General features: G+C 30.0%; 8 protein-coding genes across 8 annotated transcripts in view; 4 read left to right on the forward strand and 4 right to left on the reverse strand.

Moving 5' to 3' along the window:
- Positions 1 to 6,997: 6,997 nt before the first annotated feature.
- Positions 6,998 to 9,880, reverse strand: LOC105774755 (probable transcription factor KAN4). Its single transcript, XM_012597332.2, has 6 exons — positions 9,189 to 9,880; positions 9,018 to 9,094; positions 8,573 to 8,609; positions 8,304 to 8,403; positions 7,499 to 7,586; positions 6,998 to 7,417 (listed from the first exon to the last, which is right to left on the reverse strand). The coding sequence occupies exons 1-6, from the start codon at positions 9,586 to 9,588 to the stop codon at positions 7,292 to 7,294; spliced, it is 828 nt and encodes a 275-aa protein (XP_012452786.1). The 5' UTR covers positions 9,589 to 9,880; the 3' UTR covers positions 6,998 to 7,291.
- Positions 9,881 to 24,991: 15,111 nt separating this feature from the next.
- LOC105774375 (uncharacterized) lies at positions 24,992 to 27,377 on the forward strand. Its single transcript, XM_012596863.2, has 7 exons — positions 24,992 to 25,159; positions 25,529 to 25,598; positions 25,693 to 25,752; positions 26,017 to 26,131; positions 26,558 to 26,673; positions 26,832 to 26,956; positions 27,063 to 27,377. Exons 1-7 carry the CDS (start codon positions 25,083 to 25,085, stop codon positions 27,184 to 27,186), a joined length of 687 nt encoding a protein of 228 aa, XP_012452317.1. The 5' UTR covers positions 24,992 to 25,082; the 3' UTR covers positions 27,187 to 27,377.
- A 599-nt stretch (positions 27,378 to 27,976) lies between these two features.
- LOC105773147 (uncharacterized) lies at positions 27,977 to 28,712 on the reverse strand. Its single transcript, XM_012594828.2, has one exon. The coding sequence runs from the start codon at positions 28,549 to 28,551 to the stop codon at positions 28,171 to 28,173; it is 381 nt and encodes a 126-aa protein (XP_012450282.1). The 5' UTR covers positions 28,552 to 28,712; the 3' UTR covers positions 27,977 to 28,170.
- Positions 28,713 to 30,463: 1,751 nt separating this feature from the next.
- On the reverse strand, positions 30,464 to 34,016 carry LOC105773146 (uncharacterized). The gene has a single exon (XM_012594827.2). It carries the CDS (start codon positions 33,499 to 33,501, stop codon positions 30,712 to 30,714), a length of 2,790 nt encoding a protein of 929 aa, XP_012450281.1. The 5' UTR covers positions 33,502 to 34,016; the 3' UTR covers positions 30,464 to 30,711.
- Positions 34,017 to 43,637: 9,621 nt separating this feature from the next.
- LOC105774074 (ent-kaurene oxidase, chloroplastic) lies at positions 43,638 to 46,644 on the forward strand. The gene is made up of 7 exons (XM_012596410.2): positions 43,638 to 43,821; positions 43,921 to 44,081; positions 44,994 to 45,155; positions 45,232 to 45,624; positions 45,697 to 45,858; positions 45,929 to 46,123; positions 46,219 to 46,644. The coding sequence occupies exons 1-7, from the start codon at positions 43,698 to 43,700 to the stop codon at positions 46,528 to 46,530; spliced, it is 1,509 nt and encodes a 502-aa protein (XP_012451864.1). The 5' UTR covers positions 43,638 to 43,697; the 3' UTR covers positions 46,531 to 46,644.
- Positions 46,645 to 48,828: 2,184 nt separating this feature from the next.
- LOC105774403 (lysine histidine transporter-like 8) lies at positions 48,829 to 52,521 on the reverse strand. The gene is made up of 5 exons (XM_012596892.2): positions 52,109 to 52,521; positions 50,816 to 50,949; positions 50,299 to 50,726; positions 50,087 to 50,218; positions 48,829 to 49,502 (listed from the first exon to the last, which is right to left on the reverse strand). The coding sequence occupies exons 1-5, from the start codon at positions 52,486 to 52,488 to the stop codon at positions 49,017 to 49,019; spliced, it is 1,560 nt and encodes a 519-aa protein (XP_012452346.1). The 5' UTR covers positions 52,489 to 52,521; the 3' UTR covers positions 48,829 to 49,016.
- Positions 52,522 to 61,296: 8,775 nt separating this feature from the next.
- Positions 61,297 to 64,218, forward strand: LOC105773346 (probable thylakoidal processing peptidase 2, chloroplastic). Its single transcript, XM_012595129.2, has 6 exons — positions 61,297 to 62,294; positions 62,383 to 62,451; positions 62,965 to 63,033; positions 63,169 to 63,255; positions 63,408 to 63,475; positions 63,568 to 64,218. Exons 1-6 carry the CDS (start codon positions 61,608 to 61,610, stop codon positions 63,686 to 63,688), a joined length of 1,101 nt encoding a protein of 366 aa, XP_012450583.1. The 5' UTR covers positions 61,297 to 61,607; the 3' UTR covers positions 63,689 to 64,218.
- Positions 64,219 to 69,588: 5,370 nt separating this feature from the next.
- LOC105773586 (nucleobase-ascorbate transporter 3) overlaps positions 69,589 to 72,089 on the forward strand; it is a 4,318-nt gene continuing 1,817 nt past the window's right edge. Inside the window, exons 1-8 of the mRNA XM_012595593.2 lie at positions 69,589 to 69,748; positions 69,896 to 70,123; positions 70,654 to 70,751; positions 70,844 to 71,020; positions 71,458 to 71,558; positions 71,651 to 71,726; positions 71,809 to 71,868; positions 71,952 to 72,089. The exon at positions 71,952 to 72,089 is cut by the window's right edge and continues 47 nt beyond it. Of these exons, the coding sequence (XP_012451047.1) occupies positions 69,958 to 70,123; positions 70,654 to 70,751; positions 70,844 to 71,020; positions 71,458 to 71,558; positions 71,651 to 71,726; positions 71,809 to 71,868; positions 71,952 to 72,089 (816 nt within the window). The 5' untranslated portion in view covers positions 69,589 to 69,748; positions 69,896 to 69,957. The remainder of the gene's footprint in view (positions 69,749 to 69,895; positions 70,124 to 70,653; positions 70,752 to 70,843; positions 71,021 to 71,457; positions 71,559 to 71,650; positions 71,727 to 71,808; positions 71,869 to 71,951) is intronic.

The following is a 72,089-nucleotide window of genomic DNA, read 5'->3' on the forward strand; positions in this document are numbered from 1 at the left end:
ATTTTTCGTGTGCCGATATTGAATATTTGTGTGCATGCATGCATGATGTAGGTTGAAATTAATAGTAGGAATATTAAAAATATTTTCAACTTAGTTAATCTTATATAAATCCATACAGTGTCAATAAATTATATTAAAATATATATTGAATTTGATGTCACTGATCTCAATTTCATAATGATAAAATACTCATGTTATAAGTATGCTATAATGTGATTAAAAATAAATTTAATTATTTTAATATAATTCACTAACAATATATAAACTTATAACTCTAAATGTATGAAATAATAAATTCCATATTCATCTATCCCTTCACAAGTGTTAAATTACTAAATGAACTATGTTTATGTGAAGTGTCTTTGACATCTTGATTGGTAGTCAATTGGTCATACATGGTGGCTTGAATTTTGTTTTAATCTTCAATGTCATTCTTAAATTAGTATACAAAATAAACCAAAAACCATGGTTTCATTTTTATTTAAATGAAAACCCACAGTTTTAAGAAGAAGAAAGAGAAAGGTTAAATAACACTATTTATCCTTGTATTAAATTTTGAACAAAACAAGTCAAGTCTTTTGTTACAAATAAAATATTAAGTCAATGCCGCATGAGTAAATCTTAAACACTTGATTCATACGTTAAGAATATTATATATTATCTAAATTAAGTCTTAGTTCAGCGGTATTGTTGTCAATTTGAGAAGACGTAAATTTAAACACGTTGAAGCGCATTTCTTCTCCTATTTAAGAGTTAAAAGGATTACTAGTAGTTCTAAATATTGTATGAAAAATCATCTAAAATTAATGTAACACGAATCCTTTAATACTCCATGTATAATTCAATTCCATATACAATTTAAGTCATCAACTTGTACACAGAAAGTAGAAGATAAGAGCACATAGATATATTAATTAACTATTAATTTTGATAAAATTAGTATAAATATATCCTACATTAAAAATAATGTAAAAGTGTAATATTTTATTATTTGCAGTTGAATCAACCTAAAGAAATAGACATTGAATTTCTTTTAAAACAGTCCACAGCAAGCATTTTTGAACGAAGAGTGGTTGGTAAACAAGTTGAAGAGAAAACTGCGGATGATTTTCTCAGGATATATGAAACGCCCACCGTTTCAAGTTACAGTCGGTACAACGTGCTTGGTAATAGGAAGAAGGCTTTTTTTTTTCTTCTTTTAATATAATTATTGGGGTTTGTTGATTTTGCCGACTACATATTCCTTCATTGAGATGAACATCATAAATTGTTCACATAATTTGAAATTTTCTTAGGCATTATTCGAAGAGTAATGGTTAAATTTTGTTATTAATCTTTGTACTTTGTGGAAGTTGTGGATTTAGCTCTTATACTTTAATTTGATTAGTTTTAGTCTCTGTACTTTTTGTATTGGTCAATCTTAGTTCTTGCGTTTTTCGAATTTTGAAATTTTAGTCTTTACCCAAATAGTAGGAATTAAATTTGTTCGATAAAATTCAATTACTAGTCTTGTACTATGCGTACAGTTCTAACTTTAGTTCATATTTTCCAATTGGATCATTCTAAGTCTCTATACTTTTTGAATTTTGAAATTTCAATCTTGATGCAAATGACAATTGTTCATCCATTAACTGAATTTTCAATGAGTAATCTTTGGAAATAACAAGCTAACATGGCCTTACACATATGATAATATGTTTATCGCATCAGATTTTGAAAATAGCATATAACTTAATTTATTGAATTTAACAATTATGATTTGGTGAGGATGAAGTTTTAAATTTTGAAAAGTTTAAAGATTAAAACTAATCAAATTAAAGTATAAGAACTAAATTCACAACTTTTACAAATTACAGGGATAAATAATAGAATTTAACCACGAGAAATTCACTATAAAATCAACAAGCACAAACTATTATTTAAGTTCAACTCCATCATCAAGTTTCAACCTCACTTTTATATTTTGAACTAGATCATTCTCTCTCTAAGTCTTTTTCCCTTAAAAAGCTTGGATGTAAATTGACAAACAATACAGTTTACATCTACAATTTGGCACTACAAACCAATTCTTCTGTGAACAAGTCGTCTATTAATAAGCATTTCTAAACTAAACAAGCTATCTATTAATAAATATAAATTGACTTGTTTGAAATGCAATCAATATGAATATCTCCTCCAATAAATCATTCATTAAAAGTTTAGATAATTTTGATCAAAACATGTCAATCAAATAAGTCAAGTTACAATAACATGCTAGATATTTCTTAAGTTGCAACTAACGTTGCATCTGACAATTGCAATTGGCACTAGCAATCTCCTATTGGAAGAAGTGTTTAGAAATTTTACTAAAACCAACTTTTATCGTGATATCTACAGTAATAAATCTAATAAAACTAAGTATTTGTGCCCCGAGGTTGGGGAGATGATGAAATTGCAAGGGCTTCTAAGAAGGTACTCAAATTTGTCAATAGACTCAAACTAGAGTTTAAATCATTCAAGGTTTCAATCAAATGATCATTTCTATTATTCTCGAAACCTTAGATGTTTTGAGGATGGGCTTTAACTCAAAAAACCGAACACAAGATGAAATCCCAGAACTTTCCAAGGGATGCCAACTTTCACTATATGTAGGGATTCAAGACTGAAAACCAACTTATAAATTTGAATTACAATCTTTAGATGATTGCAATTGTAATCTCACAAATTTAAAAACAAAGCTCAAGAAAAATATAATTTATTTGAGCTTAAAGAAAAGTAACTCAAATAATTTCTTTCAGTAAATTTCGACAATGTACCATATAATATTTATAGAGGAAATATTGCAAGAGTTTTACTTTAACTCGGAGCACATAAAATAATTATTTAATAAGAATTTAAGTCCTAGCCTACAAGTTAGTAACATTAAGGAATTTTACTCCCTATGTGTCAGTGGCACCCTACCCTATGCCTAAGTCAAATAAGAGACCAAAGAGGATCTTAAGACTTTGCTTAGTAGACTGAAAAAGAAATTGAAAAGATAAAAAAATAGAAAGATGAAAATATTTTTTTCTATACGTGTACTTAGCAAAAAAGATGAAAAAAATGAAAAGAAAAAGTAAATTTATTTCTTGGTAGAGTTAAAAAATTAAAAAATAAAATTAATACATTTGAAAAATGCATATTTTTTAACTAATATTCAGATCTCTCTTATTTTTTTCTCCTCTCGTCATTCCGCTTTAGAAAAATTAGTTTTTATTCATGATAATAAAAAATGAATATCTCTCGTATTTTTTTTCTTCTCACTTGTCCTTTTCACAAAGCACACTTATGTTCTTTCCATTTTTCACTTTTCTACTCCCTCCTCTCATTTCTCATTTCTTTCTACCTAACCAAACACACTCGCTTAGCCACTCCTTGCTCATGACTGGTCAAGACCGATATCCTTAGTTGGCAGAGTTGCTCGTGCTATTCGTTTGTTGCCCCTACCATCTTATCCTAGCCAAGTACTATTGTCAGTTCTTAATGGAAAACCCAGTAATTGCCCATTGCGCCATTACTATCTACTTATGAAGATTCTTTTCTCTTGGGCTGGAAAACATATCTGGGCTTCATATCTTTAGTAACAATCTATAGAGAGAGAGAGACTTGTTCATATCAACAATCCATTACATTAAGATATTGGCGGCAGGGGGAAATGACTCGGAAGTTTGAATGCCACAACAAGACTAACTTCAATTTGGCTTTTCAATTTGTCTGGAAACAGTAAGAGATTAAGACAAAAATGAAAAGGATAAAAAAACAGAAGAGATTAAGTCAAGAAAAGAAGCTTCAAAGAAAGAAATGGACCATTGGCTACAAAAGTAATTTGTCCAAATTAAACATTTGTTTTCAACGGAATGATATAATTGTAATGATAAAAACAGCCTAGAAATTTCGTAGTGAGCTGCTAGAAGAAAACGTTTAGTCCAAAATCAAGGCTAATCAAATTATAGTTTAGATTTTAAATTAGTCGAGGGATCGATTTGTGCAAGAGAAGACTTTGAAATATCATTTATCAGTGAAAATTTTATCTCCCGTACTTTATCGAAACCTAACATACTGTATAAGGTGTGATAGTAATTCTGTAAATGACTTGACGGACCTATAGGATTCAAGGAAAAGACATCAGTATAAGGTGTGATAGTAATTGTATAAATGATTTGATCTACGCATGAGAAGACTCAAACCACCACCACTGGAATGAAATTATTCATGGTTTTTATAGCTTTTGTCTGTAAAAACGTAACGCTGTCTTCTACACACAGTTTCCACGCAACAGACAACCATGCAATCATTGTCGACGTAAAACAAGGACCAGTTCCCAATTTCCAACACCATTTCTTTTTATCTTTTGGACCCCCCATTTTTCAAACAGTGTCGAATAGGCCCATAATAATGTTTGATTTTTCAGCATTGCAGTCCCCACCATAGATACTCAACACAGAATCGAAATTGGATCTAACGGGCCTTTTTCTTTTAACCTTTGTAAATGCAAATTGTACAAAGTCATGGAGGGTAATAAAATATTGAAAGCGACCCTTCACCTTATATCGAAAGAAAAAACAGTACCAGAAGCTTTTCAATTTCTTCATTGCAGTGATGATGAAGAAAAAGGGCGTGGGCAATTACACGACAACCAACAAATGGGGAAAATTTGTAGGTTTTGCTTTTTTTATAGTCTGAGCGTGTTTCCTCCATTTATCACTCTTGTCATATAGTACAAGGTATTTAGGTAATATTCTTTATCTTTGCTTCGGGTTTATAATTATCTCTTTAAATAATGTTATTTTCATGGATTGAATCTAAATTCTCTCTTTTAAGATTAAGAGTGTAATGTATTTATAATATTAACAGGTAAAAGTATTATAAAAACTCTTGTACATATTAGGAGTCAGATTATATTTTACCCCTTTACTCAAAATAGGCAAATCAATCCCGGTTATTCTGTTAAAAATTGGCCATTGTATGTCAGGTATAAATGGAGTACCAGGTGTTACTATCTAGTTATTACATAAGTTACACCAGTTTTTTACAATACAAATGGACGAAGTTCTTAACAACAAGACTAATTTGTTTTTTTATTTAATATACAATTATCAATTTGTCTATTTTTTAAATATAAAAAAATATAATCTAACTCGTAAGACAAGAACCTCCATGATACTTTAACCAATATTAAAATTATCATTATCCCTTTGATTTTAAGAAACCATCCTTTCTTTTGTGTTTCAAAAGATCTTTGATTTGCCTTTTTATTTGAAGACATGAACAAGTTAATTAAGCCCTCAAGTATACTTGAGAGGATACCTCAACCAAATCAGCCTCATCTCACCGACATGTATGTTTGTCTGTATTAAGCTAGGAATTGTGTAAAGTGGGTATGAGATAAAATTTTAAAAAAGATGAGGTGAAACTAAAAAATTTATATTAAAATGATTTAATCAAGTGGGCAAGACACCTACTTGTGTCATGGGGCTAGAACAAACTGCAGCCTGTGACATTTGTAGTTAGATTGGCATGTTCTTTTATTTCCCGGCAAAATGCCATTCATATATAGCATTTTGATCTATTATTTCAATTCTTTCATGTTTCAATAGTTGTATATTGTTCTGTAAACCTAAGGTTCAAAATATGGAAAAAATGAGTGTTTTTGCAACCCTATCATCCGATCAAATTCGTTTCATTTAATCTCTATTTCATAGTCACATATCTTTCTAGAAAAGTAACGGAAATTTTCCTCCTCTTAACCATTTTGATTTGATTCAATAGTCTTTCGTTAAATAAAAACAAATTTAATAAATACTAATAACTGTCATATGGATAATGATGAGAAAATTCAACTATTGATTCGAAAAAGAAATCCTGGTAAGTTGTCTATGCGAAATTAACGCTTAGATTAGAGTTTTGAAAACTTTTAATTGCTTCTCATATCAGTGAAAAAGTGCTGCAAGGGGTTGAAATTTCAGGAAATCGAATCACGATTTTAACAACAAAAATTAAAATGTTTTACTCATTTAGCATTGCTTTAGATAGAATACCTAGTTTCAACCTTGAAAATTAGGGATGAATATCAAATTTATATATGAACTTTAGTTTAATCTGTAATTTAAGACATGAACTTTGATTTAGTATAATTATACACATGAAACTTAAACTGTGGTTCATATGTATACATGAAACTTTGATTTTGATTCAATTGTACATTTAAAAATAAATAAAATATTTATTTTCATATTAGATTAATATAATTGTTTGTGTGCTGGTGCTAATTCAATAACGTCGTTAGTGATGTGTAAAAATTTAATCAATTTAAAATTGCATGTATAAAATCGCATAAAATTAAAGTTCGTGCATAAAATTACACATTATATTGAAATACATGTATAATTTTTATATTTATCTCTAAAAACTATAATAACAATAATACTAAACAAAGCCTAAATCGGTCTGAATTCAAACAACTAACAACCAGCCAAACTTGGTGGTCCCTTTAAGTTTCTTCTCTGCATATATTGGCCCAGGGTAGTAAATTTAAGAAACAATTAATCATGATGATTCATGACTATTCTGGAAAAAAAAATTGGGTCCTAAATGAATATGATCACACTTACTTTTGCATGTGTTACTTTAATTAATACATTGGATGGTGATAGAGCTATTATTACAAAAATTCTTAATGACCCCTCTGCATGGAGCATGGACCTGTCTCTTTATCAAATTTTGTACCTTCAAACACTTATTCATCATATAATGGGTCATAACCCACAAAATCAGCTGCCCAAAAAAATCTAAACCACAAACCCAAAGAAAATTAAAAGATAATGTCATTGATATTTTGACGGTGGTACAATGCTTAATATTGCCTATAATTTCTTCTCAACTTTTAAATAAAAGAATAAATGCACTTCAACATGCTTTAATTTACGTTTTTCTACACCGGCGATAATATTATTGTCAACTAAACTAAAACTCAGGAAGATATTAGTTAAAGATAAATGATACGGTTCAAACCTTAACATTTATGTCCCATTTCTCGATATTGTAATGATAAAATAATACATGGAAACAAGAATAAGAAAAAAACAAAGGGGGTTTCACCTTTTGTGTTGTTTTTCTTTTCATTGCATGACAAAATTTAAAGAACAGGAACAAGGCTAGTTCATATTCATACAAGTTAGATATTTCATCCCCAAAATGACGACAACAACAAAAAAAAAGCAATATATTTGCTGGTTTTCTTTTGTTTTTATTATTAAAAACATGTTTTTTTTTTTTAACACTTGAGAAGAGTTAAGTCATTTGAAGATTCATGAGCAAAGCTTGGCCTTCCAAGGGTGAATTCTAGGTTAAGCAACATGTCTGGATTTGACAAATGAAGCACTTTATTGTCTCCATCCACCTATGAAAGAAAAACACACAAAATTAATATTCATTATTAACACAATGTTCCATTTTTTTCCTTTCAATGAAGCAATCATACCTTAGCATCATTTGGGTGTAAAGTCAATCCGTTCCCATTGCTTGATATGCTCAAATTCTTCACCTCCATTGATGGTAGCCAGGAACCACTACAAAACGAGGAAATCCCTACTTAATAATATGAAATATCATTCTGTTATCATTTGATTATATACAGAATTGACTCTCTTTATAACAGTCTCATTTGTTCGTTAAAATTTTGAATGTTATTAAGAGTTAGCCGTTATATACTTATAAAAACATTTGAGATTCATATCATATTTATTTTAAAAATTAAACTTAAAAACTATTTATAATAATATTAATCGGTGAAACTCAAATCGTATATTTAATAAAATTTAAAAATATAATTTCATTTAGTAAATATAGGATTTGAATGTTTTTATATAATTTTAAACATTTTATTAAAATAATGTCTTAATTAAAATTTATTATTTTTATTTCACTTAAAATTTTAGATAAAATATTATAAAGAATTAATTTAGTAAAAATTATAGTCCATATTTCTTATATTATTATGGTTATTATTATACAAAACTCATCGTTTAGGGTACTTCTCGTAAAATGTAACAAAAGAATGGCATTGAGAATTGAACAAAAAAGCCTTGACTTTGATTATGAGGATTAATGCATTAATTCCACATCTAAGCTTAATTAATTACCTCATCTTCATCAAAATCTATGTAAACTTAGCCTTATCTACACACCATAAACAATGAACAGACAACATGTTGGACCAAACACAGTTCTCCATGGCCAAGGATGTGTGTGTGTTTATTTACCCGTTAAGTTAATATGATCCTCACCTTTGGGTCCTTTGTGGTGTCGGTTGTGGTGATATTAGTCTACCATCCAAATCAACAATCCCTGACCTTTGATTCAATTTCATGTCTGCTTGCATTTGTCCTGAAATGGTGATGTTGGCAAAAAAAGATTTCATATTTTAGATTTTTTTAGGCTCAAGCTATGTCTAATAGTACCAAATGAAAAATGGATCTGTAATAATTGTCTATGGGGAAGACAAAAAGAAAATAATTGAAGAGATATAAAAATGGTGGAAAAATTTTCCAATTACCTGATCCTTTGTCAGTGCTCTTCACTGTTCTATACATCTGCATGAAAAAACCAGAAATAAAAATTAACTCGACGTTTATATAGGTGGTGAAAGCTTAATATCTTAAAACCTTAAGCTTGCCATCCTGGCCAAGGACTAATGTGCAAAAGGAAATTGCATTGTTAAGATTACCATTTAGATACCCTTTTGTCCTTTCCCTTTGTTTCTCCCTTATTCACTACAATTGAAACATATATAGAAATACAAAACTAGAACAAGATAAAAGTGCTAAAACAACTCTCAAATCATAAAAAATAACAATTTTCATATAATATTATCATTTGACTCTTTATTCAATTATTGCAATAATTAAGAAAATATGGATTTAAATGCATATCTCGGGGATTTATGGGCAAAAACAGGCATTGTATACAAAAAACTGAAGGATTGCAGAGTTAAAGCCCACCTGCAAGTGACTCTTCACGTGAGCTAGGGTTAGATCCTTAACATTCATCAACTCTAAGACAGATTTTGGTGTTGCTCCTGTTTCAGTTGCCGAAAACATGTAAGAAAAAGAAAACAAAACAAAAATAGATATATTGTATATATGAAGTATATATATGTAAATGTATAGTACTTTCATGGCCACCAAGAAGCTGGACTGCATGAACAAAATGAGCATGAAGTGTTGTAGTCCATCTCATCCTAGGAGCTCTAATACTTCTTTTGGCTCCATTGATATTCGTTCTTGAACTTCTCTTGAAATTACGACCATAGATTTGTGGCTGATATTGATGATGATGATGCTGATGATGATGATGATGAACCATTTCAAACCCTAAGCTCAAAGTAGGCTCTATAGGATTATTGAAGCACCCATTTTCCTGGCTTAAATCACTCCCACTGCTCCCAGAATCTGCAGTTGAACTCCTATCACTGTAAATAGATTTCATCGACAACCCATCATCGGCCATTTCTTTAACCGATGGTGGGCTAATCTGCAAAGATAGATCAGGCAAAGCTGTGGTTCTCATCATTGTGAAAGGCTAAAAAAACCCAGAAACAAAAGGGAAAAAGTGGATTGATTAGATCATGAGTGGCTTATGATTAGTTTGCATGAGTGGTGCTTGGTTATACAAGAGAATATAGGCTTTTTTATTAGGATCTACACTAGGGCTGATAAAAAAAAAGGATTGCAGGAAAAGAGAGATTGATTTTTTATGGGGATGATAGTTTTGAAGAGAAAAGGTTAGTAAAAAAGGGAAACTTGTGCATTTAAAGGATGCAGAGAAAAAAGATCAGAGCCCTTTTGAATGGAGAAAGATATATACAATATATATATGTATAATAATGGTGGTTTTTATACTTATGCTATTGCCAGAGGGATGGTTGGAATTCAGAAAAAAATAAATAGAGGTCAATATTCAATTTTTAATGGGAAAATGTATTTTTGGTCACTCTCTTTACTCTTTCTTTTTGGGGCCTAATTGTTTTTTAGTCCTTGTACGTTTTGGACATTTAAAGTTTAATTTTTCTAATTTGCATTTCCACAATTTAGATAATTTGTTGTTTTGATTTAATAATTAAAATCTAATTGATAATCGCGGTCAAATGAATTTTGTTAAATTGAATTGTGTGACATTTTAAAATGAAAAATTTGCTCACACGGTGATGAATTTTCAATCTATATTCAAATTTTGGATCTTAAAACATCATATTCAAATTGAGATTTAAGCATTGTACTTAAAAGATAAAATTAAATTTTCTTCCTTTTACAATTTAAGAATTCTAATCCAATCATTAACGGCAATAGTATTTTTCGTTACGATTTGCCAGTTGACTAGAATTATTGCATCTCATATGAATGTTGCTTAATCGACATGTCAATTTGATAAACTTTAATGAAAATGTACTAATAATGTTAATAATTGGATTAGGATTTTAAAATAAAAAATAATAAGAGGACTTCCACACATGTAATATTAGTCACGTCAATAATTATTTTTAAATATCGCATAATCCAAGTTAACATAAGTCCTTTTACGGCGTTATCAATTGGATTTCAATTATGAATCAAAAGAGTGTAAAGATTACAATTCTAAGATTAAAATAATTGGACTAAAAATTTTAAATATGCAAAAATTTGAAGGATCAAGAAGAAAATTAAACCCTTTTATCTCTCCTTTTCAATGGAATATTTGCAATACATTTTTATTATTAAATCAAAAACATGATAATGGCTGCATTTATTTAGTCTTATTTTTCCCATGCACACGTGGCTTAATTTATTCTTTGAAAAGGTTATTACTGCCTAACACATGATGTTTATGCTTAAGCTGCTATGATGTTGATATTTTATAAAGTCACAAACTTAATTAATCAAACTCATAACCATAATCATTAATTAATCCCCCTTCTATATATACCAAAACATACTTAACCTTCTTTATTATATTTACGACACATCTACGGTGCGGTGAAAAAAATATGTAATATATATTATAATTGAGCGAGCGAAGTCAGAAATTCTTTTTTAGGATGATGGGAGCTAAAATTCAATATCATCATTGTGCTGACTTATATTTTACAGTTTCAGAAGGAATAAATTGAAATTTTATTATTTCGAGGGGGGAAGTTGTAAATTTTAAGGGTCTAAAACAGAATTTTTTTTTTTAACTTTGGGGGCCCTTGTCTCTGTTTATACTTAGATTAAACTCCTGGCTAAATTGGTGTCACAAGTCAGATACTAATTTAGTTTAAAAATTACTAAGAGGTCTCTTTATGTACAAAATAAGTTATATTATTATGATAATATTTTTGCCATTTTCACCTTTTTATAAATCAATAAAAACTCAATCACAATCAAATTTGAGCTCATGAGTTATGACACAATGAATTTTATACATTTAATTTCGTAAAGCGTCTTTTGATTAAAAAAAATTTTACCCACATGCGAGCATGCCATAATCTAAAGATCAAATAAATTTTTAGTTAAAATGTTAAAGTTAAATGTTTAAAATTCATCGTATTGCCGGGTCAAATCTTATTGTGATTGAATTATTATTGTATTTAAAAGGATATTATAGTAATTTATCACCTACATTAGTTTCCGCTTGACTCGTGACACTAACTCAATCAGAAATTTAATATAATGATAGATAGATACGAATGCAGCATGTCTATGGATTGAGCTACATTCTCAATTATATTTATGAATTTAGTACTTTAATATATTCAAAATGATAAAAAAAAAAACACATTCAAATTCTCGGATATTTGAACCAAACACGACCATTGACGCCCTTTTTGTATTTGATATTTGATCACCCCATTCCATTGCTATCCCTAACTATCGATTCGGCATGTATGGCAAAAACTCAAATTGCCCAATGAGCGTTGAGCTGTACACGTGGGAAGAAGTCGCCTAGTGTGGGACTATAACTATTTAAGAGAAGAGCAATGTCGACAGATTGGCCGGAACGTCCGGTGACACCAGGGCTGCCAGTCCACATCCACATGCAACTATTTGTTAATTGCCTTATGGCCCTATTTTCTTTAGTTTATTTCCACTTTAATCCTCTAACCAACAAGCTCAAACCATATAATTAAATCGAGTTAATCTAAATTATATCAAATTGAGTTTTAATTTTTTTTAATCATTTCAAGTTTTTTATCAATTTCAAGTTCGAATCATTTTTTTATCCAGGTTAATCTTATTTACCAAACAAATTTAACCAATTAAACCATTTCGATTTTATCGTTTAAAATTTAAATTCGAGTTTAGGCTACTCCAATTTATTGGGACATATTTCACAAAATTAATGTTTGAAGAATAATGCCAACAAAAATATCAAGATGTGCCCCATGGTCAATGCTACATTATTTGATTTGACTCATTTATCAACCTCATATTTATATCCAAACATAATTATTTTCTAGTATTAAAGCATAAATAGTACTGATTATTCTAACTAATTTTGGAATGAACATTGAAAAATACATAAAATTGTAGTATAAAATGCATTGGTTTCTGAAAAATTTGTACATAATAAAACCAAAAAGGAAATGGAAAAGAGAGATATAACTTGTACATTATTGACAATTTAGTACCTTATATGCATTGAATTATATGGTAGGCCATATAAAGTTTTCCACACAGAGTCATTAAATTTGATATTATTTTTTAAAAAAATTTAAAATTAAATTTTGAATTCAGTAAAATAAATTGGGGATATTATTGGATAAAAATAATTAAACCCTTACAAATTTTAAATGTAAATATGGTTGTACATGAAAAAAATGGCTTAAATGCAACATTGGCGCTCAAATTATATCACTTTTTTCACTTAGGTATCTGAAGTTTTTTTTTTCAAAAGTAGCAAGCTCGAGCTCAACTCAAAATTCGGGGCTGGATACTCAACTCAAACTCAATCGAACATCAATTGCTCAACTCAAGCTTAGCTTGAGGTCAATTAAACTTATTTATCAATTTTCATACTCAAACTCAAGTAAGCTCATTCGTATTCATGCTCGAGCTTGTTCATACTTAAGCTCTTTCTATATGATAAGAGTAAGAACGTGTTAAAATGAAAACCTCGATTAGGCTCATGAGCCAATCAAATTAAGTATCACAGTGCTCGAATTTGGCTCGACCGATAGCTCAAGCTACTTGATTCAAGCTCAACTCGATAATTACTAAGTCAAATTTGAGTCTTTTTTTTTCAAGTCAAACTCAAATAACTTGTAAGCACCAATGTCTCATTTACAACCCTAAGCTAAACCATCAATTTTACCCCAAATCACGATACCAATCAATAAGAATGTAATGTATGTTGTACACTTTTGGGTAAAATGAGACAAAATTGATCATTTATATACCGCTTTTGACTAAAAAACTGTTAGAGATTGTGTGACCCGAATCTCGTCATTTGTTAAAGAAATAAATACAGTGGGGGTGAATGGCCGAGGGTTATACAGCACAAGTTGAATCTGCATAGAACTATTCTTCTTCTATTTGACTTTGATTAGAACAGAATTTTTCAACTCTTAAGTAGATGTAGTTAAAATTCCTCTTGTATCATTCGTTTTTTAACATTAAAGAATTTCTCTTCCTTTACTCGTGATTTTTTTCCGAAAGAGTTTCCACATAAAATCTGTGTGTTCTTATTTTTCCTTTTTCTTATTGTTTTGCGATCGTTCTACCGCCACTATCGACATTTATTATAACAAAAACTTTAAATACCTAACTGAGAAAAGAAAAAACAAAATAGTTTAAGGGCCAATTTTAGAATTAACCAAATAAAAAGATAGATGGAAGGCGCGTTGAGAGCACGTGAAGGGAAACTTAAAGATTGAAATAAAAAGGGGTAGTGTTTGTCTAATGAGTAATCTTGGCTGATGCCCCAATATTCCCTCTCCGTGTCCAAATATTCCTGTTTTTAATTTTGCATTAATTAATTAATTAATTAAATATGCTGTCGAGCCCCACCCGCGCGTGGAAATCCACAATCATAAATTCATATTCCCTAAAAAATAAAACATATTCCTCGGCGTCAACATGGCTCTTATTATGGTCTTAACCTCTTCTTTTGGTCAAATTCAAGTTTTGGTCCCTTTTACTATATTCAAATCTTGATTTACTCTCTGTAATTTAGTAAAAGGGACCAAAACTTGAAATATGGCTCTTATTATACGCAATTCCAGTGCAATAAAAAAAATACTCCACAAGCAGATAGTGTTTGGCACGAAAATTCATACATTTTAATCAAAATAGTCAACTATTCGGACTAATTAATGATATTATAAAACTAAAGTGATCAAATTAGTTAAAATGAAACTACAAGGACTAAACATCAAATGTAAACATCATATAGGGATCAAAACTGTAGTTTGACCCCTTCTTTTATTTCTTCAATTCCCCCGTTTTATATGCTGATCTTTCCCTTTAATTTATTCTCAGTTCTCCAACTCCAATGACCTCCCTTCCTTATTCTATAATCCCATTTGTTTTTAATTAAAGAATTTCATCCATGATTTTCAAATTTAGTCCCTATAAATTTATTTTTAGGAATTTAGCTCTTCTATTTTTAAATTTCAAAATAGAGGCCTAACTATTAATATTGTTAAAATTATTTCCTTAAATTCACGTTTATTACAACGTCATTTTATACTTACACTGCCCCAAAGTGAATATATATTTTTCATTTTAAAATGTCACACCAACAAATTTAACAATGTTAGCAATTGGATTTGAATTTTGAAATAAAAAAAAATAAAAGGACTAAATTCCTAAAAGTAAAAGTATAAGGAATAAATTCTAAATTCGTGAAAAGTACAAGATGTATCACATATTTTAACCATTATAAAAAAATAAATAAGTAGATTTGTTTGAAATGCTTAAAATCATATATAATAAAAGTTTTGGAAGCCATGCAGGGTCAGCGGCTGATGCGCTCTAGATTCTTTGGGAAATGAAAAAATTAATCTTTTTTTCTTTTTCTTTGGTTGCTTGTGTTGGGTTTTATTTAAAATTTAAGAATGTAATTAAATTCCTTTCTTATTTGTCCTTTTATTTATTTATTTTTATCTATCACAACGAGTCCGACAATTAATTTTTCGTATTCTGTAAACTCATTAACAAGTAGATGTTAACCACGAGTTTTAAAGCTATATCATACCCAATGTGAAGATCAAACTCTCGACCACTAATTAATATAGAAGAGACCCTCACCATCTCACTTAACTCCTGTCATCTTTTATTATTCGTCTTGATGTAAGGGTTTTTTTATATTTTGGATTAATGAATTCATAGGGTTTGCATTTTTGCAGTGAGGTTAATTAATATCCGGTCAACATGTCTCTCTATGGCTCAATTGCTTGGGTTTTATTCCATATTCCATGTGTTTGTCTTATAAGAACAATTTCCTATAACTTCATGTAGTTTTTCGATATAATTTTTTTGGTAGAAGTAATTTGAAATTTTTTTTGTATTAGATGTGATTGTATTTTACTTCTTTTACATAAAAAATAGCAAATTAATCTCTGTACACTAAATTAAAAAGTAAATTGATAATTTCCATTAAAATTTTATTTATTTTTCTCTTGTTAAAAGCAGACGTAACTAACAAAATAGTCAAGTTATACATGACATGCTATGTGTAACCAATTCTAATATATGATGACTATTTTTAACAATAGAAATGGGTGATATTTTTAATATGAAGATTAATTTGCTCTTTGATCTAATGTATAAGGAATAATTTGCCCATTTTTAGAGTATAGGGAGTAAAATGTAATTCGACTCCTAGAAAATGGCCTCCATGGTATACTTTTACTCTCTCACTTTTTTTTAAATAACCCATTATCAACAAAGTCTTGGTTTAATGGTAAAGTTAAGGTTTTGAGAATTTTGAAATTTTGGGTTTAAACTTCGCTATATATATATACACTATGCGTTCTCCGTTCAAATTTTATATATCCAGATTTATTGGTCTAGATCCAAATATTATTATGATCATCAATCCGATTGTTTTGAATATGTAATATTTGTACTTGCAACCTTTAATTATACTTGTGACTTAAAATAATAATAATAAATAGAAGTTGGAACATAATGTACACAACTTATTGTGTTTTACAATGCTATTTGAATAATCAACTAATAAATTTATTTAAATATAGGGTTGAATTGACCTTTTGAACCAGTAAAAATTAGATATCGGGACAAAAACTAACGATTGAATCATTTTCATAATTCTTTTATTATTTATTTAATTATCATTAGACCGACGATTAAACTAATTAAATAAAAATTACTGATTTGATTGATTCAACTATCAATCTGATTAAAAACATTTGTGTTTTATGGGTGTTTTTTCTTCTAGGAAAACAACTACTCATTTAGTAATAGTGTTTATTTTTATTTATGGATGATCACCTCCTTCAGTTGATAGCTGTAATTTAAATGATATATATATATATATATATATATATATATATATATAAATGTATTTTAGTGGTGTGATGTTTGTCCACTTAACAAGCAAGAACAAACATGTTAATTACTTTTGCTAATTACTAAAGTCATCTACTGGTAAATGCCTGTCCACAACACAAATAATAATAATAATAATAATAATAACAATATTCAATGACCTAGCTTTATACCTAATTATATGTTTAGGATTTTCTAACCAATAACACTAAAAGGTCAACTTAATATTCACACAATGTACGAGTAAGGTTTTTTTTTTAAGTTATATCTTGTAAAAGTATCATGCGTGTTTTTATGTTAGGAGTAAAATTACATTTTGTTTCCTTTACTTACAAAATAACAAATCAGTCCTTATATGTTAGAAATCAGTCCCTATACGTTAGCATGAGTTACATATGGCACACTATGTGCCACTATCTGGTTATTTCACCAGCCATGTCAATTTTTAACACTACAAATAGATGAAGAACAAAATATAATCTGACTCCCAGTACAGGGATTTTCATGATACTTTTACCCGATTATGATACATTCAATAATTAGCTCAACAACTAAATTGAATAACTAACTAAATAGTAAAGTAATTAAAAAAAACCCACAAATTTTACATAAAATGGGACTCGAAATTATAACAACTCAACCTTGCTATCACGATTGAATGAAAGTGTGAATGGTAATGTACGGGTAAGTTTTGGTTTCATACATACTTTGTCTTGATTCTTGAAGGTTAAAAAGAAAAAGATGTGTATATTCCTGGTGGAAGAATATTAGGTTGTACATGGTGATTGGTGAGTTAGTTTATAGGGCATGTGTTGCTTTGAGATTTGCATGTACATATATATATATATATATATAATGGCCACTACCACCACCTTCTCCAACAGTGTTTAATTAGAGAGAATTTGGGGAAGAAAGTGGACAAAAGAGAAAGGATGGAATCACCGAAATCAACGCCGTTTAGGCTGACGTGCTCCACGACATTACATCACATGAATTACTGTGAATGCATAAATAAAACCCCTGGCGGGAGCTGGATCCGGATGGCTCCCTATCCCACATCCTTCCCGTTGGTTTCTGTAGAATTTTCTTCTGTCTCAATCTGCAATATTTGTTTATTTTATCATCAATGTATTTTTTTATATTTGTTTTACGGATTTTGAAGGTTAATAATTTTCTTTAAGTTTATTCGAACTTAAGTCTTTTTTACCACTAAAGACTTGAATTATTTAATCTTATTTGAATTTAAAAAATTGATACTCAATTTGAATTTTAAGTATCACCGAGATCCCTACACTAGAGGTCAGATTGTATTTGTCTATTTTATTTAAAGTGGGCATATTAGTCTTTATACATTAAATCAAATATTAAAGTAATCTTTTCCGTTGAAAATTTCATCTATTTCTACGGTAAAAAATTGACGTGGGTTACGAAGTAGCCAAACAATTACATGTGGTGTACCACATGTACCTTATGCTGACATATAACGATCAATTTTAAATAGTAAAAATGGATGAAATTTTTAATAGAATGATCTAATTTTTTTAGTAAATGGGACAAAATATAACTTAAAGCCTAGTATAAAGACTTCCATTGTACTTTTATCAATAACAAGTGTTAATAATCCAAATTTGCTCAATACAAACTGGAACGAACCTAAAATCAGGAGTGAAGTCACTAGTCTTACCCCTTTGGTTAAATGAAATAATTTTAATTTTAACCCCTCTTAATAGTTAAATATCTAAATCTTCTCACTTGGTCCGTTGGTTAATTGAGATAATTTTAATTTTAGCCCTTTAAATAATTATTTATTCAATTTAAACTTTTTATTAATGGTAAAATTATATTTTAATCCCTCAATAAAGTTAATAATTCAATTCAAACCCTTTTAATAATTTTTTAAGCTTTGGTCTTCCGAAAATTTTGTAATTTTATCTCGACTCCTTCAAAAATTTTTTAATTAGCTTTAATCTAAACTCAAAATTAACTTAAATAAGTAACTCAAAATTAACCTAAAATAATCCAATTTAAAAATTTGAATGTCAAACTCAAATGATTCAATGCTCAAACTTTAAATACTTAGATCCAAAATCAATACGATGCAACCAATAATTAATGCATGAGAAAAGGACTATAACTATAATTAAGATGTTAACCATAGTAAATTAATCAATGAGTAAAACTATGTAGAAAACACAACTTGGTCAAAACTAGCATTTAAAAACATCATTAATATTATTAAAATAATGTTAATTATTATTAATATTATAAAAATAATAATATTTTTTTGAACAATTTCTGATTATATCTATTTTATTTTATACAATACCTATAACTATTCATAACCCCTCCCCAACTCATAAATGGGGGGATAATGTGCTTCAGCGTACTCAAATCTACGTCATTTTGTATTAATTAAGACTTAATGACAAAGGAAATTAATATTAGATGGACATAGGCAATTTTTTTTTCTTTGTCAAAGGGTTAGGTTTAAAAGGGGAGAGTTCCTAGGTAAACATAAAAAAGAAAATTGAGTTTTGAAAATGACAACAAGACATTAATTACGACATTGTTAATTAAGATTAATTGTATTTACTAAAGATAAATTAAGTCAAACCCTACACAACACCTAACAGTATAATTCTTTTTAGCTGTTGAGCTCAAAATTGAAAACGATTTCAGACCTTGAGACTTGAAAAATCTTATATATTATATTATATTTTGGGTAACCTGCATCATCATCTTCATTGAATTATTAAAAAGTTTATGATTTACTTATTTAACTTCAAAAAATTACAAAATGATTTTTAAATTATTCAACAATTTTCATTTAAATTATAGAGCTGTTAAAATTATCACCTTATGGCCTTCTTCGTTCTCACCTCTGGCACTAATAGAAAGGGTAAACTTCCCATCCTCTTTTACAATTTTATTTTTTTTATGAAACGGCTTTGAATGTCACCAATCTACAAATAAAAAATCCAAACAATTAAATCAGCTTGGATTTGAGATATGTTCTTCTATTCATTGATGAGTATTGTTCCACCGTACCAATTGACAGATCGTCACTTGAAGCTCGCTGCCCGACCTTAAAAGAAAAGACTTAATAGGATCTAGTAATTTAAATGAAAACATACAAATAGTTAGTGATCATTTTGTAACTTTTTTAAATTTTAATGATCAAAATGTAAACTTACTAAATAATTTAGTGACCTTGAGTGTAATTTACCCTTATATTTTTTAGGCTTAATATAACATTTGGTACCTGAACTTGACAATTTTTCCTAATTTGGTACCTAAACTTGACTCTTTTTCCTAATTTTATACCTAATCTTTTCTTTGTTTGATCGATATTTAAACTTGTCAAACATTTTACAAAATACTCAAATATGCTAACAATGTTATTTTTTTATAAGGTAGCAAAAACAATCAATTTATGACCGAAATGTGATGAGATGATATAATATTATTAATAAAATGTTTTGGAACCAAATTACAAAATGTCAAGTTTAAGTACCAAATGGTATATTAAGCCTAGTGTTTTTATGTATTTTATATATAAATAGATTTGAATAATTATGATATTGGTATGTTACTATCATAGTGAGCTTACTAATTGGTCCGTCAAAGTTGGTAGGGTGATTATTAATAACTTCAAGAAAGCGAAATACAGTATTGACCAAACCATATGATGCCAAAAGAAAAATTAAAATTTTTTCACATTGGGAATAATTTTTAATTTAATTTAATTTACTACCTAATCAACAATAGATTCCATCAAAACATCCCAACATTAATTGAGTCAAGCTTTCAAATGTGGAACTAAAAATACCCTTTCTATTTTGGATTCTATTGACTTTAACTTGGAGTCCTTTTCAATCTTTATTCGAGTAATTTTTAGTTTGAATTTAGGGGGTTGAAATTGATAGGGATTCAAGTAGGGATGGTGCTAAGGAAGCAAGTGCCTTAGCCTCAGAAATGGTGAAATTTCAATATAAGTCCTTTAAAAATTGTAAAATTATAAATTATTAATATGATAAAATTACAATTTGATCCATCAAAAGTTATATAGTTGAGATTTTTTCCTAAAAAATTTCTGGCTTCATCTTTTGGTTCAAGTTGGACAAATCCCTTTTTTTTCTTCAAGAGCCAGAAGTAAATTATAAATGTTTGGGAGCCAAAATAAAATGTTACCAACTTACTAACTTATATTCTCACTATTTTTAAAGGGGCTCTAAAGCAATTATACCAGTAAAAGTACCATGGAAACCCTTGTACTAGGAGTTGGATTGCATTTTACCTCCTCTACTAAAAAACCAAGCAAATTACCCCTTGTATGTTAGATCAAAAAGTAAATTGGTTATTCTGCTACAAAATTCATCCATTTCTATTGTTAAAAATCGTTCCATATACGCCAACATGAGGTGCACCTGGCACGCCACGTGTAACTATCTGGTTCTTCCATCAACTATGCCAATTTTTAGTAGTAGAAATGGATGAAATTTTTAACAAAAAGAATCACTTTACTCTTTGATTTGATGTATAAGGACTACTTTATCAATTTTTTAGTAAATACAGCAAAATGTATAAAGATCTCACCTTTTGAGTAATTCCACTATCATTAATCACGAATACAACAAGTGATTCACACTCATCTCTCCTCCAAGTATAGAGATTTCACATTTGAACTTAAATGCTAGAACACTTACCTCCAAATCCTCCCCTTGAGAACTTGGATAGTAAACACTTAACATTGTTTATACTTAACAGTTTGCACTCTTTCACAAAATAATTCCTTAATGAACAAATTAGAATGCACTCAATAAGCTCTCATACAAAACCTATACAAGCCTTGAAGCATATATCATATTTAACTTGCTAACATAGAATCTATGTGAATACAAACATAACTCCTTGGAAATAGTTATTACAATCTCAAAAATCAAAGTACAATCAAGCTACATAATCTTCATCGATCTTCCATATTCTAAGGGTAGATTTGATTCACATGTATCAAATCCAATCTCCATATACCAAGGATTGGTTTTCCATAGATGGACCAAATATCTCCAATAAAACAACACACAAACAGGTCCAAAGATTTTTTTTATTAAATTACCAAATCAAATAAAGCAAGTATTTAACCAACTCAATAGCGGTATGTAGTTGACACTACCGAGTGCCACTCAACAACTTAGCACATTCCTCAATACACGATGTAAATGAAAACTCATGTAAAATTTATGTAAGAATCCAATGAAGTTTTGATTGAAATGACAAAATTGAAGCTTTGGAAAAAATCCCATCATGTTATTTTTAAACTTATTCTAGGTTCAACATTTTTTTTATAGATCTTATATTAATGTAAAACCAAAAACATACCCATATATTTGTTACTCTTTTATTAAAAAAATAATTTTCTAAGTTGATTTCTAGTTGAGTGGGTAAAAAAATTCTCTTTTTAGCAAAAAAAACCGAGTTGATGTGCGATTAACTCGTGACAGCAACTCAGTTAATGGCATAATAATAGTACAAATAGATAGATAGATGGATAGATAGATAGTTGCCATCATGGACATCTTCTAACTCATCATAATGAAGTTTTATTTATTTATTGAAAGGGTGTTTTTAAGAATAGAGGTAAAATTATATCAAAGTAAAATATAGATACTAAATATCAAATTTAAGTATAAAAGAAGGACCAAATGAAGAATTTGACCAAAACAAAACTACTCCATATGCTACTTATTTTTGTTGCTTAATGCAACATTATTTCCCTTTGTGAAATAATCATCAGAAAATGACAAAAAAATAGTAAATAATAAAGAGTGTTGAATTTTGAATGATCAATTTTTCTTTTATTAGTAAGTGGGATCTGCTGCCGACCGCCAATTGCGGCATTTTAAAACATCAGGCCAACCGGCCGGCCGACTGAGGCTTTCATTTGGGACTTCATTCATTTCATCGTTTTATATTTGTCGCTTTGGGAGGAAAAAATCAAATATGAAAATAAATTGCTAAAATCCAATTAAACAGATTAAATCCAAATGTAGCTTTGGAAGAAGAAGGGGGTGATCAAGCACAAGCATATATGGTTGAAATCACATGATATTTCAAATGTTTTGGACCAAAATATTAAATTCAAATAATGACTTTCCGTGGTTAAAAAGAAATTGGTATGTTTAGAATATGTATCGAGTTTGATTTTCAGTATTCAAAACTCAAATCCGATTTGATTTACGTTTCACGATGTTATATTATATGTTGGTACATTCAAATTTTTTATAATGTAATGGGAATTGGGTTATTCATATTTGATCTCTAAATTTAATGTATTTTACTTCTAGATCAATAGTTTGATTGATTGTATGATAATACATGTATAATCGACTAAAATAAAATTAACTTAATAAAAAGCACAACGGACTGAAAATTGAAATATATCTAGATCTAGACTAAAATAAATTTGGACTACACTTGTTCATGAGTCAAGTTATCTGTCCAAATTTGAAGGCCTACCTGAAATATGGAAGGTTTTAAGTAAAAATATGAGGCTCGAAAAATAGGATTGGGTAAATTTTAAGACCCATGTTTATTTGGGTCAAGCCTTGGGCATAATTATTAGGCTTGCCCCAGCCCGAGATGTAATAATTATATATATTATATATGTATAAGAGCTAATTGCACTAAACATCTCCAAACTTCAAAATATTCTAATTACATCCCAAACTATCAATGTTACGTCAATTAAGTCCTTTTTGTTATTAAAACTGTTAAATGACATATCAAATCCTATATAGCTAAATTTCAAATGAGAAATTTAAAGAAATGGAACGTTATCACGTAACTTTTAAACGTAACAACTAAAAATAAAGTAAAATTGAAAAAAAATGAACAATAAAGCTTCGTAAATGCTTCAAAATCTTAAAACAAAGATTTCTAGAACATCAATTTTACAGTATTCATTTTTTCTTAAATTTTTCATTTTAAATCATGTCACATAATATCGGTCATGTCATTTAACAATTAAATTAATGATTTTAGTGACAGAATGACCTAATTGATATAACATCAATAGTTTAGGGATGTAATTAAAACAATTTAAAATTTAAAACTAATATAAAATTATGGTTATAATCTAAGAATGTTTGATGAAATTAACTCTATTTATAAATATGATGTCAATAAACCCAAACTCAAGTACACAACCCAAAGTCCAAAACTCATTAATCTTAAAACTTAAATTTTCAATCTAATAAACATAATTTTAGTCAATTATGTAACATTAGATAGATTATATTAAGTTTTATGTTTGATTTTAGTATATTAGTTTAGATTATATTGAATGTTAAGTTCGATTTATTATAATTTTGTTAAATTTTGTGTTAATATTATTTTAATTAAATCATTTAATAAAGTAAAAAAATAAATATTGGTGGGCTGAGTTTGGTTTGGGCAAAGAAAATTAATATAAGTCCAACCCAATTTGATCCGCGTACAAATCTAATATGGACATATCTCACATATTATAATACTTAAATCCAAAATAATTGAGAGAATCTACATATAATATTTATGTATGATAAAATTCAAATTTTAATCGTGTGGATATTGTTAATCTTCATTCATTTAAATTTATTAAATTAAAGAGTGAAAATTTATTTAATTAAAGAACTTATTTTAAAAACTAAAATAAAGTTTAGGATACGTAATCTCTTTTTTTTATTAAAGTATCTACCGAACGAGCCCAATAACTAATTTTTCATATTATATATTAGACTTGTAATTTAATGCATGTAAATTTTAGAAAATAACTTTTAGCTAACACAATGGGTGCAAAAAGTTAAGGTAATGTATATTAAAGTTATTAAACTATTGGTAAGTTTACGCTTTAGTCATTCAATTTTAAAAAGTTACAAAAATGTTCACCAAGTTATTCGAAAATTTTATTTTAAGTCATCGAGTTGTTAAAATCGCCATTATATAGCCTTCTCCATTCTCACTATTGACACCAATTGAAAGGGTAAACTTCACCTCCTCTTCTACAATTTAGTTTTTTGTTTCATGAAATAACTTTGAACATCACAAATATGCGAGCCAAAATCCAAATAGCTTTCTTCTTCAATCTTCAACACCGATCATCAGATCGGCTTGGATTTGTAATATGTTTTACTACTTGTTGATGGGTAACTGTTCCATTGTACCGATTGTCGAATCGTCACTTGGAGCTTGCCAGCCAGACTTAACAATCCAGTGACTTAACTGAAAACTTTTGAATAGTTCAGTGACTATTTTGTAACTTTTTGAAGTTGAGTGACCAAAATGTAAACATACTAATAATTCAGTGACTTTAGATGAATTCACCTGAAAAAGTTAAAGCACACATAAAATTTGTAGTCCCAAAGGCCCATTGCCCATGATATACAAATCGGTATTTTCAGGGCTTATTGAAGGCCCTAAACAGATACAATCAAACAAAACAAAACCATCTGCTCATCGCAGATTCAGATCGAAAATTGGGGCCAAAAAATACGAAGAAAAATGACGATGTTTCACTTCTTCAACTGTGCGATCCTCACTTTCGGTCCTCACGCCATCTACTACTCCGCCACTCCCTTGTAATGTCCCTTCTTCCTCTCTTTTTTTGCCTCATTTTCATGTAATTTTTGTGATTTGTTAATCGATTAAAACATTTTTTAATATCGTTTAATTTTTGTAATTTAATAATAAATTAATACCGATCTGGTGTTCAATTCAAAATTTGAATGAAAAACAGAAGCTGTTTCGATAAAAAATGTTTCTTTAGAAAAAATTCCACTGTTAAGTAGTAATTGCTAAAGTGAACTAAGATCTAGAGCGAAATGTTTAATTAGTTTGATTAAAATGCTGAAAAATATTATGTTGAAGGAATTTTTTACTTTCTAATATAATTATGGCGATGTTAATTTATGAATCAGTGTCTTTAATAGTAAATCATGTTTATGTAGATCGGAGTATGATACTCTTGGTACTTCTGTTAAAGCTGCCCTTGTTTATCTTGGAACTGCTTTGGTAAAGGTGAGTACGTGCTAAAAATCTTTACTCTTGTGTTTCTCGTCACTCTATTTGGATTGTTAATTTTTTTTTTCTTTTGGCTTTAATATGGTGGCAGCTTGTATGTCTCGCAACGTTTTTGAAGGTTTCTGAGAATGACGGCTTCGATCCGTACCAGGTACTTCTGTTTCTGTAGTTCTTAAATTGGAATTTACATGGAAGAACGTAGATATTGGGCGGATTATTTTTTTGTGATGTAGTTGAAGATAATCATATTCTAAAGTTAGAAAATATTTTGAAAATTAGTACCTCTTTCTTATTTATAGTTGCATGATGTATGTTACGGATGTAGCGTGTGCCATGTAGTAGTACTATGAGTCATTTTTGGAAACAATCTATGAATTTCAACTTATCACAATTTGTATTGTTTTCATATTTTCAGGAACTTTTGAAGGCAGTGATTGGTTTTATAGATGTTGCTGGCCTTTATTTTGCCTTAACACAGTTGACTCATAGGAACATCTCTCAAAATCATAAATTTCAAGCTGTTGGACTTGGTGAGTGAGATTGACTTGGTCATCTTACTTGAAAATAATGTGAATCTTTGAAATTTGGTCTTACTAGTAGATGAATGAACTTATATTTGAAAATAATGTGAATCTTTGAAATTTGGTCTTACTAGTAGATGAATGAACTTATATTTGAAAATGTGGCAATGAAATGCTCTGTTTACTCGAACTCAGGTGTGAGTGTTGAATACGGGTTGCATCAGATACAGATGTGCTTAGATTTTTCCAAGTTTTGCATCTATCCAACGTATTTTCTAAGTTTTTCTATGTATTTGGAGCATCCTCTAAGCTTATATCCCACATTCATATGTCGAACATGGGTATTTCAAGAAGAATGAAGTGTCTTAGCGAATATGGTTCTTTTCACTTTTCTTAATTCTTGAGCACTATGGCTTCTTTCTTTTATGTTGATAGGATGGGCATTTGCTGATTCGGTTCTACATAGATTGGCACCCCTTTGGGTGGGAGCTAGAGGACTAGAATTCACTTGGGATTTCATTCTACAAGGCTTGGAAGCAAATGCTAATTTGGTATGTATATTTCGTCAATGATTGGAACATTTCTTTTGTGACCAGCTTGTCCGCATTCTCGATGTTATATCAGTAGTTTGTTTCTAAGTGCTTTCACAAATGAGAAAAAAAGGACCATGTAACGGCTAGAATTTATCTCTATCCTTTTATCAATTCAGGTGTTAAGTATATCTCTTGCTGCATTGGGATCTTTAATGTGGCTTCGCAAAAACAAGCCCAAGACTTTGATTCCCATAATATACGCATGTGCCGGAATTGTTGCTACCATGCCATCCATTACAAGGTCTGTTTTAACTTTCTCCATGACATCATTTTCTCTATACATGGCCGCCTTTGCAATGAATACTAGATGATAATTTTTCGTTTTTTGGTTGGCTAAATCTCGGCAGCTATCTAAGGCGAGGATTGGGATGGCACTTCCCGAAGGTGGTAGGCTTCGAACTGTTCACGTCTTTGAGTATGGCTTTCATTAGTTGGCAATTGTTTTCTGCATGCCAAAGGCCCTCTTCATGAGGAGCAAAGTTTATACCCTCCACTTGATGTTTGAAAGAGATTTTATTGCCCATCAATTTTTCAATCATCTTTGATGTACTGTTGGAACTATCTTAACATCAATCTGTAAGATTTTTGCCAATGGCAGAAAAACTCAGATTTTGTATCTCTAGAAAAATTAGAGAAAAAGAAAAAAGATTTTGGATGTAGAATTTGGAAGCATTATTGTTTTATACCTCATTCTTCAATGACCTTTTGCATCACACAAAAATGTTGGTATTAATTTGGAAATTTACATGTTTTGTAAGATGGATTGGATCTTCTTTACATACATATATGGGGTTGTTGGTATTGTACCAGTATGCAGGGACGAAGCCAGAAACATTTTATAATGTTTGAAAATTTTGAAAATTTAATTCTAACCAAATACGATTGGTTAAATTTTACCATTGATCTTGTATTGTGTGTAAAGTTAGAGATTTAGTCCATGTTCTGGAACATAAGATTTCGAAATTTTAGTCTTAATGTAAACAATGGTCATTGAATCTATTAATTGAATTTTTTGTTTTTAATAGGTGGAGATGACAAGCTGACATGTGATTGATATGTTTAACGTTAAATTTTGAAAATAACAAGCTTAACTTAATGAATTAATAGTTGTCATTTGATAAGGATTAATTTTAAAATTCTAAAATATAAGAATTGAAAATGACTAAATTAAAATACAAATAAATTCAAACTTGATCAAAATATAGGGTCTAATACATAATTTAATAACTCAATATAATACATTGAAATGTACAGTACTAAATTCTCTTTGAAAAGATTTTTTTATTATTCAATTTAGTACTTATAATAATTAATTGATTTTATTTATTTCAAAATTGATTAGCTCCATTGCAAGTTACTGAAAACTTGCAATCATTTTGATCACACAAACCAACAAAAATTCACATCAACATTACACCAAGGACCTAAAAGGAAAGAAAAAACAAGGGGTTGTGCTCACTCCTCGGATTCCTCTAGCCACGCTTCAATACGCAAAAGAACAAACCCAACTGCAACCCCAACCAAAACGAGTCCATTCATTATAGCCGCAATCTTGAATATCTCAGCCGCTTCATTGCACGTCGACGATAAACCACCGCCACCCTTTCTTCCTTCGCCATTCCCTTTCAAGTTGCTAACAACATTAGCAAACCACTTCTCGGTACTCACGGGCATCCCAAGTGAAACCACGTTGTTATGTGCTTTCAATCCACCATAGCAACTCATTCCACCAATGTAAACCGCTTTGGGTGTTGTTTTTCGAGCTTTGCTGCCGTAATTCACCACCGACGCGGTGGCCGTGGTTGGAGCGACAACAGCCGAAGTACTTGTTGCCATGTTCACAAAGCTATAACCTTTTCTGGTGAGTTGGATCGTGTAGGATGCTGGAGATAGAGGAGAGGGAAGAAAAAGATAGTGTGGCGTATGTAGGGAGTGATTTTGGATAGGATATGTTGGATTTTGGTTGGCTGCCAAAACATGAGATGAGAATATGATGGGCCCTTTAAATGGAACAAATTTATTCTAATACGCTAGAAATTGGTAGGAGGTAGATTGCATGTTGTCCATTTTATTTAGAAAATAGATAAATTAGTTCTTTTAGGTTAAATTAAAGAATAAATCAGCATTTTCTGTTAAAAATCATATCCATTTTTGCTATTCAAAAATGGTGTAACTAATAGAACAACCAGAGTACAAGTGTCATGTGTACTTTATGCTGACATATAAAAATCAATTATTAACAGAAGAAATGGATGAAAATTTACTCATTTTTTTAGTGGAAGGACAAAATGCAATCTGACCCTTAATATAAAGGCCTTCATAGTACTTTTAGCGCTAGAAATCCAATTCGATTAATTAAAATTTAAATTTGATTCAACTCAATTTAACTACAAAATCAATTAACATGAACTTCTCCAACTTGAGTCCCCATATATTTGACCTAGAAATTATCCAAACAAAAAATGATTGTAACATGAAAATAACTAAACCCAAAACCAAAATAAACTGAAAAGTAATTTGAAAAACCTAAACCTAAATATCAAATTTGAAATTATCTAAATTCAAAACTAACATATAAAAATTTATGAGAAATAACTATTTTTAATCCGAACGTATAAAAATGAATATTAGTATTTTTTTTTTCATTTTCTTTTTAAAAAAATTTTATAATCAGTAATTATATTGGATCCTATTTAGAGTAGATGCTTATCGGAAGATAAAACTCTTCCAATATTGTTTTCTTCATCCACAAGACACGAATTTAAAATCTTAAGGAATATCAATGTTTCCTTGAGTTGATTTTGAGGGTGAATGCATAGATTTTCTTTTAGTTTTATTTTGATTTGTAATGATTTATTATTAAAATAGTTCCCAACCCACACCACAAACAAGACTACCCCATCTGGCCGAGACCCGAGTATTTTATTAACTCAATTCTTAGTTATTATTGGAAGCCATATTCCATTAGTAAAAGTACTATGAAATCCGATGTATTAGGAGTTGGATTGCTTTTTATCCCCTCTATTTAAAAAATCGGTAAATTGGTCCTTAAACATTAGATTAAAAAGCGAATTGATCCTTTTTGTTAAAATTTCATCCATTTGTATTGTTAAAATTTGACTTGCTAATCAAACTACGACACATAGCATGCTACGTGTACCTCATGCTGACGTACAATGATCAGTTTTTAACAACAAAAATGAACGAAATTTTTAACAGGACTAGTTTGCTCTTTGATCTAATATACAAGAATGAATTTATCGTTTTTTTAAGTAGATGAGACAAAATGCAATCTAACTCCTAGTACAAGGGCCTCTATGATACTTTTACCTATTTAATTTTCTTTCAATTGTTTTGGACCAACCAAAAAAATCAGTAAAAAGAAAAGAAACTTAATTGAATTTGAATCATACATTGAAATTATTTCAAGCAAAGCTTATTGTAGGTTCAATGGCACATATAAACACCCAAACCCCCACCCCCCAGAAAAAAGGACTTCTCCTTATACCCAATGTCAAATTTCTTGCATATGACAGTGACTTTACCTTTTACCTATAAAACATCATTGAACTTAGCATAAAAGGGACAAAAATGGTGGATTAAAAAACAAGGACTAGGATTGGAAAATACTAAATTTTGTTGACAAAATATACCATTTGCTAATTTAAGTCATGTGATGAGTCAACAAAACCCACATACCTAACTCACAATCCCACACAACTATCATACAAAAATAAGGTCACCATAATGAAAAAATAAGATCATAGATATGCATGAATTTCAAGTTCATCATCAAACTATATTTTTGTGTCTTGAAAATCCCTCTTTTTTTTTCTCAATTCTATTTTGCATTACAAATTACTTGACTCTTCAGCTAACATGCCAATTGTAAACCAAACTCTACATTACACTAAAAAAACCCATGATTAAAAACACCCGAAAAAGGCGAAAAACAAAAGACACACCTCGGTTTTACGAGAGCAAATCCTCTTGGACTCATGTTCCTGAACCTTCAGATATTGCGGATAAATCGTTTTCTTCGATGAATGATGGATTAAGAAACTTAGCCACAAAAGCCCATGTCTTGTAAACATCTTCAAAGTTGGTTAGGAAACCGAGTGATGCTGTAATTACTTTAACTCGAAAGAATAAGCTTTTTCCGTCTCGGCAATTATTAGCCATTGGTTGACAAAGGGCTGAATCTTCGAGCTCAATTTCCTTGCATTGTTGCTTCACGTTGTCCACAACTCGTACATGACTGAGTATACCGATGCCAAGAGAAATACCGCTCTTCTCAGCTAGCTGCTGAACGATTTCCGGGTCAATTAGTCGTCCTCCGTTGCTGTCACGCACGTTGAAGGCTACGGCTGCACCTCTTTCATATTTGATCTTTGGGCCATATATTTGCACGAGATGGACTCCCTTGCTTTCATCTGAACTAGGTAACCGAAGTTGAAGTAAAGACGTAACAAGCCAGTTGATCAGGTAACGTAGTCTAAGAGTCGTTTTGTTTAGACCCAACATGTTGACGTGGTCGAGGTGCCGGCAAATGATCTCAGGTTCCTTTCTACTGCACTCTTGGTCATCGTAATCGTAGTCTTCATCGGTACCGGATTCATCGTCAGGCAAGGTAGTCAACGAAACTTCACCAGGCTCCAACCGGCTAGGAATTTCAATCCTGCTGTCTTCCATGCTAAAAGATACCTTGCGACCCAAGCTTGCCACTTGGTCGTCATCATCAAAACCGAAAAGTCTACCATTGGCGAACCTGCTCCCTTCTCTCCCACCCAACAGTCTAAACTCACCCTCAGTCTCTCTCCTAATAGCACTTTCCTTCTCGAACATACCATTCTTCGGTTTGAATCCATTTACCTTAGAACTCAAGGTAGAATTAACTAGCTCCGACTCAATGCTGATGCCAGATTCTTCTTCAATCTCCCCGTACTGAGAATCTTTAGGCTTCCCATCATCTCCTGAAGCAGGGTCCATTTCAGCAGGCTGTTCTTCAGGGATCTCCGTAATTTGGTCTGGCTCATGTGACACGGACAATACAGCTGCATCAAAAGATAACACTGTATCACCCCGCGATCTCATGTTTATTTTCCTGTCATCACAAACCGGACTCGTAGACAATTTCGAAGTCATTATCGGAGACAATCTCTTATTGTTTCTCTTCCCGGAAATCCACGACGGTAGTAGGGTCGAATCTGTTTTCAATCTGGTTAGTTGATCAGAATTATCAGACCCTAACGGACTCTGCCCCAAATCAATCCAATACGAATTGTCCAACGATTCATCTTCACTAAAAATCGGACTTTTCATAAGATCACCAACCGAAAGATTCTCAGCTTCCTCGAAAATAGTACTTGCTCCGTCTCTATCCGAGCTATTATCATGATCCATCTCAGTTTCAAACACATCCCTAACTTGATTCGAAGTAAAAACGCCTGAAAAAGCCGGCATTTGAGACCCACCATTCCTCTCCGGCAACCCTTCTTCCTCATGTTTACCTCCTTCATCATCAAGTCCAACTAAAACATCAAGTCCGTCAATAGAATCACTCAAATACTGTGGATAAACCGGTAATATCTTCACCATACCAGACCCGGTATGTCCATACGGTATCTGCAAGCTTGCCATCACAGATTTCTTAATCAAAAGACAACCGAAACCCGTCGGATCATAACCAAATAACCTATAAAACGAAGTGATAATAAAGTCTGGCCGAAACAACGACAAACCAAGCGAATCCATATCTTTAGGACCTAAGGAACCGGCATCAAGCAACGTATGCCAATGGTTTTGTTGAGCAAGTGCCATCCATTGATACGAATACTTCGCACCCGTCACTCTAGATTGAACTGGAAACACGAAAAGACCATTAGCATGCCCTTTCTTCCTCTTTTTCTTATTTGAAATTTGCTTCCTTAACTCCCTAGAACATAGCTTCAATGAAGGCCATTTAAACCAAGCATTGTAAACCTTAGCACCTTTCTCTTTAGCACATTGAGCCATCCAAATTACAGATTGACTTTCATGATCAAACATGGTCAAAAGTTTCTTATTTGTCTGAAAAGGATAAACTTCAGCCAACAATTTAAAAGCAGACCCTCTACTAACAGTAAAAACAAGACCATATTCATTACAAGGTATGTTCAAATGCTCCAAAATCCTAGTCTTTATATCATGTTCCATAGTACCAATCTCAGCACCACCATATAAAGCATGATTACTCAAATTTGCAGTCACTTCAGACAAATTAAACATAGTTGAATCCCAATTCAGTTGTGTTTGGTTATAAGAAAACAAACCAAAACCACAATAATCAAGACATACCTTAACTGAAGATTCAGACAAGTGACCATATTCTTCCATTCTCAAATGATCAACTTTTTCAGTACCCTGAAACTTAGGGTACACTGTAATGAACTTTGAAAAAGCATCATTGAAGCTTGGAATTGAATCTTGTGAACAAAAAATACGGTCTGCAACAAGAGAAGTAGCATTCAAGAACTCATTTTGAGCACGAAGTCTAGCTAATGATCTTGACCGTCCATTGGAACCATCTTGATTTAATGATGATGAATCAATGTTTTGTGATTTTGAAAGTGACCCATCTTCAGATGCTTCTTCAAGTGCTTCTTTAAGCTTATTTTCTTGTAATTGACGAAGGACTGATAAACTAGAACCACCACCATTGTTTCTTCTTTTGGTCTTCTTCTTCTTCTTCTTCTCTGCTATTAAAGCTGCACAATGAGATATTGGTTTCCATAGTGAAAAATGCATGAATGGTTGCTTCTTTTTTTTCACAAGAACCAAACTTTTCTTGGGCAGTTTAATTCAAAGAACCAAACATTCAAATGGGGTTTATGTTTTTTGGTTTTCAAGATTCAAGCTTTAACTTTTTTTTTTAAAGCCCTTTACTTTATTGCCTAAAAACATTCAAAAAAACAAAGATTGTTGAACACTCAGAGCTTTAATAAGATCAAAAGGAATAAAAAGCAAAGATAAGAATTAAACAAATAAAAAAAAAAAAGCTTTAGCTTTCATCAAAGAATTAATCTTTAGAATAAGAACCCTTAACTTTCAATTCAAATTCAACTTAACCCCCCCAAAGATACAAAACCCAGATTTGAAGACATCACAGGAGAAAACACAATGAAGAAGAATGGGAAGAAAATGGGGTTTTTTCTTTTTTCAATAAAAATTTTTATAAAGGAAAAAGGTGAATCCTTTGAGACCAATCAATTCCTACATTTACTAATGGCAGTTAATACAAACATGTCTGCATTGAATGCTGTTTGCTGCTACCTTTCTTCCTTTGCCCACCATTATTATTACAACCTTGCTTTTTTTTGTGTACCATATTTGCCCCTCACATTCAATAAAATATTAAAAAAAACTCCTTACACTGTTCTTTACTTAGTTTTTTTAGTCAAAGTCTTGGTTTTAAATCTTTTTGACAAATATGGAAAAATCAATGATAAAAACAGAAAAGATTCGAGTTGAAATGATGCCATGGTTGCTTATAACATTTCCTCTTATAATTCTACTCAAAAAACGAAAAATTAATTATTATACGAGTAGACTAAAAATTAAATTAAATTTTTTCTCTTAAAATTTTCATATTATTAAAAACTGAAATAATAATATTTAGTGTGTCATGCGTAGCTTATATTGAGTTCAAGGCAATGACGAAGCTACAAAATTTGGGGAGGACAAAATTAAGTTGTATAATTTTATGAGAGCTAAAATACAATTTCATCATTTTAATAAATTATATCTTCATAGCTTTTAAAAGATTAAATCAAAATTATCATTTTTGGGAGCCAATGTATAATTTTATCATTTACTAATTTAAAATTTTATAAATTTTAAAAGTCTAGAATTTAAATTTCCAAACGTGAGGCGACGGATCCCCTACCAGCCCCTGCTGTTACCTTTAATCTAACATATAAGGGTTTTTATGATACTTTTACCTCCATTATCTTATATTACGAGTAAATTTTGAATAAATTAATCATTTGATTTCATTATTTTAATTAATTTTGTATTTATATTGTTAAAAATAAAAAACCCCCCTTTTTTTCAAAAATGAAACACAATAGAGGTCATTTTAAATTATAATTATTATATTTATTTCTTAATATATTAATTATAATTATAAATTATTATATGAGTTATTATCATAATGATTTATAAATAAATTTTAATAACATATATTCTCTTATTAATATATACAAAATTGTAATAAAATTTATTATAATTCATCATAATTTTATAGAAATTTAGTTTAAAACTAAAAAATATTAAAATAATTAAACTTGTTAAAAGAATTCTATAACAATGACGATTTACTAAAATATGATTATAAGTAATCTTACATCCGTCTCCCAAATACCAAACTCCAACCAAGCGAACCAACTAGCGTAATGTAACATATATGATATTCTATATTGTAATCTTATATTCTCAAATCATATTACCAAAAGTAATCTTACATTTCTTAAACTAAACACACCTAAAATATTACATTTAACTTCATTATGTTTTGATTATGTTCAAAATAAAGTCGAGTCAAACAGTAAAACAATCTTCCTGTCTTTTTTTTAATCTACAATACTTAAACTCGAACTTCTTAACTCGATAATCTCCAATAAAATAAGTTTAAATCATTGAAGAATGACATATTTTTGAATGTGACATGTAATGTAAGTACCCCATCCAATCATGCATCATGCAATAATTCAAAGTTGTTGTTACTGTTATTATTCTTTTAAAGGAAACTAGGAAACATGATTTAGAATTTAGATTGAATCTTTGGCCCACCATTCCTCCAATTTTTACCTAACTAATAATGTTTATAGCCAATTTCTATAAATAAATAAAAGGGTAGGAATGTCATTTTGAGTTCCAACTGTGATTTTTATCACTTAGGATTCCAACCAATTTTTTTGGAAGAATATTGGAAAATACACTCTATTCATTTAATTCCTTTTCCACATTTTGTCACATTAAATTATGATTTTTTTATTTAATATCTTATCGTTATACGAAAAATTATCTATATATTATATATTAAAGTTGATTGAGTCTTAGTTCGATTGACATCGATATTGTTGTCAATGCAGGAGAACGTAAGTTTGAGTAATTACGTCTAGTTCTAGATATTGTATAAAAAAACAGATATAATAAGAATTTATAATGAAATTAATATTACAAAATTACCAAAAATTTATAAGACAATAATATTTATTTTAAAGGTATAATTGAATTTATTTTATCATAATTGAATATTTGATGATGAGATAATTTGGGGATAAACATCTATTGACCAAACAATGGACATGATCAAAAGTTTTAAGGAGGTGTTAGATTTCGAGAACTTCAAAGTTCAGACCACGTGACTAACCTCTGTCGTTGACCTTTGGTTCTTTGTATGGAAAATGAAACATTTCAACCGTTAGATAATATATGATTAACGTGAGTTTAAATGTGTTTAAATACGTATTTTTTATGATTTAAAAGTTTAAGAATTTATTAATAAATGTAGGTATTGAATTAAATAATAAAATTTAACTGTATCTTAATTTGATTGATATTATTTTATTATAATAATTTGAATGATGTAAATTTAAACGTGTTTAAACATTTAATATCCTTTACTTGAGATTAAAGGTTTATAAGTATAACAATATAAATTTTAAGTTATTAATTGGTATCTCATTTACTTTCATTTCTTAAGATTAAGATGATTTGACACTCGGGAGAAATCGAATATTTTATTTAGGGTCGAAATTAAATTGTAATTTTTACGACAGTAAAAATGAAATTTAATCATTTTAATAGCTTATATCTTTATAATTTTTAAAAAATTTAAAGGACCTAAATGAAAATTTTTCTATTTTAGGAGGCCGATGCTCTATTTCGCCCCTGTTGACACTCCTGTGGAAAAAAATTATATAAAAAATATGATCTCGTCTAATACGGAATCTTATTATAATACAATCTATTTTAAACCTACGGTTGTGATTAAAAAATAAAAATGAACAACTTGAAACCATTAGATGAAGCTATGTCAAGAACTCTGAATATGTATCGATAATCTTGAACTTGTTCAATCAATTATCGAATAAGAGAAAAGATGTGTCTTCTCTTACACAAACCCATTCTATTTCTCTCTTTATTTGGTATTAAAATTTATTGAATTAGTTGAAAGATAGACGTACGTTTTTCGCCATTTTAATTTCAATCTTGTTCGTGTAAAGATTTTTTAAAATTGTAGTACACATTTAATAATAGTAGAGATTTGTGATCAGTCCATATACTTTAACAAAGTTTGAGATTTAATTCATAATTAAGTCTTATTTTTCATCAATTAACCATTGATTTTCATAATTTCAAAAGTTACCCATTAGATTTGAAAGGTGAAATGAGCCAAATCAACAATTTTGAGCTACAAAAATTTTGAAACCCACACATTAAAGTTTCCAACTTTAAAGTATTAAGCTTTTACTTTTCCTCTTTGTCAAAGGATTTATCTTTATTAATGACCTCGAAATTTTCAGTCCTCTTTTTTTTTTCAATGTAATTAATTAAACCCTAAATCTATGTTAATCCCCAACAAACATTTAACATTGAAGTTTGTTTGGCTTTTAATGTTTTCATTTTTCTCAATGTTTTATCATCATTTCCAAAATCTAGATTCTTTTGTCTTCTTTTGTGGTAAAATTATTATAGAGGTCCCTATATTAAGGATTAAATTATATTTGACTTTTTATAAAAAAATATGTAAATTAGTCCCTATACATTAAATTAAAAAGCAAATCTGGACCTTTCGTGAAAAACTTCATCCATTTCTACTGTTAAAAATTAGTATGACTAATAAAATAATCAGACAATTACACGTGGTGTGTCGCATATACCTTATTTTGATGTATAGCGACTATTTTTTAAAAGAGAAATTGATAGAATTTTTTAATGAAAGACTAATTTACTTTTTGATCTAATGTACAGAACCAATTTACTCAAATTTTTAATAAAAGAGACAAAATACAATCTAACTCTTAGTATAAAGATCTCCATAGTACTTTTACATTTATCTTTATTTTCTAATGCAATCTTCATTTGTCTTGTAATTACAATTAAAAACCATAAATACAATTTTTATTACATTTTAGCCAACACCAACTCGGGTGGTAAATAATTAAATAAATCATTTTTAAAAGGTAATAAGGGGTTTTTTTTAACTTAAACTCAAAATAAATTTAAAAGAATTTTTGCACTTTGTGAGATTTGAATTTAAGACACGATTTAATCTAACCATCATCACCAAAACTCAAATTGACTTTTACATCAATTTTTTTATAAATATATTTTTCACATGTTTTTCTAGATCACAAGATGTGCCATAATCTAGTATAATTTAATCCCTTTAGTCTATTTATTTAATAAAAAATTACATTTTGACCTTTTTAAAAGTTAAAAGTTTTCGATTAAGTCATTTTACTACAAATACTTTAGCTTGGCCCCAGAAAGCTTTTAATTTCATCTCAACTCCCAATCACACAATTCCTAGTTTGAATTTATCTAACAATACAATCCTCTTTAATGTATTTAGACAAGTATTTGAATAATGATATTAAAGTACAAACAAAAGGAATATAGACAAACAAAAAAGAAAAAAAAATAACAAAGAAACAAGCCAAAAGAGGAAAAGAAGAAAAGAAACCGACCAATCGAAAATATTACTTGGCTTAAAATGGTTATAAATTGCTCTATGAGTAGATCAAAGATAAATCATAAGTTTTGAGGAGGTAAAGTGTAAATTTCCCATCATATTAACGTGTATTTTTAAATTTTTCAAGGGGTTATAAGGCAATTTTACCATTTTAAAGACGGGTTAACTCTAATTTACATTCATATAAATCTGTTATACTATATATTGATAATAGATAATCGCAAAGCAATAAGAAAAAAAAAAAGAATATGCAGATTTTACGACGAAAACTCCTATCGGGAAAATCACGAGAAGAGGAGGAGAAATTCACTGATGTTGAAAAATCATAATACGAGAGGTTTTCGACTACACACATTTTAAGGGTTAAACAACCCTGTTATAATCAATGTCTAATAGAAGAAGTATAGTCTTATACGGATTCAACTTGTGCGGCATGGTTCGTTCGACCCTCGGTTCTTCACACTCACAGATCCCCTATTTCGCCTCTCTACTTTATTTCTTTAACAAATGAGTTGCACTTCAAAATTTTCAGGCCGAATCAAGATGAGATTCGGGTCACAACTCTAACAAAATCAAATCAAAATTTTGTGTTAGATTCAAATCTTTGTATTATATTTATACTTTTCCAATGCTAGATAGAGGTGTATATGTTTAAAATTTGTAAGAAAATGAGCAATGGAGGGGTTGAAAATTTGTTTTAGTTGAATCACTTTCCCTGTAATGTCCATTTCATATATGAATTTTTTAAATCTTTTGGGGCATAAAGTTCATCAATATCCATGCCATTGGGGATGATGCTGAGGCTCTTTAAAGTTGTTTTCTTTAATTATCGAGATGAGACAGACAGCCATGCAAATGTTGGTTGGTGCTGTCATTTCCATTTCTTTCTTTATTACAACACTTACATTGCTATGTTTTTTTTTTTTTTTTGGCCATTTCCTTCTGCAAAATCATGATCTTACCAGCTCCAATTACCTTTCAAGAAAATGGCCAGAAAAAAATTTCCCAGAAACCTCGTAAAGATTAGCTATTGAGTCGTAGGGTTTAATTTTAAAATTTCAAAACATTAGTATATGGACAAATTGGATATGATATATTAAAAAAAATACTATTAAAATTTAAGATTTTTATTTCTTTTCTTCTTTTAATACATCAGATCTAAATGTCGATTGAGTCTTAGCTTAATTGGCATAAGTATTGTTATCAATGCAGGAGGATGTCGGTTTGAGTGCGCTGAAGCGCATTATCTTCCTATTTATGGTTTGGGGAGGGACTATGAGTAGTTTTAGGCATTATGTCAAAAAGAGTTAATATGATCAGAACCTATAATGAGATTATTCAAAAAAAAAATCTAAATTGTTCATATGATCCATACAAACATATTTAAAATTTAATTCATGTGTTTTAAACAAGTTTTGTAAGTAAATTGGTTCCTAAACTATATCCCAATTTTCATAATATTTTTTGGGTAAACTACATCACAAGTCACCTAACTATGGGTCATTTTCTTATCATATTTATTCTTTTTAATACAATGCTTAAAACTAACTATAGCTCCTCATAATCATTAAATAGGAGGATAATGTATTTCAACGTACTCAAATCAACGCCCTTCTGCACTAACAATAACATCAACACTAATCGAGTTAATACACAATCGACACATCCTCTTAATTATTATAATAAAAACGATGGGAAATGAATAAAGGTTGAATCCACACTTAACCCTTCAATTTAATATGATTTTCCCTTCTGATTTTGTCTGTCAATTAAACATATGATATAATTAAACAATGGAAGAAATAAAGACAGGGAAGAAGACATAATTGATGCGTTGAAGAAACCAATTATTGAGACAAATTTTGATCATAGTTGGAACCCTCTTTATCTTCTGCACATCATTATTATAATCATATGATTCTTCTTCTTGATCCATTTTAATTACAAAATCTTGTTTATTTCAGAATATATATACAAATTATTGGGACATGTTGCTTGGGATAGTGGGTCTCTTTTCTTTATTTTTAATTTTCATTATTTAAATAAATAAACCCTACAAATCTCAGTGTTCTTAAGAAACAAAGTTCCAGGATTCAGACAAAACAACAACTTGCAATGAGAAACAGAGAAGAAAACAAAACCAAAAAAATGGTAGAAACGAAAAAAGTATAAAATAATGTTAACTGGTCTGAAAATTTCCCAATATCAAAGGGTCCAAAAGACAAAAAGTGAACTTTCCAATGTACCAAAAGAAAATTCAAAAAGACACCAACCATGTCGTGTTTGAAATTTTCTTTGGACCTTCTAATGTTTTAGCTGGTTATTATTTGAAATCCCTAAAACGACAATAGTCGGATTTTATTTTGCTCTATGCAAGTTTAGGGTTTAAGCCTAGAGTTAATGAAGATAAAAAAAAAACTATATATCGAGAAACTAATAAAAAGAAAAACTTATTTGACCATTATTTTGGATTAGGTTTATTCTAAATTTAGATTATTACTGTTTTTAATTAATTGTGGGTTCGAGTTGAATAAATTTAAATAATATCATATTTTCGAGTTGAGGTCTCTAGACTCTGAATCCAAATTGTTTGGGCTACATTCAAGGAAATAAACAAACAAGCCAAACCCAATCCATTGAATGCCTTGGCCACAAGCCCTGAGCCTATGTGCTTGGGCCTCATCCAGTTCAATCACCCAATAAGTTTTCATAAATAAAAAAAGCGTCAAGATAAACTTAGCTCTTAACATTTATATTTTTTTAATTTAGTTTTTATTTTTTTAATTAAATTTTACCTCCATATTTTAAAAAGAATCGATTTTGACCATCAGCCTTTTAAAAAGAGTCAAATTGACGAAAATACTAACTAAAATATTAAAATTTTACATATGACAACTCACATGACAGTTCACATGTACTTTATATATATTTTTTAATTTTATAAACTTTTTTAAGTTATTTGTTGATGTGAGTGTATAAGACAAATAGTGTTATGTTAGTATGAAGTACACATGGACTTCCGTGTAGGTTGCCACGTTAATATCATTAAAAATTAATATTTTAGTCAACATTTTCGTTAAAAGAAAGTAATTTGACTTTTTTAAAAGGTTGATGACTAGATTTATTTCAAAGAAAGAATAATGGTTAAATTGAAAAAGAAGTAAACATTAAATACTAAATTTATCATTATGTCAAAAAAGTAAAATTTTAATATCTATACTTATATATATTATATTGTTATATTGGTGCCGCTAGTCAACTCATCACTAACCCAATTAGTAAATTACTTAAAAGCCCACTTTTAATAAATAATTGAATAATTAATCTATACTTATATGAACAAGTTGAATCGGACTAAAAACCCATTTAAACGGATTAAACTGATTTTCTCTATTTTAAATTTTTATTTAATCCAACATAGTTTATTACTCTTTTAAGTCCTAATTTATATACCTGTTATATACTTCTCTGTCATTAATTACTATATTTTTCATTAGTGAATGTATCAAAATGTCTCTTTATTATTAAATGGATTAATTTAATTCTTGTAGTGTTAAAGGAGTTAACATTTTTAAAGCTTTTATCGCTTTGTAAATAAAATTTACAAATTCATTTTTAAATTTTATATTTTTGTCCGAATCTTCTCGTATTATGAATAAGTAACTTGACCAACAAGCTATTAGTCGAGATGGCAGTAGATTAAACTTGGAAAAGTATATTTGTTGAAAAATTTTGATGTTGATCGTTTTAGATTAATCTCAAATCTAACATTACTTGAAGATTCCCTTAGATTAAGATATATAAAGCATCTAACCATATATAAGATTCCAAAATTTTCCCAGCACCCAATTTGTCACCATATGTTTATATATATAATATATAAAGAGTGTCTGTGGGTATCATCATGGTGAGACACGTCCATATAGAAAATGTTGGTGAGCATTTGGGATAATGAATAACAGACTAATTTCAGATTCAGTCCCTGACATTTTGTTATTTATGCGATTGGGTCCATACTTGAAGCATTTAGCATGCTCATTTAGGTTCATGCCATTAGTTAATTTATTTACACCAAAATAAGTTATATTTGCCCAAAATAGTAAAACACTAATTTGGATAAATTTCATTAATTATTTAGGGGACACAAACAAAATTAGGAAATGTTTTTAATGTCATTAATATCTTAGCCATAATCACCATATGTTTTCTAATTTAGATTCAAATTGGCCTCTAATTTGAAAACTTTCCGATTGAGTCCTTTAATTATCAATATCATACCAATTATGCTCTTTTAAAACTTAATATACAACTTAGGTATTAAATGTTAGCTCAAATATAACATGTAGCATACTTAAAAACACATGAATCGAATTTTATACACGTCTATACTTATCATATGTACAATTTGGATCTAAGGTGTTAAAAAATACTATATTTAAGCCCTTTCGAGTTAATGTCGGCCGGAAATGACTAAAAGATTAATTCCTTTATAATGTAATAAATATAATAATGAAAATATTTTTGTCTTTTAGATTTTATATACAATCTATGAAAATCAATTTTGCCTAAAATATATAGATTTGAACCATTTAATGCTTGAGCCGATGATTAAACCGATAGAAAATTTTAATTAATACTTTGAAAAGTTAATTTTTAAAAATTTCAAGATTAATTTAAAACCCAAATCATAAATTTAAGGATGCCTGATGCAATTAACCCTAATCTTTCCCAACTTTCATGTATATTCCATATAACTATTAATAAGATTATTATGGAGAACTTTATAATATGAGTCGAATTGCATTTTACTCCGCTACTAAAAAGTGAACCAATTAGTCTATATACATTAGATTATAAAGCAAATTGATATTTCGTTAAAAACTTCATTCATTTTTACTATTAAAATCGATTCATGTATGTCATGAGATGCACATAGCATACTATGTGTAACTATTTAGTTATTCTATCAACCCGTCAAATTTTAACAATGGAAATGAATAAATTTTTTAACAAAAATAATCAGTCTATTCTTTCGTTTAAAGTACATATATTAATTTACTTATTTTTTATTAAAACGAGCAAAATGCAATCTAACACCACGTTTCTTTAAAAGGAAAAATAAAAGCACCATTATACATATGAATAAAATAAAAGCAAAAAAAGCCTGTGAAGTTGTCCATTTCTATAAAGTTTCACCACCACGACTGGTTTCACCAATACTCAGTACTTTAAACTAACTATTATGCTACCTTCTCTGAACTCCGTCGCCGTCGCCGCCGTACCTTTCTTCATCTTCTTCTATTTCCTTAAAAGGTTCCTTCCTTTCGGTCGAAAAATGGGATCCAACACCCTCCCAACTGTCCCTGGTATATATATACATACACACCATTATACATATATTATTGAACCCTCAATTTTTTAAAAAAAAATTGATTGCTGGGATTGTTGTTTTGTTGTTGTTGCAGAGGTGCCAGGGCTGCCAATCATCGGAAACTTGCTGCAGTTGAAAGAGAAGAAGCCTCACAAGACGTTTACGAAATGGGCAGAGACACATGGACCGGTTTATTCTATCAGAACTGGAGCTTCGACCGTTATCGTCATCAATTCGCCAGAGACGGCCAAAGAGGTTCGCACTTTTATCTTCTTCCTTACAGTGCTTTAAATCTTTGGGCTCATTATTTCAAGTTTGATTATTTATAAGTTTGGATTTGGATTATTTAGTGCTTTTCATTCTAATTTAACATTTTAACACTAGTGTTAAATTAATTCGAGTTCACATAATTTTGAGTTTGAATTATTCAAATCATTTTTAAAGTTAGAGTTGTTAATTTTTTATTCAGATTAATTTTTTTTTAAATATTTGGACCAAAGTTCATCTTAGTTTCGTATTTGAGTAATTTCGGATTTGGATTGTTCGGCCATTTGTAGGGTTCAATTTGGGATTGGATCATTCGAGTTTGTCAATTAAAAATTTTCAAATTGAGTTCAAGTTGAATTTTTATTTGAATGAATTAAATTAAAAAATTGAAAATAATTAAAACCAGCAATTTTATGATATACATTTTATGACAGAATGTAATTCCTCTTAATTAAATAAAAACCAAAATGATTTGATATTAAAATACTCCAATCTAATTGAGTTTAGCTCGATTGGCATCGATATTCTTGTCAAGGCAGGAGGTTGTGCGTCTGAGTGCCCAAAAACGCATTATTCAAAAAAAATTCCAAAAAGAAAGTTTCACAATTGATTTTAAAAAGTTACATTTTACCCTCTCTACTAAAAAAACCGATAAGTTAATCCCCATACATTAAATCAAAAAACAGACTGGTCTTTCTGTTAAAGAAAGCAAAATGTAATCGGACTCCTTTATCTCATTTAAGTCAATGAAAAATACTTTTTTATTCTCAAAATTGGCTAATTTTCCAGAGTCCGATGTATCAAGGGTCTATAATTTTATTCATCATTATAAATAAAGTTCGGTTTTAAAATTCTCGACTACGTGTTATCATTTGATTTACCGATATTCGTCCCTTACAGGCCATGGTGACCAGATTTTCATCCATTTCAACAAGAAAGCTATCAAATGCCTTGAAGATCCTCACATTCGATAAATGTATGGTCGCGACAAGCGACTACGACGAGTTTCACAAGCTCGCTAAACGTTGTTTACTAACAAATACTTTGGGTTCAAACGCTCAGGTTTACTCGAATTTATCGTTTTCATTTTTGTTTTCGATTGCCATTATTGTTTTTTTACTCTTCCGTATTACCTTAGAGACGACACCGTCACCACCGAGAAACCATGATCGAGAACATATCGAGCAAATTGCACGATACGTTGAAGAAAGACCCTATAAGACCTATCAACTTCAGGGAAGTATTTGAGTCCGAACTTTTCGGATTAGCAATGAAACAAGCTTTAGGTAAAGATGTGGAATCGATTTACGTTGAGGAGATCGGTACGTTGTCGAGGAAAGAGATGCATAAAGTTTTGGTCATGGACATGATGGAAGGCGCTATCGATGTAGATTGGCGTGATTTCTTCCCATACTTGAGATGGATTCCGAACAAAAGTTTCGAATTGAATATCCAACGAAAACATCTCCGAAGGATGGCATTAATGAATGCTTTGATCAAAGACCAAATGAAACGAATCGATGCAGGGGAGGTAATTTCGATTTCGATTTCCTTTACTATGTTCATATTCGAGATTTAATCTCTAATACCAACTATGATCCAGGAAGTGAATTGTTACCTCGATTACTTGTTATCCGAAGCAAAGACACTTACAATGGACCAATTAGCGATGTTGTTGTGGGAGACAATCATCGAAACAGCGGATACGACTTTAGTCACAACAGAATGGGCAATGTATCAACTTGCAAAAGATACGATCCGACAGGTTCGTTTTTCATTACTTTATACTAATCCGCTCAATCTCCGATTCCAAAATTTTCTCGTATCTTAAATAGGACCGTCTTTATCACGAACTCCAAAAAGTATGCGGTTCCAACAAGGTTAAGGAAGAAAACTTCTCACAAATCCGATACTTGGACGCCGTTTTTCATGAAACTCTTCGGAAACATAGTCCGGCGCCGTTAGTTCCGTTACGATACGTGCACGAAGACACACAAATTGGAGGGCATCATATACCAGCAGGAAGTGAGGTTAGTTTCTTTTTTGCCTCTTTAAACTCGCCAGTCAGCCATACCGCGGTGAATTTGTTCCCGGGCCTTGCTATTAACATACGTTTTTTGAACAGATTGCTGTTAACATCTATGGTTGTAACATGGACAAGAACTATTGGGAAAACCCCGAAGAATGGAACCCGGAAAGGTTCCTCGACGAGAAATACGACCCATTGGATTTGCAAAAGACAATGGCGTTCGGAGCCGGGAAAAGGGCGTGTGCCGGTTCACTTCAAGCAATGTTGTTAGCTTGTGGTGCAATAGGTAGATTGGTGCAGGAATTCGAGTGGCAACTGAAAGACGGCGAAGAGGAGAAAGTCGACACTGTCGGTCTTACCTCACAGAAACTGCATCCATTGCTTGCTGTCTTGAAACCAAGAAACTAGAAACTATGAATGTTAGATCTCTTACAGGCTTTGAACATTGCAGTGGAACAATTAGATCTTGAGCTATATATATACAAATAAATATGAAAGTCTATACAGGTTTGCTTTGATGCATCATCATTGGATTATGGGGTTGCAATCAATGCTAGAATTGAAATCAAATTTACAGGAAAAATAATGCATTCATTTTAGTTTTTTGGGCTATGTTTTAGTTCTAATTATTTGATTAGGAGACTAAATTATTGAGTGGTAATTTGCTTGCATTTTTGCATATTGTCGAGGGATTAACGCATAGTTATTTGAATTAGACGGATTGAAAATGAGTTTAACAGAAATGTTTTAGATCGATTGAGCTACGAATCAGTATTAAATCTGGCTAAAAAATTAATTGAAGTGGCTTTTAATATTTTTAAATATTTTTTTATTTAAATGAATAATCTGAATCGAACAGACCGATGAACTGATGGTCTAACCGATTCAAGTATATAAATATTTTTTAAAATTTTATTTTAAAAAATTAAGTAAATAATAATTGGATTTGAATAATTGATATTTGATAATTAATATCTGGATTCGCTTTGAATTTTGTTGCAGATGGTAATTATAATATCTTAATTTGAATACCATCGATATGCAAAAAGAAAAAAGTTGGATATCCACAAAGATCTGAATTTGCATTATCCATTGTAATCCCTAACTTGACCCACTTAATTTTAATAATCAAGCAATCTAAACTCAAAATGATTTTAATTTGAAATAATTAAATTCAAAATGATCTAAACTCGAATTGATTTGAATAAGTAATTTGAAATAACACGAACTCGAATGTCAAATTTAAATAAAAAAAACTTGAACGAAAAAAAATCTAAAATTATCTGAACCCAAAATAATGCAACTAGCAAGTATGAATAACCCAAACCTCGAATGATTTAGACCTAAATAACTTTGACCTAAAAAAATTTAAATTGAAATTGACTCGAACCCAAAATCAAAATGATTTGAACTTAAAAGATCTAATCTCAAAATAATTTGAGCTTGGAACAATCCAAAACCAAAACTGACACTAAACCTAAATAATCCATACTCACAATTTCTAAAAATTTTAGGCATAATAATAAGTTTAGCCCTTAATATTTATATCTTTTGTCAATCTAATCCTTAAATTTTCTCAATTTGATCATTAACCTTTCAAAAGAGTCAAATCGATTTTTTAATGAAAATATTAACTAAAACATTAATTTTAAAGATGGTATGGAAACCCCGCTTGGCAATCTATATATACTTTATGTTGGTATGACATTATTTGTCTTATATGCCATATTAATAAATAATATTAAAATATTAAAAACAAACATGAAATACACGTGAATTACTATACGAACTCATCGTGTTTAAAATTTTAAATTATATTTTCAATAAAAAATAACAATTCGACTCTCTTTAAAATATTTATGATCAAATTTTAGAAAATCAAGTTTATGAAAAACTTTAACATGCCTTAAATCATTGAAGCAACTTTTTCAAGTAGATTCATTGTCGAAACCATTTTTTTGAAATCGACTTTTTATTTAAAAACGAAAATGGGAGTCGCCACCAATTTTTTTTAGGAGGTCTGATCGGGTCACCTCGTAATTTAATCGTTTTGATAAGAAATTTGATTATTAAAATAATGTTTTTCGATCTAAAAAATTAGATAAATGGGTTCGGGAGTTAATTACGCACAGAAAAGGATTAACACCCTCGTGACACCCAAAATTGGTACCTAGTTAATTAATTAAAGCCTTAGTGTTGTGAACTGAAAATTTGAAAACAATTAAAACACGATCCCTTTAGCACCAAAATGCTCAAAAAGAAGCTTTTTTTATTGTATTTTTTCCTCAACCCCGATTTAGAACCAAAAAGCCCTTCAAAATTAAAAAAAAAACAAAGGGAACCCTTCGGTTCGGTCTTCGGCGATCACAATGAAGACAAAAACAACTTGTTTTTGAGTATATATGTATATATGTATTATATTTAAAATAAATATGCAAAAAAGACAAAAATATACCTCTATTTAAAAATTATAGTATTTTTATTTCTTTCTCTTTCGTGCTGACGGCGGCGGCAGTTTAGGAACTAGGATGTTTTTGTTTTTTTCTAAAAATTTTGGACTTTAGGATTTAGGTTTATTTTATTATTTTATTATTTTATTATTTTATCAATTACGCAGTTTTAATTATACAAAGAAACAAAATTTTTAACAAAAAATAAATATATTTACTCTTTAATCTAACTTACGAGATTAAGTTTCTCATTGCATTTAACCATACAACATTCTACATTTATCTGATTTAATGAAAAAAGGAATACATATATTGTATATATAAAATAAACCCAACTCAATACACTTGAAAAATATTACACCCTCGACGACATAAATTTCAAACATCCAAACATTCAAAACATGTTTCTTGACAAACAAGCAAACATCCAAAAAGACTTGCATTTTAATTAGGTTTGAAGAATTTCAGTTTAAGACCATCATTCACTATGCTCCAAACACCACCAATGGAGAAAGCTAAGCTAAAAGCAATACCAAGCCAACCAAGTATCCAATTGAAATACCAATTGAAGCTATATTTAGTCGGTCTTTTTATTAGAACCCACATGAAACACGGGTACGCGAACGTAACCGGGAGCGTTAGTCCTCCTAATAGTCCGGCCAGACTCGAAAGGAAAGGCAATGCTACTCCTATGAAGAAGTTGACAAATCCGTAGAAAACTCGAAAACCGGACCGAACCCAGATTGAACAAGGGCGGTTTGTACGACTTGTGTATCCAGCTTCGAAGCTATCGAAAACCGGCATTGAATATATTTGGAAACTGCTTAGACAATTGAATACTACAAGGAGGAAAGCTAGGGCGAGAAGACCTCTTGGAATGTCGTGACTGTGGAATCCATAAAGTGCGTTTAAAATCCCTCCCGATGGCATCTGAACCGACATAGAGAATCGCGTTACCTCGAGGTATCGAAAAAAAGATAAACTATACTAATAGTCATTCAACTAATAGTAAATTTTTTTTTATCACCCGAATATAAAAAGTTACAAAATGGTCATCCACAAATTGAGCTAATGATGATAGCTTTTAAAATTGGCATAATAGCAATTTTAACCTTCAATGTTTATAAATGGTGTCAATTTAGTCTTGATTCTAAAAGAATTTTAACCCTAAACATTTACACATTGTGCTATTTATTTTATTTTTACAATTTTGCTTTTCTTTAAAAACAAATTTATTAGCTAAAATTTATTGAAAATATACAAAAATAGAAAAATCTAAAATCCAAGATCTTAATTTTATTTATTTTCTCATTCATTTAAAACTAACCCTCAATATTACAAAGAAAAATAAAACTACAAAAAAAAGACCAAATGGTTAATTTTTTTGTAGATTCAAGACTAAATTGACATAATTTATAAATATTGAGGGTTAAAGTTGCTATTATGCCAATTTAAAAGCTGCTACTTTTTAGTTGAATCACAAAAAAAAAAAGAAGTCCCATTTAGTTACTTACAAGGTTACCGTAAGCCCAAAAACCTCCAATGGCAACAGGGAAAAGGCACATTGCAATGAAGAAATAAGCAACCTTGGCTCCTCTCCACATCGGAACATGAGCCGGATGTTTAAACGTCGATGGCATTGTTGCCTGAAATGATATCGAAAACATGTTGAACACAAAAGAACTATTGGTAAAAAGAAAAAACGAGTGACACGTTGTGCATATACCTGAATCTCTAAGACTAAGTTATGGCCACGGAATGCAAACGCTACGATTCCAAGCGCATTCATTACCGAGAAGAAAGCAGCGGCAGAAGATGGCAACGAGAGAGGTTCATAAGAGATCATCGGCGGCCTTTCTTGGCTAACAGAAAGCACCCAAACCATAGTCGAATACGTAATAGCCGTCACGGCTCCGACTAAAGAAAGACCCGCGATTGAATTAAGATTAGGTAGTTGAGACAAGACAATGCACAACGAAGTGAACACCAAATACCACTCGACTGTCGTTAAAGGATTCGACGTACAAAGTGGCCCGCAAACGATTTGAAAGAACAGTTTCATAGTTTCCCCTCCAATTAAAATCAAAGCTGTTGCAGTTCCTGCTGATAAATAAACAGTTGGGAATAAAGCAAGCCAAACACCTAACCTTTCTCCTACAACAAAAAGAACATTACACATTACATCCGTGTCCGAGTAACATAACAACATTAAAGACATGTTTTTTTAAGCTTAATGTTCTTACCAAAAGCTGCTTGTGCAAGCTCAACATATCTATTGTACCTCTTTCCTGGTACAGCTTCATGTAATTGAACTAGAATCCATAAAGTGTAAAGTTGCCAACAATATGCTATGGTTAAAGCCAATATACCCCAACTCCTATACAAACAAAACAAATCAAGTTGCTGTTACAATTATTACATATCTGTAAAATATTGGAGAAGGGAAGAATCTCTGTTCCCTCGAAAAAGAATCCAATGAAAATTAATTTCAGTCCAACCCACAACAATGGCAGGACAACATAGTTTATCTTTTTGCAACAATGCTTATCAGCTGATATGATGGTGTACAAAATCATGAGCAATGGAACATCATGGATCATAATAATGAACCAGGAAAAAGCAACACCAATAGTAATAATAAAAAATGAAGCCCCTTGCAGGCCCCTACCCCACAGCTCTTAATCACACAAAAAGAACCAGAAAACAGTAAGTGAACCATAGATTTTTTAAGCGTTAAATCACTATTTGGAGACTAAATTTAAAAAAGACTTTCACTTAGGACCTGATTTTTTTTTTTACTACAACTTAATCCTTGAACCGTAATTATTATCATATTGGAACCTAAATTAGGTAATTGTCCTCACATTGGAGCTTAAACTTTTTTTTATCCAAATTAGTCCTTGAACTTGGCTTTTGCTCCCACATTAGGGCTTGAAATTGACAATTGCTCATACGTTAAAGCTTGAACTTTTGGGTTTTCAAGGGGTTAAGTTGGATAAAAAAAGTTAAACCGAAAATAATTGTCAAATTCAGGAATTAACTTGTACTAGAGAAACGATTGCTAAGTTCAATGGCTACCTTAGATAAAACAAAAAAATTAAACCTTTACTAAGTCCATGGACTAACTTGAACAGAAAAGAAAGTGATTTAACCCTTTCTTTAATCTTCCGTGCTCAATTCCTCTCCCAACAATATCGATTAACATGTGTTGTCTACTTTGAAATGCAACGTGACTTAACACTAAACTGGACCACTAGATCTTATCCTCTATGTTAATGCTACTTTCAATTCAAATCTATGATAAACTATAGAAAAGATAATAATAAAGGATAATTTACGACCACCCCACAATCCCACATAAACATTTAGTCAAATACAAGAGATTCCAAAGCAGAAAAAGAGTGACAGATATTAATGCAAGAAATAGAGATAAACAAGCAAGAAACATAGCTGAAAAAATCCTATAACATCGCCATTGTCATTGCCATTGCCAGTATATATAATCTTAAAGCAAAAGGGTTTAAAGATATTGATACCATCCCAAAAACGCAAAAGCAACAGGCAAAACCAGAGCTTGAAACCCAACACCGGCATTTAGATTATGAAACGCAGCATAATGAGCATTCCCATTACGAGATTCGGTAATAGGAAGCCAAGCATCTTGCGGGTTAAGCTTAGTAAGGTGACCCACTTCTTCTAAATAACCTTTCATGTTGATTAAAACCCTTTTCATCGGCGTTCCGATTGGACTTAAAAACCTTGGTGAAATAAACGACGTCGGTGTCCATGCCGATGATTTCGTCTCTTTTGAAGCTGGTCGCGGTGACCTTTGACCCGAAGGCGTTTGTATCTCCGGCGTAGATACACGTGGTGTCGCCGGAATCGATATTAATTCCGTTTCCGGTCTCTCTTCCATGACTGTGAGTGAGAAGGTGAAGTGGGGGAGGTGGTGTTTTGTTCGTCGGGTTTTTATAGTACGTGAAATAACATTGGCTAAAACGAAAATAAAAAGGAATAAAATATTTTTCATCATGGTCGTTGATCGACGATGATGGAATAATGAACGGTTGTGATATAGTTTTTGTATAAAATGTAGGTGATAAATGGAATCATATGGTGATGCTGGCGTGTATGACGTTGACTGATGGGTTGACTGCAAGTAACATGATAATTAAATATTTATTTATTTTCACTAAATAAGGTTAAATCAATTTTTCGTAATTTTAAAATTTAATTAATGAATTTTTGGTTTTCGAAATTTAATTTTTTTAACTTTTTAGATATCAAAATTTTATTTAATTATTAATATTATTAAAATTATTTTATTAAATTTAAGTTTATTACGACATATTTTTTAGTTGAATTGCTATTAAATGAGTATTTTTATTATTTTAAAATGTCACCAACTAATTTAACAAAAAGAAAATTAACAGAGTTAACAGTTGAACTTAAATATTGAAATTTAAAATTAAATTATTAAAAATAAAAATATATGAACTAAATTATAAAATTGTAAAAAGCATAGGGACCTATGGGAAAATGTTGTAGCTTCCGATGGTGTTTGTACGCGCGTATTACGGTTGTGGTGGGACAGGGAAGAATCACGCGATGTCGGGGCGCGTTACAAAAGAAAGTAACTTTGTCTTAAAACTTTGAGGCAACTTAGGCTAGGCGTGAAATTCTATTGGTCAAATTCTGCTATCAGACCCTGTATTTTGTGAAACTTGTGGATTCAGTACCTGTATTTTAATTTGATCAATTTTAGTAACTCAATGGTAACAACTAAATTTGTTTGGTTAAATTATGTTATCTGTCCTATATTATGCGTAAAGTTATAGATTTAGTCTACATTCACCAATTAGATTATTCTTAGTGGCTATATTTTTTTAATTTGAAAATATTAGTCTTAATGCAAACGCGATCCTTAAATCTATTAACGATTTTTATGAGTAATATATGTAAAAATAACAAACTGACTTAGCATTATACTTATGATAATATGTTTGACGATCAAATTTTAACGATAACAGAATTTAACTTAATGAATTTAATAGTTATCATTTGGTTAGGACTAAAATTTTCAAATTCTAAAAGTATAGGAGTGAAAATGATCAAATTAAAGTATAGATATTAAATCTATAATTTATACAAAATACAGGGTCTAATGACAGAATTTGACCAAGTCTATTTGGGGTAGCACAGTCGCAGCCCTTTTTAAGTTCACAAGTTGTAAGCAAAAGACACTGTATGTTTTGACTAAGATACAAATTCTCTTGTCCTAAAATCATTTTCAGTTTTAACTAACAAAATCCCTGTCTTTTGCTTAATTTACTACTCATTTTCCACGTCTTATTTCAATTTTTTTTATTTAAATTAATTTAAAAAATTTTGTTTAAGCCCGACCTAAGTCGGGTGTAGTCTATCGAATCAATACCTGGGATTTTGAATATCAAATCCGAATCCCTTCATGCGTAATATGTTATTTTGTATTCTTTCTTAGATTATTCTAATTTTAAGTCTCGTTACATGTAGTTCTATTTAAATTTTTTTAATTTAAATTTAGATATATTTCGATTTTTAGTTCAAAGTAATTTTATGTTGAGTTGAATTTAATTTTAGTTGATCAGATATGTATTACTTGTAATCTGTACCATACTTTTACATATAAATTCTTTAAAATATATATTAATTAAAATTATATTATTAATATGTTTAAATTATCAAAATCATTTGAAAAACCAATTAATTACGTTGGAGCGACAGTAAATTTATATGTTAACCAAATATTTAAAATTATTTTTTAAATCATAAAATTATTTTTCTTAAATCATATTAACAATTGGGAAAAATGTTTATGTTATGACAAATTATATATAATCACGTAACATTTTAATTAAAAATTAATTATATTAACTATTTAAATTAATTAATAAATCAAATTATGTTAAAATTAAATCTCGAAAACGATTTTCTTTAAAATAATTATTACTTTCATCATTAAAAAAATCATTTATGGTTCTCGAAGAGAGCGTGAGGAAATGGAAAGTGGTCTATTTACTGAGCACAGTCATCGATGTTTGTGCGACGGTAACTTTGAAAAAACAAAAAAAATGGGAATACGAGACCAAAGCTGTCAGATTTTACCGACATAACCACGTGCCACCGTCTCGCGTGGCGTTGCTCCAAAAATGTCTTACCCTTTTGATAATTACATCACCGCGCGTGACCACTGTTAAAAACACTTTTTTTTTTTGGATAAAAATCAAATTTTCTGTTTATCCTTAAGAGTAGAGCACTACTAATTATTGTAAAACAGCATGCTTAATTATGTTTTTATGGTAAGCATGCGCATATTAGCCTTATTAGCAATCATCCAATTTTTTTAAAAAAATTGTCACATAGTAAATAACTTCATATACCATATAAATATTTTTTTGGGTAGATTATAAGAGAATGACAAAACTCTAACAACAACGCGACTAGTACGACTCGAATCCAGATCATACTTGGGACGGTAAATTTCTTGATCATTAGTCCAACACACAAGTATTTTTGAGTATTTTCGAATTTAAATCAAGTGAATTTGGATTGTTAATTTTATAGGTGATTAAGGGTAATTCACGTGCCCTTGAGTATGAACTCGCCTGCATCATGGCGCGAATTCATATAAATAAATTGTATAATTTAACTATTAAAATAAAAAAAGATCAAATTAGAAATGACTAACATCGTAACAAAATTCAAACTCGAATAGCTTAAAATATTAATCCGTAGCATTTGACTTTGTTATATGAAAGTGGTATGGGATGGCAAACATATTCAAAGATGCTTGCTATTTGACTTTGCTACATTATTTTTGGACATTATTATGTACTTTAAATCCATTTTGCATTTTAACACTGTCCAAGTCAAATCCCAATCCATACTATTTCTTTAGAATTGTCAAATAAATTATATCCATTTTCAACTTATGACAATGCTTGGTAAAATTGAATATTCCTTGTTAATTTTGAGAGAAAAAAAAAATGAAAATTATTCATATATAATATCAATATGTCAAATAGATTATTCATGGACCCGCATTATCTTAAAAATACATATGAATTTGTGTAGGTGAGTATTCGATTGAATCAAGTCCAATTGAGTGAAAAAAAATTTCAAGTTAATCGAGTTGACGAGTTATATTTTATCATCCTAACTTGATTTGAATTTTTTTTCGAATCGAGTCAAGTGAAATAAAATTCAAGTCCAGTCAAATTGAGTGAATTTATTCGAGTTAAATTAAAAATTAAATATGTCAATTTAAATTCTTGTTGCAATATAACTAATTCCATTTAGAGCATGTAAATTTGAAACCATATATATTGGAAAAAAATTCAAAGCAAAATAATAAAAGACTTTAGTATGGTAAGCTTGAATCATTAATTTATTTATTTAGGTTCCTAAATTTATTGTTTTAGAAAAATTTTAAAGTTTTAATTTTCTTTATATATTCTTTAGATTTTTTTTAAAAAATATAATTTTGAAATTTTTATAAATATTTTTAATTTTAAAAATTATTTTGTAGATTTTGTTGAAAGAGAGACCAATTTGCTCATTTTCAAAATTGACAGGGACCAAAAGGGTATTTACACCAATTTGTTATTCAAATTGTAAAAGTTAACTTGACTCGAACTCGAATTACTTATTCGAGTTTACTCAAATAACTCAATTTGATTTTTTTTTTCTATTTTTCAAATTGAATCAAATTTTCCTCGCCCTTAGGTTTGTCTATTGTTTATACCTATTCAATAATTCATCCTCGCAATATATAAAGTTCATATAGTAATTAGATTCATTTAGTCAAATGAAGCTTACTTAAACAATATCATATATAACATAATTTTATTTCATTAACCTTCGAATGGTTACAATCTCATCGTATGATATCACATGATTTCAATATCAACCTTCTAGGCTAATCACATCAAGTCACTTTTATTTAAATTCGGGGTTCGCAGTAGGGGATTCGTAAGAGCCCATCCCCCTAAGATAATAAATTTAATTTCTAAATAATTAAATTTTTTAATTTTTTAAATTAATATAAGATAAAATTACACATTTACCCAAAAATATTTCTCACTTCACCTCTACCTTTTCAATACAACCATGTGAAGCATTTACAATTATCAAATATGGTATCAAAATGTTTAAATATGAAAGCATTGTTTATTTAATTTTAAAAATTGTTTTACTTTGAATATTATTTTATATATTTTTATTTAGCTAAATATAAATATTTTTAATTACTAAAAGCTGGTCAAAGATTCTATTGAAGTGTTTAATAGTATTATTAATATTTCTTGATAGGTGAATAATAAATGCTTTTAAAGTTGATGTTAGTATTAAATTATTAGTAGTTAAAAGACATTAAAGAAATAAAATGGTAGGTGATCCATCAAGCATGGATTTCTAACTAAATTAATAGTATTAAAAACATCAAACAACAAAGTCGATTGGTATGGGTATTGTTGTCAATGCAGGAGGATGTAAGTTCGAGTGTATTAAAGCCCATTATCTTATTATTTATAGGTTGGGGAGAGACTATTAGTAGTTCCAGTTATTGTGTCAAAAAAGAGAATAAATGTGACTAAAACCTATAATAAGATTGATAACAATAATAAAACCAATAAACTACAATCAATCTGTGTTAAATTTTTCTCTCTTAAAGCTTAAGCTTAAATTTTTCTCTCTTAAAGCTTAAGCTTAAATGTGCTAAAAAGAAGTCAACAAATGATTTTCAATAAACCTTTAATGGTATTTGGAATGATTGAGATTTCGAGTATTTAAGTTTAAGTCACACTTAAAGATTTAAATATGATGCATTTTGATATGATTTGATAAAGTTATTTTCTGGGTAAATTATCTAGTTGGTCACCTAATTTTTAGGGTGCTTTCATTTCAAGTAACAAAAGATAAATCTTTGTAAATTTGTTACTCAACTTTTAGGGTGTTTTCATTTTAGTCACTCAATCGTTAAATCCCTCCCTAGCTGTAGTTAACTTGTACATGTCATATCATGTTCACACTTTCATTTTGGTCACCCAACTTCCAAGTCACTTTAATTTTAGTCACCTAAAAAATATACTTTTTAAAGTATTGATTGAGGTAAAAAAAATTAAGAATTAAAGTGAAAAAGCGGTAGTAACTAAAATATTGCATTAAAAATTTGAGTTTCATGTACAATTATTAAATATGATTTATTTGAGTTGATTTTAATTTAGAAACACAAAATAAAATTTTAAGATTTCAAAGGAGACTAGACCTGTCCATGGGCCGGGCCGGGCCCGGAAAATTTTTTTGGCCCGGGCCGAAATATGGGCCTGAAATTTTGCCCAGGCCCGGCCCGAGAAAAAAAGAGTAAGCCCGAGCCCAGCCCGATTTTTAATAAACACAAAAAAAATTTAAAAATAAAAAATAAAAATAAAAATATTTTTAAAGTATTTTAAAAATAAAAAAATAAAAATAAAAATATATATTTATTATATTCGGGCCGGGCCGGGCCCGAGCCAAAAAAGTTGAGCCGGAGCCCGGCCCATTTTTTAAACGGACCTCATTTTTTTGCCCAAGCCCATATTTCGGGCCTATATTTTTACCCGAACCCTCCCATATTTCGGGCGGGCCGTCGGGCCGGGCAGGGCTGCCCGACCCATGGACAGGTCTGAAGGAGACTAAATTAATTAATTAAATTAATTTCAATATTATGGTAATAAATCGGTTGACACTGTCAAGAGATAAAAAAAATTTATCAATAACTTATTTAATTGATTTTGATATTTTAAAATTTAAAATTTTAATATTTAAATAAAAAAGAAGTTTAGAACTTTCTGCAAATGAGTAAACAATTACAGTTTGGCAATTTTCAAAGCATTATTTTAGTTCCTACCACCTTTTCATTTTAATTTTTAATGTTTTTTTATCTCAATCAATATTAAAAGAAGATATTTTTTGGGTGACCAAAATGAAAGCAACCTAGAAGTTGGGTGACTAAAATGAAAATGTGAACATGATCTGGTGTGTACAAGTTAACTATCGTTAAAGATTTAACGGTTGGATGACTAAAATAAAAGTTTCTTAAAAGTTGAGTGATGAAATTGTAAGAATTCCATTTTGGGTGACCAAAACAAAAGCGCCCTAAAAGTTGAATGACCAACTAAGTCGTTTAACCTTTTTTTTTTTAAATCACTCAACTTGCTACGCCTAGTATAATTACCAAAATACCTTTATATATAATATTAGTAGGGTGGAACTAGAAAATTGTTTAGGGGCAAAAATGAATAATTCTTTTTGGAAGGTGAAAGTGTATATAATTCCCTAAAAATTAAAGGGATCAATAAATATATTTTATTTTATTTTGTTGGAGCCAAGGCCATTATCATTAAAATTAATTATTCCATTTTGATAAAAAAAATTAAAAATAAGAATTGTGACACATTAGGTTGGCTTGAAATCAAAATCGAGTATAGTTTTGATTTTTGAGTCGAGTTCAAGACGAATAAATTAATATTTAATTTTAAATTAGATCGGAGTCGGAGTCGGAGTCGGGCAAAAAATGGTCTCATCTTATTTTCATATTTAGTCAAATCAATAAAATAATTAATTAAAAATTGTTGTAATTTGGAAGACAAAAAAAACCAACACTTAAACAAATGATTCCTTAATTATTAAGACGTGGTCAACTTATTTATGGCTGATGTATGCGCTTACGTCACTCACTAAAAAGTGGGTGTTCGCTAAAACAATTTTTTTATAATATATCCAAACACTCCCCTTTCTTTTCTATACTTTTCAATTTCATCCAATTTCTCAATACACTGTCTCTTCTCTTCAACATCTCGAGTTATTGTCATGCCATTTGACCAAAAGTAATGTTCAAACTTCAAATATTTAATCGAGAGTTTTTATTTTGAGGTATTTATATATAAAGAATGGCATATTCCAAGGGCTAAATATGTATTTAATCTAATTAATGTTTAAAATATAAAATTTTAATTCTTTTGTATTTTTCTTTTATGTTTTTAGTTATTTTTGGGTAAACTACAAGGTAAATAAGTTATTGATAAATTTACGTTTTGACCATTCAATTTTAGAAAGTTACAAAATGGTCACTGAATTATTAAAAAAAAAATTATTCAAGCATTGAGCTATTACGTATATATTTTTTAAGACTAGCTAGCGAGCTTCAAGTGACAATAAGTTGAATAACATACATTGAATCTAAGTTGATCTGACAGTCAGTGTTGAATATCGAAGAAGATAGCTGCTTGGATTTTGGTTCATAGATTCGTGACATTCAAATATATGTCATAAAAAAACACTGAACTATAGAAGAGAATGAAAATAATAACTTTTGACTGGTACAAATGGTGTGAATCGAGAAAGCTAAATGATAATGATTTTAATAATTAAGTAACTTAAATAAAAAAATTTAAATAATTTAATAATAAATTTGTAATTTTTTAAATTTACCCAATAGTTTACTATTAGAAATGAGATTTGTTTTGAGGAAGGAATCTTGCAAGAAGCCGCCACGTCTTTCTCATTAGCGTTATTCCGAGAAAAAGAGGAAAAGGAAAACCCGAAATTGCCCATTAGTTTTCAAAGTCAAACTAAGGAATAGAAAGATTGAAAATACAAAAATACCCTCCATCTTGCTACAATTTTACACAATCAAACCATAAAGCAACCATATCCTTTATTTTTGTATTTTTTAATCTTTCATTAATTTTCCGATATTAAGTAAATTGGTCCATTTAAACAAATAATCTTTATCAATTTAATCAATAAGCAACTAAATATGATTAATCAGTTTATTTTATTTTTATTAGTATAATGATAAATTTAATCCCCAATATTTATACTTTTATCAATTTGGTCTTGAATCTAAAAATTAAATAAATTTAGTTCTCAAGATTTACATATTCCACTAATTGGTCTTGATTCTAAATAAATTACCGATTTAGTGACAAATAACTTATTTATGAGTTGACTTAGTTTTAATTCGATTGACACCATCATTGTTACAACAATATAAAGGGTCATGAGATCAAGCACGCTTAAGCGTGTAATATCCTTTCGATTTAATTGATTTGAGGATTTATAAGTAACTTTAAAAATATCTCTCAAACTTTTGATGGTATTAAATCTAAGTTGAATTCGAATTTAGAGTTGAAACTCTACCTATCATTGAATCCCCTCAATTTTATAAACATTAATTAAGAAAAATTAAGAAATTTATTTATCGTAATTAAAAAAATTCTCCAATAAGAAAATTAAATTATACGACACTCGCTTTGTGAGTGTAGAAAAAAATTATATAAGATTAATACCAACAATCAAACATGCTAATATGTATCATCATCGTCATCATTATTATAAAAACAATACCAACCTGAGCAAGATTTTTGAATTGAGCCGGTCCAAAAGAAAAAGGTTGAATCAATTAACTTGTAGACTAATATAGGCAGATTAAATTTAACTAAAAATGATTAAATCGAGTTTTTTTTACGTTGGAACCGAAAGCTGGTGGCGTGACTTGGTCGGTCCGACCACCGGCCGATGACAAAAATAAAAATCCCTTTTTAAAAATGATAAACTGGGCAATTTCGTAAATATGGCAAAAAACTCTGTCCACTATTGAAGTGTAAAAAGAACCCGCCGTCTCTTATAAACCCCTAACCTTTCTCGTTTTTGACGTTATTGAAGTTTCCCTCCCAAACATCCTAAATCTCGTCTTCGTCGCCGCCGCCGCCGCCGACGCCGAAACGCCGCACTCTCCAGCCGCTTGCCCGGGAACGCACCCAATTTCAAAAAACGGCTTCCGTTTCTCATCCCTTGGCCTAACCAAACTCCTCGATTCCCCGTTCTCGTCTCTCCTTCACTGATTCCATCCTCGAAAATGGCTTTCATTTGCTTTTAGGGTTTGTAAAATCAAACCCATTAGTTTCCGAACCCAATCTGTACCATTTATTGTTCTACTTTATCCAATTCATCAATATGGCTATCCGTTTCACCGTCAGTTTCTCGGGCTACGTTGCCCAAAACTTAGCCTCCACCGCCGGTTCCCGTCTCGGTTCTTGCCCTTCCCGGTCAGTCCACGAATGCTGGCTCCGGTCTCGTTTCCTTTCCCCCAAACAAAAATCCGACGTCGACCCATCCCCTCCTCGTGCCTACCACGCCACCGCCGCAGCCGACCTCCGCCGCCCGCGGTCGACCATGTGTTCGACCCTAGCTGCTGAATTCCTCAAAGACGGTTACAATAACCCAATCGTCGTTGCTTTGATCTCGTTAATGAAGTCAACGGCTTACAGCTCTTGTTCCTCATCTACCAGTATGGGGATCTTACCATTCAAAGTCGCTTCAATTATCCCTTTCCTTCAAGGTTCCAAATGGATGCAGTGTAACGAATCCCCTCCGGTCGGACCGGAGAGTACCGAGGTGGATAAAGGAGGAACAAACGACGATGGTAATCAAAGCTTAACCTTGGAATTAGATCCCAAATCCTTTGTTAAATCCAGTTGGATTACAAAGATGTTCAATTCACGATCCGAAGATGCCAAGGCAGCTTTCACTGCCGTCACCGTTAGTATACTTTTCCGATCATTTTTAGCTGAGCCAAGATCGATTCCTTCATCTTCTATGTACCCTACACTGGATGTTGGTGACCGCATTTTGGCTGAGAAAGTATCTCCTTTTCTCCAAAATCACTTCTATAGAACACTAAAATTTAAGATTGTATGCTTAATTTTGTTTCTTTTTTAATTATGAACAGGTTTCATATTTCTTTAGAGAACCTGAAGTTTCAGATATTGTCATATTCACGGCACCTCCCATTTTGCAGGTACGTCTCAAAATCTGAAAATTCATTGCCTTATAATTTGTAGAACTTGTAGTAATGAGCATTCGCCCGGTAATTCTATAATTATCTTAAAACCGATAGGCTATATGAGTCAGGATGGATATAGGTATCGGCTTTTGGTTTAATCTACTGACTAAATTTGTGGTCAAATTGGTTTGGCTCAATTTGGTTTATATGCTTAACCTTTTCTTTTGCACTTCCCTTGCATCATCTTATAGATTATAATTGCTTATTATCATCTTAAAATTGATTGAACCAATAGACTGTTTAGGTCAGGATGGATATAGGTACTGGCTTTCGGTTTAGCTTAGGTTTCAAAAGTGAAAATTGACTGACTAAATCTACTTAAACCGAACTCCTTAATCAACTAAACTGAAAATTTTGGTCAAATTGGTTTGGTTCAGTTCGGTTTATATGCTTAACCCATTGGTTTTGCATTTCCCTTGCATCATTCTATAGATTATAATTGGTGACAGTGTTTACTTCAATATGTAGGAAATCGGGTACAGTTCAGGTGATGTGTTTATAAAAAGGATAGTTGCAAAGGCCGGGGACTGCGTCGAAGTAAGCTCTTTATTAAGATCTTTGAAATTCATTCTCTTTAACATATAAGATCTCTTTGTCCCTCTTCATTTATTTCACTTTTTGCCCTTTATCCCTTATCTGCAAAATGCATGATTGTTAATGATTTTCTAATAGGCTCGTGATGGGAAACTGTTGATAAATGGTATTGAACAAGATGAAGATTTTGTTCTAGAGCCTTTGGGTTACGAAATGGAACCATTGGTTAGTTTCTCACTTATGATTGTATATTCCGCAAATTATTCATATCCATATGTTTCTCTTGTTCTTTGTCATGGTTTTGTTACACAGTCCTTGAGTTAAGCCGTTGGTTAAACAGTGTTTTATGGTCTCTTGTGTGTGGCTGGCTTCCGCAGGTTGTGCCAGAAGGTTACGTTTTCGTGTTGGGAGATAATCGTAACAAAAGTTTCGATTCCCATGATTGGTAATCCTAACATTTCTTACCACTAATAACCATTTTCAGCAATGCGTTGGGAAGGATTATAATGTCATGTTTTGAATTATCTTCTTCCACAGGGGCCCGCTTCCCATCGATAACATAATCGGGAGATCAGTATTCCGCTATTGGCCTCCATCCAAAGTTTCAGATACCATACATTATACACATGTTGGGAAAGATGCTGTAGCAGTTTCTTGACATCTGAGATAACTTAAAAAAGACTCGGTACTTACTCGGCTCATGTCGAGCATCTTCAAATACCCATCAGACACGGAATAGGCCAGATTCGGCAGAATCAAGAGAAGAAAAAATCCGGGTTCATCTCTGTTTCCTGAAAAAAGCCTTTTTTTGTTGCTTATTTCATGCTAGAAAGTGGGGGCTGCCCTTGCGAAAATGGTTGAATTGAAGAGATCTTTCAAGGTTGGTTGATAAGAAAGATACAAGGATTGTGTAAACATGAAGCAGGTGGATTATATCAGATTTCATGGCTGGAAGAAGGAGGAACTTTGAGGGCTAACATTTGGAATCAAGCAAATGAGGTGTTGAAAGTGGAAAAAGGAGGCTGTTGAATTTTTATTACAACCATGCTTTTGAGATCTTTTGAATCTGAATTATCTTTTTCTAATATTCATATGTATTGGTGTTGGTACTTGTTGTTTCATACTTTTGCGTGTTCCATTGTTTGAAACTTTCATTTTCCCAATGCAATTCATTCAAGTGTGGTATAATTCTGGTTCGTGTTCTCTTCTTTTTTTTCTTTGCATTTTCAGTTTAAGTGTTAGATGAAACATTCAGATTTAATTTTATGTTTATTATTATTGAATAACATTTTGGATTTGTTAAGTTTAACCTGATTTTGAAAATTTGATCTACTCAAAATAACTTGAAAAAATAGAAAAACTTGTCTAATCTTCGTTAATTCGTAGTTACAATTAAAATTAAATCATTAGGTGAATTGATAATTAAAATATATTTCAACATGACCCATATATGTTGAAACCTAATACCAAAGTAAAATTATAACTAAGAACCTACATGTATAAATGCGCATTCAAAATCGTAATTTTCTTTTTGGAAAATAAAATTATTTCCAATTTTCATCTTCACATCCTGAAGATGATTCTATTTTTATTAGGCATAATGATTTTTTTACCCTCTAACTTTATAAAAAAATTATTTTAGTATTTCATTTAATTTTTAAACTTGCATTATTTGTCAAATCACCCTAAAATGATAAAAATTAGCTCGATAGCCACGTGTCTACCATGTCAGCAATTAATTAAAATTTTAAAATTAACATACTAATATATATTTATACATTTTATAAATTTTTGAATTTTAATTTTAAAAATTAAGTAGTTATTGATGTGGCATTCACATTGCAATACGTACGTATGTCATATCAATAAAGTTAACAAACATTAAAATTTTCGTCTATTTTAAGATAATTGAACAAACAACACAAATTAAAAGTAAAAAAAAAACGAAAATTAATTTTTTTATATAAAATTAGTTGTCGAAATAAATATTTATACTTTTTTATTATTTTAATAAGATGATATTTTCTTGTTGACCACACACCGTCGTGAGGGCATGCTTATACGCATGGAAAACTGGAAATTTCACGTGTAATTGCAGTTTAGCCGCATGCATCTCCCACCTATCTATTAGAGAAATTATTTTATGCATCATTTTTAGTATAGTTTTTATCAATTAAAAAAAACACATCATTATTATTCTTTTATATTTATAAATAATTTATTTTTATAAAACATGATATATCTAAATTATTAAAAAAATACACGAGGGCAGTTTTCAAAGTCAACTACTGAGTCAACTATTATATATATATATTTTTAATTTTAGGTTAAATTTTAATATTTATATTTTTAAAATTTTAGATCTTAATTCTAGTTAAATTCATTAAGTTAATTTTTTTAAATCTTATGCGCCGACCATATTTGCACTTTGTAATGTCATGTCAACTTATTATGCTTGCATATTACTTACAAAAAAAAACTAGTTAATGGGTTTAACGGTTGTCAGTCTCAACCATAAAATGTAATTTTATCATATTAACATATAAATTTATAACTTTCAAAGAGATTAAAACATAAATTTTCAATTTTAGGGTTCAGGCCCTTACTTATCCTATGTTGCCGTACTTACTAAAAATGATAAAATTAAATAATATAGATTAAATTTACAACTTTACACATATATAAAACTAATAACAAAACTTAACTAACCCAATTTTTTTTACTCAAGCCCTCTTTCCAACTAAAATTTTTTGAGTTAATCGAGTTGACGAATCCTATTTTAGCAACTGAATTCAATTCAAAATTTTTTGAATTAACAAATCGATTATTTATACTCAATATTATATTTACATGGACTGATTATTTAATTACATAAGTAAGGTTAATGGGTAAATATTTATCAAAACGACATAGTTTTGCCTTTTAACTCTATGGTTTTGACCTTTTTACTCCAGAAAAGGTAAATATTTATCAAAACAACGTAGTTTTATTTCTTCTTATTCGGATTTTCGGATAACTCGAATTGTGTAATTTATATTCTAGCTAAACCGAAAATTTTGATTTTTTTTGTTCGAGTTGATCCGAATAACTCAAACTATGTAATTCAAAATTTGAATTTTTTATCGAGTTTTTTAAATCGAATCGAATTTGAGTTTTGTGGTTGCTTCCCTCGATAATATATACCATGTCTAAAATTCAAACCCGAATCTCCATTTTCACATGATGTATTTTATCAAATTCGAGCGAATTCTATAAACAAACGTAAATGATGAATGAATGAGTTGAAAATTAGAAAGTTGATAAGGTTGATGATGAGACCCCATAAATCTTAAACTTAGTGTTTGTGTTCATATTACATAGGGCTAAAAAGTTTAAGGGAAAATGCATGCAATTATTGAAAGAGTTAAAAGCTGTTATAAGTGGGGAGGTGATCTGATCTGTTAGTCGGTGCTTTGTCTCTTAACACCATTCTAGGATTGTTCTATAATTCCATTATAATGGCTTAAATGAAAAACAAAATCATTTTATTTAATAATTGAATAGTTAAGGGATGGAAATAGAGCGGGACAAAAATTGAGGATCGTATTTTGAGTCAGGTTCCTTTGAACTTAGCTTGACCGAGCACATGAACAACCCGGAGGTGGCGTTGAGTGGTTAGCAACTTAAAATGTGAAATTGTATTTTTGACTCTTTAAAAATTATAAAATTATAACTTACTATATGATAAAATTGTACTTTAATCTCTCAATGATGGAAATTGTTAATTTAGTCCTATTACAAAATTATAAATATATGAATTAGTAAAATGGTAAAATTATATTTTAACTCTCATAAAAATATGTAACTTAATTCTAGTCTTAGAAAAATTCTGACCTTTTTACTATGCTTTTTCAATTTAATATTATAGAAGTATTTATAATTTATTCATTACCATAATTTTGCTATATATAATTCTACTGTGTATATATAACATATGAATATGTCCATCATTTTAATACATAGATTTTATATATAAAATCATATACATGATAATATGTTTGTTGCGTTAGATTTTAGAAATAGCAGATCATAACTAAATGAATTTAGCAGTTATCGCTGATGAAGATTGATATTTTAAAATTTAAAAAGTATAGGGACTAAAAATAAAAAATTAAAATATATAGATTAAATCTATAAAATTTGTAAAATACAGGGACTAACAGTAGAATTTAACCTTTAAAAATCCACCTTAAAATTACTCTCTTAATTATATGAATAAACCCAAAGTTAAAAATAAGTGGACCATCATTAGGTAGGTTAGGGTTTTATAAAAGTGCTTTTTAACTTTTAAGTGTCTTTTTATTTTCAACTTATCTAATATATAGTCAACAATGCAATCAAAAGAAAATTTATTGGGTAAATTCAAAGGAAGCTAAATTTAAATGAAAAAATTGAATGATAAAACATCTAAACAAATTTGAAAATCTCAAAATTAAGAATTTCAAAATACCCATTTCTAAAATACTCATTTTTTTAAAATTTTCGTTTTAAATTACATAACATAAGATCGATATGTCATTTAATAATTAAAGGAACGATTTTATATTGAAAAATATAATTGATATAGCCTCGATAATTTAAGGATATAATTAAAATAATTTAATATTTAAATATCAATTTAAAATAAGAATCATAATTTAAAGATTTTTATACAAATCAAATTAAGTCTAACCTTAAAAAAGGATTATATTCAAAGGTTTCACTACAATCCACATAAAACCATGGGCTGACAACATAGCTATCAATGAACAATCCCATTTCTATTTTTCCAAATTATTATTATTATTATTATTATTATTATTATTATTATTGTGATCTAAGTTATTCACTAGAGCGAGCATAATGATTAATCCTTTGTATTCGATAGGTTCATTAAAGAGGTAGACGCTAACCACGTGTTTTAAAGCTACTCTATATTCAGGGCAAGAATTGAACCCTCAACTGCTGATTAAGGTAGGAGAGACTCTTGTCATCTCATCTAACTTTGTGATTCAAAATTATCTTATTTTCTTAAAATGAAAAGGGTTAATAGTAAATTTAGCCCTTATCACTTATTTCTTTTATTATTTTCACCCTAATTATTTTTATCACTTTGACTATTAACCTTTAAATTTTAGATGTAAAAGTTAATTAGACACTATTGTAGCAAACACGTATGATAATTCACATATACACTATGCATGCTATCACGCCAATGCTATTAAAAATTTAATAGTTTAATTATTTTTTCATTTAAAATAAAATAATTTAACTAAAGTGATCTTAAAAAAAAAGGACCAAATTGATAAATAAGATAATTTTATTTTTAAGGAAATAATAACTGAAATTTCAAATGCCCGCATGGCATAAATGTTATTTTCAACGAAATTGAAAGCTAAATTCGACAAAAGCCAACATCGTAAGATTCTCGAACATCATCTAATCTACTGCAAGAAAAACTGAAAAACAGAGTCCCCACGCGCTTTGCCCATTCCCGGTTTCCACATTATTTAATTTTAAACCCTCCACAAAAAAGGTTAATTTCATTATACATCCTCAAACTATTGTCTCAATTTTAATTTGATCTCTCTAAAACTCAAAACATTCTAATTAAATCCTCAAAGTATCAATATCATATCAAGTAGATCTTTTTTCAATTTAAGCATTAAATGTTAGTTCAGATTATGCCGAGCGTATTTAAAATATAAAGATAAAATTGAAGACACGAGTGTATTATTGTCTAGACAATTTAGAAGAGCTATTTTCTAAACACATCATATTTAGGTTGTTCATACAGTAAATACACACGTGTTTATAATTTTATTCATGTGTTATACATATGAAATGAATTAATATACTATTTGGTATCTGGGTTTGGTTTCAATGTTCCATTCGATATGTAGGTTTTTTAAATTTGGTACTTGAGCTTTTCTTTATCCCATTTAAGTACTCAAGATTAGCTTCAATGTTCAATTTAGTACCCTAGCTTTATTTTTTTGTTGTGCTTTTCTATTAGAGTATACGTGTCAAATATTCATTTGATTGTAAATACCAAATTGAACATCGAAACCAAGTTCAAATACCAAATACTAAATTAACCCATACAAAATTTAGCACCCAAGTTGATAGAAAGATCCAGTGGCAGAGTTTAGTATGTAACCCTAAAATGGTAAAATTTTAATTTAGGCCATTTATAATATATAAAATTTTAAATTAGTAATAGTGAAATGACACTTTAGCCTCCAAAAATAATAAAATTTGATTTAACCTTTTAAAAATGATAAAATGTTGGCTATTAAAATAATAAAATTAGATTTTTACTATCGTAAAAATATACAATTTAATTCGCCTGAAAAAATTTCATGCTCCGCCAGTGGAAAGATCTAATTAAATTTGTACTCATATTTGAAAACAGATGAAATTCAGGACGAATTTAAAATTTACACAAAATTCTTTTAAAAAATGAGTATTATATTCTTTACGAAATACGACAAATCATAAACATAACGTAATCCAAACTCACTTTTTTAGCTTTTTCTTCATTTCATCCTCTTCTCTCTTCTCTCTATATATTTCAAAAGATTTCATTTTAATTTGTCTCCAAAAAGAAAAGATTTTATTTTAATAAAAATATAATTTTGAGCTCAATGAACTTTCTTTTGTTCTTTAATATTTTCCATTCATCGAAGCTATACAGAAGGTAATTTCTTTATTCATAATCTATGTATTTATGTTCTTATTTATTTATTATTTTTCGTCGGTGATTTATTGTCAGTTCTGAAAAAGAATATAAAAGTTACTTGGAAGAACACTTTAAAAGTTCAAACCTTTATTTTTTATTTGTTAGGAATCTGAACAAAAAGAAGATTACAAATAGCTGAGAAAAGTAATTGAGAAAAGTTTAAAAAAATGGGTGAAACGGAGAATCATCAGCACCACCACCCACCGCCGCCACAAGTGGTTGCTCCGCCGGCTGCTCCTCCTCCTAATTTCGCTCTTTCAAGGGGACCTACTTGGACTCCAGCTGAACAACTTCATCAACTTCAATACTGCATCCACTCCAATCCTTCTTGGCGTTAGTTCCCTTTCTGTAAAAAGTTTTAAGATTTTATGCTTAAAGTTGCTTGCTCTTTATTTGGTATATCCAGTTTTTTTTTATCTTTTGCATGTTAGTCCTTTGATGGTGAAATTACAGAATCAAATAGATCCCTTTAAGAATCAATAATTTTTTTCTGTATGTATGGCAGAAGTCGGAGTCAGATTGCATTTTAACTCTTTCACTGGAAAAATAAACAAATTAGTCCCTGTAAACTGGTCTTTTTGTTAAAAGTTTCAATAATTTCTACGGTTAAAAATTGGCATGCCTGACAGAATAAACAGACTGCGTGTAACTGTAGAAATGAAAAAAATTTTAACAAATAAGACCAGTTTGTTCTTTCATCTAATGTACAGGGACTAATTTGTTCATTTTTTGAGTCAAGAGGGTAAAATGCAATTTGACTCTTCGTACAAGGCCTCCATGATACTTTTACCATGTATATATATATATATATATATATGTATATGTGTGTGTGTGACACTTTTTTCTTGGTTGTTGTTGAACAGCTCAAGCACTTTTATTGGCATTCCAACACTTCATTGTGAATCTTGGTACAACGGTGTTAATTGCAAGTACTATGGTGCCTCGAATGGGTGGTAATCATGTATGTTATATAAAACTGTATAATTTCGATACTTGAAAAATGGAATTGATGCATGTTTAACCTCTAAAATCCTCGCGTTGTGTTATGAATAGGGTGATAAAGCTCGGGTTATTCAAGTATTGCTGTTTATGTCAGGCATTAATACGTTACTTCAAACGCTTATTGGCTCGAGACTTCCCACAGTGATGGGTGTATCATTTGCTTATACCTTGCCGTTGTTGTCTATCATCAACGATTATACCGATGAGGCCTTTGGAACTGAGCATGATGTATGTATACGCTTTAGTAGGATATATATAAGTTGAACTAATAGTCAAAGGCGACTCCAGAATTTTTTTAGCAGGGGCTGAAATTTAATTATAATTTTACATAGATCAAAATATAAGTTCATTACGTATTAATTTATAATTTCATCATTTTGAAGGGACTAAACAGAATTTTTTCATTTTTAGGGGGGCTAAAGTGCAATTTTACTATATGTTAGTTTATAATTTCTTTATTTATAAGAGGACTGAATTGAAAATTTTTCATTTGGGGTGGTCGAAGTGCAATTTCACTATATATTAATTTATAGTTTTATCTATTTATAAGAGGACTGAATTGAAATTTTTTCATTTTCCCCTGCCTGCCTTCCCCCCCTCAGATTCGCTTCTGCTAATAGTAACGTATAAATGACTGACTCGGGTGCTTGTTTGCTTGCTTGTAGCGGTTTGTTCGCGGTATAAGAACCATTCAGGGATCACTAATCGTTGCTTCCTTCGTTAATATCATCCTCGGGTACAGTAGGGCATGGGGCGAGCTAACAAGGTAATGGTGTATTTAGTTTTGAGTATAAATTCATACGACCTATATTATTTATTGCTCGCATCTCATTTTTACTTGAACATGATTCTCTCTAGGTTCTTTACTCCCATAGTCATGGTACCGGTTGTTTGTCTCGTTGGTCTCGGTCTCTTTGCACGAGGCTTCCCATTGGTAATTTTTCTTTGGACACTTTAATGCTTGGTTGGGACCAATAATATGCTGATATAAATAATGCAATTAATGTATGATACAGCTTGGTAACTGCGTGGAAATTGGCCTGCCTATGCTTATTCTACTGATTATTTCTCAACAGGCACGTAAGCTACTCCGAGAATAACATCGTTTCGCGCCGACATTCTTTTTCGTTGATTTGACTATTGTACTTGTTTGCTGCAGTACCTGAAGCGTGTCCACTCGAGAGCCCATCTAATACTCGAGAGGTTTGCCTTGCTTATTTGCATTGGAATTGTGTGGGCTTTTGCTGCTATCCTAACCGTGTCTGGTGCTTACAACAACGTTAAGACTGCTACTAAA

Source organism: Gossypium raimondii, chromosome 6, assembly GCF_025698545.1.
Source record: "Gossypium raimondii isolate GPD5lz chromosome 6, ASM2569854v1, whole genome shotgun sequence".
In the NCBI taxonomy this organism is placed as follows: domain Eukaryota; kingdom Viridiplantae; phylum Streptophyta; class Magnoliopsida; order Malvales; family Malvaceae; genus Gossypium; species Gossypium raimondii.

Coding starts and splice junctions, on each gene's coding strand:
- LOC105774074 (XM_012596410.2), top strand. CDS start 43,698: ATGCTACCTTCTCTGAACTCCGTCGCCGTCGCCGCCGTACCTTTCTTC. Junction 44,082..44,993: donor CGCCAGAGACGGCCAAAGAG/GTTCGCACTTTT, acceptor CGTCCCTTACAG/GCCATGGTGACCAGATTTTC. Junction 45,859..45,928: donor CAAAAGATACGATCCGACAG/GTTCGTTTTTCA, acceptor TATCTTAAATAG/GACCGTCTTTATCACGAACT.
- LOC105774403 (XM_012596892.2), bottom strand. CDS start 52,488: ATGGAAGAGAGACCGGAAACGGAATTAATATCGATTCCGGCGACACCA. Junction 50,727..50,815: donor GCTTGCACAAGCAGCTTTTG/GTAAGAACATTA, acceptor TTTTTGTTGTAG/GAGAAAGGTTAGGTGTTTGG. Junction 49,503..50,086: donor TTTGGGCTTACGGTAACCTT/GTAAGTAACTAA, acceptor ATGTCGGTTCAG/ATGCCATCGGGAGGGATTTT.
- LOC105774375 (XM_012596863.2), top strand. CDS start 25,083: ATGACGATGTTTCACTTCTTCAACTGTGCGATCCTCACTTTCGGTCCT. Junction 25,160..25,528: donor TACTACTCCGCCACTCCCTT/GTAATGTCCCTT, acceptor ATGTTTATGTAG/ATCGGAGTATGATACTCTTG. Junction 26,132..26,557: donor ATTTCAAGCTGTTGGACTTG/GTGAGTGAGATT, acceptor TTATGTTGATAG/GATGGGCATTTGCTGATTCG.
- LOC105774755 (XM_012597332.2), bottom strand. CDS start 9,588: ATGATGAGAACCACAGCTTTGCCTGATCTATCTTTGCAGATTAGCCCA. Junction 9,095..9,188: donor GCTTCTTGGTGGCCATGAAA/GTACTATACATT, acceptor CAACTGAAACAG/GAGCAACACCAAAATCTGTC. Junction 8,404..8,572: donor GAGCACTGACAAAGGATCAG/GTAATTGGAAAA, acceptor TCACCATTTCAG/GACAAATGCAAGCAGACATG.
- LOC105773346 (XM_012595129.2), top strand. CDS start 61,608: ATGGCTATCCGTTTCACCGTCAGTTTCTCGGGCTACGTTGCCCAAAAC. Junction 63,034..63,168: donor AGGCCGGGGACTGCGTCGAA/GTAAGCTCTTTA, acceptor ATTTTCTAATAG/GCTCGTGATGGGAAACTGTT. Junction 63,256..63,407: donor GTTACGAAATGGAACCATTG/GTTAGTTTCTCA, acceptor TGGCTTCCGCAG/GTTGTGCCAGAAGGTTACGT.
- LOC105773147 (XM_012594828.2), bottom strand. CDS start 28,551: ATGGCAACAAGTACTTCGGCTGTTGTCGCTCCAACCACGGCCACCGCG.
- LOC105773146 (XM_012594827.2), bottom strand. CDS start 33,501: ATGCATTTTTCACTATGGAAACCAATATCTCATTGTGCAGCTTTAATA.